Consider the following 69,479-nt stretch of genomic DNA (forward strand, 5'->3'; position numbering starts at 1 on the left):
TTGAGAGAAATCAAAAACGAGATAAAAGAGAAAAATTGTTATCTTTTTAAATCTATCCTGTATATTTGGCCACATTTTTAAGAATAACAGTTAGTAAGTTATATAGAGTTCATTAATAGCAATTGAATGAAATTGCCTACACTAGGTTGCAAGTCATAATCAAGCTGATGATGGCGATGTAGTCCAATCGATTTCGTCATGGTGACCGTTCACAACGGAGATTAGCTTTGAGATTACCTTCATAGGAAACACTATATTGCAATCTAAAACGCGAGTGTTAAACGCAAAATCTATTTTTTTATGTTATAATTGACAAACGGGCAGGAGGCTCCCCTGATGGAAAGTCACTTCCACCACTCACGGACATCTGCATCACCGTGGGCCTTGCAGGTGCGTTTTTCTTGGAGATTCCTAAGTCGTTTTGGTTCACAATAAGCGCCAACGATAGCTAGATCCACAGAGAGGTTATGCGAAGAAGAAAGTCTCTTTAAAAAAATCGGACAGTTGTTAGTTTTTATATTTATCGGAAGGTGAAATTCAGCAACCGGATTAGCAATTATTAATATTTCCTCGGAACATTCCCCGTGAAAAATTCATTAGAAGATGCAGAGTGATCCGATATCTCACGCAAAGCCAAGAATCGAGCACTTTGGAAAGAGCTTGACTGTCAAAATTTCGAGCCACTCTAGGTTGGATACGGACAAACGGTAGGAGCTGGTATTGGGGAGCACCCGCTCAGAAATGAGAGTAGTATTCCATGTGGGGCCGAATTTGCACCTTGTATTATCGGCGATGGGCCGACGTGGAATACTGTCTTGCCTTGCTCAGCATACCGAGCTTTTTTGATGGAAATTTGGCTTTACCTGCCAATTGATCGCGGAACGCGAGGCTCGATATATCAACGCCAAGTATTCCGATATTAGTTGCGGTGGCAATAAGAATGTTCTCAAATCGCGGAGACACAATAAATAGCCATTTTTAGAAGTTGACGCGTAAGCTTACGTCTTTTTAGGATTCAATTGAACTATTCTTCCCTATTTTCAGATAGACCGTTGGCATAGCATTCGGAGGAGATTGGAGAAAGATCTGGACCGACCGAAACTACGTACTTTCTGTCAAGTCCGACAATTTAACATTGCCATTATTCTGTTCCAAACCATTGGATGCAGAAAATGACTTGCAAGAAACACTATACATAGATGATTTGACCCCGTCACCTGACCTGTAATAGAATAGGCTAGTTACTAGATCAACAAGTGGATAGCTGAACCAAATTATAGAATAAATTCATTTTAAAATATGTCTGTAATAAATTATAGTACTTTATCTTGTCATAAATCTGACGTAGTTTTATTTGACAAAATAACATAAACATTTAAGAATGTGAATACCAATAACGTCAGATTCATACTAATAGTTCTATTTCCCTTCTACAATTACTTTAATAGCCTTATTGACCTTGTATTTATAAATAAAATCATCCAGTTAGAACCTCGCGCCAGATTTGGTACATTACGTAAAGTATGTACATTTTTATTAGATCGACGCTCACACAGTAAATAAAGCAATAACTCATATACCTCAAATTGATTAATTGTCCATCAATTGGAAATACTGAACCTTGTACCTACATGTCATGCCAGTTATGCCTCATACCTTAGAAATTTGTCAAACACACGCACAAGGCATTTATTAATATATCCTTACTAATATTATAAAAGCGAAAGTTTGTACATATGTATGTTTGTAACTCATTCGATAAAAACAACCAAATCAATTTTAATGAAGCTTTACAATAATATAGCTCATATATCAAAATTGACGACCTCCGTAGTCGAGCAGTGTGAACCGGTTTTCATTAGTACGTCACTTCGAGGTCCCAGGTTCGATTCCCGGGCGAGTCGATATAGAAAAAGTTCATTAGTTTTCTATGTTGTCTTGGGTCTGGGTGTATGTGGTACCGTCGTTACTTCTGATTTTCCATATCACAAGTAATTTTGCTACTTATATTGGGATAAGAGTAATGTATGTAATTTTGTCCAATTTAGATAGGCTCATTCCTTTATCTTATTTTTTATTCTTTAATAAAGGTAAATAATAATAGACAGCCTATAATCTTTAGATATTGTTTATGATACCTACAAACCAACTCCTAAAAGACGAGCGAAGCCACTGAATTAAAACTAGTACATTCATATTTATACTCTATATTTCCTTTCGTTTGCATTTTCGCCAGTTCATTATTAACATTATTCGATATAAGTGCTTTTACTATTAAATTTACAAATAATTTATCTGTGGGGCTTTTATTCGGCATTTAGTATTTCGTAATTTATAATATTACTCGCATATGATATCAGTACCAATTTAAATTTATTACTAGTAACATTGCGCAAATTTATTTGCTTTTGATTCTGCTCAATAGATATTCATATTACATAATATGTGGAAAATATAGATCGACTCTATTTATACCCGTGAAAGTTATGCAGCGTTTCAACGAGAGCATGATTGCCTTATCAGTTGCATAACATGTGTCCTGACTTTGATCGATGTCATAAGGTTATTGTTTAAAAAAATAAAATGCTTAAATATTTTATTTTGTGTCGAATGTAACCTTGCCTTTATAAACGCCATATCATTAATCAGAGTGCTCTAGAAATAAATAATGGTAATTATGTAAACATTGTTTTAGTTATCATTATGCTAAAATTTCTTCATAGTAAAACAAACGAAACCAGAATAGTTTTACCATTAAGTATTTACTATAAAACTTTTGTGATTTTGTTTGGATAAAGAAGAAATAAATAAAATATACAAAGATATTTATGGACTCTACCAAGTACGAATAGTACCTACGCATTTATTCACTTTTCATCACTATTCTTGGTGGCACTGCCGCGAAGTTCAACTACTAATATAAACACGCCTTGCAGTAATATTATACTTTATTATTAAGGTTAAACAGAGCATACATGGATATTTTTGAATATTGATGAGGTTGTCTTTACGAAATCAGAGCGGCGCCAAAGACAAGTCGAAAACACGATTTTTTCTTAATATTTTAATAGTTATTCCACTTTTACGTTTACTTTTTTATTCAATATTAGAATAAATACGTATATTATATTCATTTTTACATAGCATTCTATACAGTATGGGAATAATTTGAAGAATATGTATATTCTTTTTAAGTCTTATTGTCATATAAATTCTCTATAGTAACGTTAGCTGTGTAAAGGTGAAGGAACATTCAGTAATACGGTCTAATAAAGGGCATGTGACCAATACGACCCTGCGATTTATCAGTTATCTAAAATAGTATGTTCAGTGTACATATTAACTACATAATAAAATATAACGATATTGCTCATTAGATATAACACACAACACAAAAACACCGTTTATTTCGAACAATCGCAAAACATATTTCAAGTGATCATATCATTCGTATTTTGTAATCGCAGTATAAGTTAAAACATTTAAAAAGTAAACTACAAAAAGAAAAAAGATAAAGATGCGTTAAGTAATGGAATTCATATACTTGTTTTATTAGAAATACGTTGCCTTAAAACCGTTTGCAATTTCGTTATATGTAAAACTAAACGTACTTTGGATAAAATAAGTCCTAATTCCATTTAGAAATATATCCATTGAAATTAGATTTCTTAATCATGCATGGCTAAGATATTACTTCACTTAAAAATCTAAGTTTATTCAATATTAATGTATTCCAATTAAAGGTTATTAAGAAGCACGTGTGTTTATGATTTTTTTTCTCAAATGACATCTAACTTCCGTTACTACAACGTAATATCATCTAACGAACTTTGTACGATGTGTTGTAATGATTTCATCATGTATCCAAAATTATGTTATTACCAAAAACTGAATTTCAAATAAAGAATCGAACAAAAAAAAAATGGTTTATTCTATGCGTCATCAGCTAATAGCTATTGTATCAAAACTAACGAACTGATTTTGCAATCTTCGTATTTTAGTCTTATTTAATTACAGCCGGTGCGATATGGCCTTTATTATAAAGAACAAAAGGTAAAAAAATGCCTTATTAAGTGAAATTCCGTAATAAAAATATACGTATTAATATCTAGGTTTCCATGACTTCAAACTCGCTCAATTTTCACGGCAATTAATATGTGTTTTCGACGCGTTAGCTTTAGTTTGCGCAATTTGCATACTCTGTAAAAGAGCTTAGGGGCTTGCGACTTATGTAAGGCGCCACCCATGTCTAACTTTACTACGTAAATTATTACATACGTGTATTAGATCTGTTTTGCACATTTAAAATATGACCTGGATTTAAGATATAACTTCTGAATAAACTATTTATTTAATTATTTTATTTTATTAGGAGAAACGATTAAAATGAACACATTTTATAATAACATTTAAAAACTATAAAATTACAAATGTATATCTTAATTGATTTGGCAATTAATTTAATTGGTCATCTAGTAATAAGATCGAGCCAAACGTTAGTTGCTTGGAGTCCATAACATTTAACAAACAATAGAGAAACGGTCACACAATAAAGGTTAAGTAGCCAACTGATAAATCTCAAGTTATATTTCTGAGAAATTCAAAAAAATAAGATTATTTATAATACAAAAAATAACATGCACAAAAAATATTCTTATAATTTTTTTTTATAATAATATATTGTTTTGTTATAATTTATTGTTTTGTTTGTTATAAAACATATCACACTTAAGAATTTCACCCTAAATAAAATGTTACAATAGTAAAGATTCAACGTGCGATATCTTATTGAGATGCTGTTTGCATGTGTGAACCTGACGCAACACACACAACGTAATGTTTTCATAATCTCCTAAACTATTAAAATCTAGTGTAATTGATAAGAGATTTAGATTGTAGTTTTATTTCAAACCTGATAGCATTTGAGTTATTACTTGACTTAATTTGACAGATTGATTTGGTTTCATTTCACTTTTTTAAATTTAGTGTCGTTTCTTTGACCTTTTAAATAATGTTACATATTTAATTAACATATTTTAATACACGACTTGTCGAATCTATAACACAATTACGTAAAGTAATATTTACATTTTTTGTGTTAAATAATTACTTAATGTTAAAATTATTTATATTATTAAACCCAAATCCTACAAAGTGTTGTATCCAATTAAGACCATAAGAATATAATATTGATTGTAATAACCAATGATAATAAAGAACTTATTAGAATATTATTGGTAATAACGTAATATTATTTATACAAATTACAGACGTGCCCGTGTGTGCGTATCATGTTATTTATGTATTGTAATGAAAACTTTATCACAAGACAATACATTCCAAATTTAAAAGTACCTTTAATTCCTGTAAAAATTGTAGAAAATATTTATACTACAAAAGCCTAAGCTATCCTTTTTAGCTTTTTAATTTTCCTTTGACTATTCGAATATATCATAATGTTAATTAGGACTTAAATTATAATATATGGATATTAATCAATCGGGATTAGCGACAGCTTAATGGTACTTAACCTTCTTGCTTACATGTAAGTGATACGACTCGTAATATTTCAACACGTAAACTAACTACACACTTTATACATATACATTTTATATGTATTTTTCGGATTCTTTGATCTTAATTCTCGCTTCATTGTATGTCATTGAGTTTATTTTATTGTACATAATGTTGTTTCTTTAGAGAATGAAAGCAGATGACCTTACGGAGTTACAGAAAAATTAACGCAATCAAAAAAAAATTGCTAATTTCATGAATCATACCTACTTTCACAAATAAAGTGTGTAAATGTAATTTTTTTGTATAATGTAATAGTAATTATGTTATTTAAGAATCAAAGAATCTTGTATATATGGATGTCTAAATGTATTATGCTCTATATTTCTTTTCAAGCCATCGTTCAGCTTTGAAGTATTGAGAACGATGTAATAGATCACAAGTAACTTCATGTAGCATTAAATTAAGGCTGTGATATTAACAATGCGTAAATGCTGCTGAGGCCAATATTGATTACAAAAATTATAAATATTATATAATTAATTTTTAAAACCTGACGCATGTGATATGAAATATGATTGACAACTATGATTTTGTTATAATATCAGATTGACAGTTATTCTTTAAATTTATATAACCGTGAACGTACCACACAATATTTATAATTGTAAATATCATGACCGCTTAAATATAATTAAGCCGATTTAATACATTCGTCGAATTTTATCAGATCGATTCCAAAACACAAAACTGATAAAGAGCAGATCTTCCGTGTTAAATAAAGATTTTGACGTTTTCTTATTCTTTTAGAACTTTCCTTACTGTTGTCTTAAATTTTCGCGATTATTACACATTTAAATATACTTTACTATATTTAAATATACATAGACTCTCTAGGTCTACCCGTGACCACGAACACTGCAAAGTGCTCGAAACGTCGGGATGTTTAAAAAAAATAATTTAATATACGCGATTCATCCGTTATAATTAGTTTTATTTAAACTTTCCTTACTGTTGTTACAACTGATATATACATATTTTGTAAGATATTTTATAAATTTACAATCTTAATAAAAATATATTTACAACTTAACACGTACTGAGTTTACTTATTTATGTGTTTGATAATTGGTAAAATAAGCGGCCGTGCTAAATTAATTGATGTATATTGTAGTCTGCTATTGCAGCCCGTAGTTATTCTCAAGGCTTGAGTATAACAAAACCCAGACAATTGCATTATTAATTAAATAACCTCAAATAACTTAACTTATATCAATCGGACGTATCGTTTTGTTGCCTACCTATATCATAGAGTATTTTGCAACTACTCGTATACATTTATTTGAGAGTATAATCTTAAGTAAAGGCTTAATTTATAGAACGCTATATTTATCTAAAAAATCATGTAATCAATAAACTAATAAAGGTAATAACAATAAAACCATCAATTTTTTTCCAAGAAAAGCACAAGAATACAACTGCTATTTCAATTTTAGAACAATTATTACATTCAACTTCAACAACAACAACAGCCTGTAAATTCCCACTGCTGGGCTAAGGGCCTCCTCTCCCTTTGAGGAGACGGTTTGGAACATATTCCACCACGCTGTTTCAATGCGGGTTGGTGGAATACACATGTGGCAGAATTTCTATGAAATTTGTCACATGCAGGTTTCCTCACGATGTTTACCTTCACCGCCGAGCACGAGATGAGTTATAAAGACAAACTAAGCACATGAATCAGCGGTGCTTGCCTGGGTTCAGGTTCATCAATCATCGGTTAAGATGCACGCGTTCTAACCACTGGGACATCTCGACTCACTGGGCCATACATTCAACTTAAAAAAATAATATTATATTGTATTATATTACAGAGTAATTATACTTTAAAATAAAGCCCACATGTGATTTATAAATATTTTTTTGTTTCGTACTGCTGGGTCAAGCCTCCCTGTTCTCTTTGGGCAAAGATTTCGAGCTTAATCAACTGTGTTACGATTCAATTATTGTTTGTGGTTTTTTACTGGGATTTTTAACGGAATTTTATTTTTCGTTAATAATGGTTTTTCTAGATATAGAATCAACTACATGCCTTGATTATATGTTCTTTTTTATTTTGTTTTAAAAAGGACATCGCTTTCATTAAAAAAACTTGCTCGAATTAGCTATTTGTTTATTAAAAAGGTACGTTAAAAATATAAAAATACTGAACAAAAAAAATTAGACACATTCACTGATATATGCATAATATATTAATTAAAATATGCTCAAAAGTTTAAATTTTAACATATTAACTAATTTGTCATTATTATGAATTATATAACACAAGAAAAAGAAAAAAATATGTTCATATTAATAGTCTTTGCTTAAAACTAGTGACAGTACAGGTATTTTAAAATTTTTGGATTTAAAAAAGGTTTAGAATAGCTAAACCGACTTCGACCATAATTACAATAATATTCCAAAATTAACGATACTAATATTATTACAGTATTTTTTAGTTATAAAATTAAATTAAATATATCTAGACAAGTACAAGCTAATAAAAAAATGATTTTACAAAATTACATAATTTTAAAGGTTTCATCGATTTACAATGGAATGTAAATACTACTGAGAAGAAATGACAAAAAACTCAATAGAACTTTTCATCCATCAGTTATTATATAAGAAATATACTTTAACGTAATAAAAAAGGATAAACACTACAATAAAAAAAAGCAACGGTCCATTTTAAGCACGCTTTCGTTATATTTTATATTTATAATTTATTGATAAATATACTTTTAAATATGCATATTAATTATAATAAATATAGTCAGTGAGGTAAATCTGCATCAAAGTTATATCCTATAAGCCGCGCCCACGGTACTGGCGGCGAATGTGAAAAAGTGTGACCCGTTCTTACACATATGAGTTTACTATATAAGACTTTGCGGGTTCGTTTTGCTCTCATTTCGAATTACGCTTTGCTAAACACAATTAGTTCTCAAATTGTGCTAACACGTGATATGTTTAGTGTTTTTTTATAAAAGTGAAGTTTGTCAATAACACACTATGAAGTCGGTAAGTACTTTGAGTTTGAACAACATTCATTGATTGTGTAGGTTTTATAAAGTTCGATGCAAACTTTGTGCGCGTTGAATTCGTTTGTACAGCCTTAGTCATCAAGCCGTAATGTAGAGTTAAACAGTATTTATTACATAAAATACCGTTTACAATCACCGCAAAATGTATTGTGACCCTAATGACATTTTGGAAACACTAAAATTTTTAAATTTTTTTTATTTCGAATTTATAGTATTAAATAAATATATTTCCGATGCAAAATAAAATTTTAGTTTAAAAATATTTTCCCGTTTCAGATAATATTGTTAGCCGTAGTTTGCATTTCAAATGCACTTGCTTATCACGATCCTGACTTAAACTACCATTTAAGTCAACTGCAGAACGACGTTCAGGGTTGTAGCGACAACGGCTACTCATACCCGGCTCCGGCAGTACAGTTATCATTAACAGACGTAAAAGCGACTACAGCTCCAAGACTAATTGAATCAGCGTCATTGTCATCATCAAATGCATACAAAAGTGCTAACGAATTCTCACAGTCGGTTCTATTCCAAGCTGCTGCACCAAAAGCAACCTACCAAGCGCAACCAACAGTGTCATACCAAGCACAACCAACATATTCGTACCAAGCACCAATAGCTATACAAGATGCCGCCGCCCTTAACGCAGAATATACGGCTCAAAGAGAAGAACACGGATATGCTACATCAGCAGGATTGTCTTCTTCCGCAGTGGGATCAATAATTCCACAAGCAACATACAATCAAGCGCCGATCATTGCCAAAATTACCGCTGCACCTTTGCAAACTAAATTTACTTTGTCTCCCGCCAAGACTACATACGTGTCTCAAAATTCAGTCTCCCAACAAGCATCATATTCAAGTGGATCTTTAGCGAAACAATCACTAAACTCTTTCACGCACTCTATTGGCCCAGTTGTATCCCAGGTTTATGCTGCCCCTAGAGCTAGTTACGCGACTTCAGACGCTCTGAAGACCCAATCGCAATCTCAATTTGTTGCCCCAGCCTATCAGTATAACCAAATCCCAGCTAATACTTATTCCGTGGCCGCGCAAGCCTATAGAGCACCAGCTCAATACTCCACATATTCCGTTTCACATGCTGCTCCAGCTCAGTATGCAGCACCTGCTTTGACCAAATACGTTGCTTCTAATGTAGCTCAATACTCTGCACCAGCTGTTCAATATTCAACCTCATCAGCATCACAATATTCAGCACCTCTAACATCTCATTATTCAGCACCTACAGTCCAATACTCCGCTCCGGTAGTTGCTCAATACTCTGCTCCAGCTGTATCACAGCAAGCTACACATATATCCCAATACTCTGCACCTGCAGTCGCACATCAATCAATAGCGCATGTAGCAGCACCAGCAATATCTGTGTCTTCGGCAGCACAATACGCAGCAGGTCAACATGCTGTTAAAAACGTCCATAGAGAATTCGTGGAAAATTATGTAAGTGTTTTTTTTTTTTAATTAATTACTAAACAAGTTCAACGTATCAATTTGACACAGACTACTTTACACCGATAAAACGTGTTTTATTTAACCCTACGGGGTATTTCTATGTGTGTTGCATCATATACAGCAATTGATAGCGTAATTCAAAACGATTTCAAGTGAACACGAACGGGTTCCGTGACATCGTACTTTATTCGTCTCAATAAAAAAGTAAATAAATAATAATTAATTTTGATACAGATAATCTTTATTATACTTGTAACAGATATTAGGTATATCAACTACTCAGTATTCGTAATAATCGCTATTATTGTTATTTAAATGAACTGCCGAGGTTACATAGTGGGTTGGTAGTACAGAAACAATCGTGACCAAGAGCAAGTTGATTAGTAATAATAATGTTATACTCAAATCCGGTAAATATGTCTATAGATTAAAACAACGATATTTAAAACCATCGTCACACCTAAATAATTTGGGAGAAGTAATATATTCAATTATGTTTATTTTCTGTATAAAATTTATTTTCTGGTAAAGAACAAGATAATTATTTGCAAACCAAATCCAATTAAGGAAAAAAAACATTTAATGTTTCTTGTGTAATGAATTTCGTAATAAATGATGAAAACAACATTTGATGATTAGATATGATTGTCAAGCCTTCAATTAAAAGATATTCAATGAATTCTCCAGATGAAATAAACTAGTTGAATCAAATGGTCCTTTCTAAAACTGTGGCAGTAATACCCCTCTTTGCAAGAACAGGCTATCAATTTATTTACATAGTATCATTTACACTTAAACACAAACGACTTACATAAAAACATAATTAATCCTTAAACTGTATGGACAAATGCCAACCATTTTTTTAATTCATGCTGTTTTAGTACGTTTTAGTTTAACTCATTACCTTAAAGGGCTGGTAATTTTAGCAAGTTCCTACGCGTTGGCCGCGTTAGTGTTAATAATGATATGAAAAAATCAACGTTGCTAATAAAAAAATCTCAATTAAATTAAATTGTAAGGTAGATAACCTTACAACAAAATTACTAGATTTTTTTCAATCTTTTGCTCATTACTTTGCAAAGTTATAAGTTACCTTCGTTTATAATAACTATAATAATTTACTGAAGATTTCGATGTTCATGTTTAACACTAGATAACAAATATAACCAAATGTCAAGTTCAAACAAAGAAAACATTCCTCCCATAAATTCCATTGCCATTCAGAGCCCAACATTTAAAAAACGAGACGTCTTACACGATCAAGATAAATTCTATTCAAATTACGAAATTCTATTTTTAACCAACAAAACATTCTTTAAATTTAGAAACAACAATACGAATAAAGCCTGAACGACTTGGAATTACGAAAATATTTAACAAACCAAAACGGTAACATACATTGTTAATTAGCTGTAAAACGAAAAGTTTACTTAAACTACAGTTTTATTAAGTGTTCGGCACGCAATTAGATTGTAAGTTTATTTAACAGAAGCCATTATTATCAAATTAGTCTGCGGAATTAATTATCTCCGTTATTACTTTCACTATTTATCGCTGATAGACCGACATCATTTTCTGAAACCACAAATCTGTTACTTCGTCTACTTACTGTTCTAGAAAGAGAAACATGAGCTTTAAAAGCAACCGAGGACTATTTATTACAAAACTAATTTAAAGGTGATTTGTTACGATTGATATTTATTGGTGATTAAAGATTTTCACGAGCCAATAATGAAGTGAACGTTTTATATCTTGACATTAAAGTCGTGTGTTTTTGTTCTATTTTAATATAATAATATTTATATGATTAACTAAGTCACATTTTTTGTAGTAATTAAAAAAAGTTTTTATATAATTTACGTAATCAAACGGGACTAATGGGCCACCACATGGTAAGGGTCACAACCATAGATATTGGTGGTGTAAGATATACGAACCATTCCATACATGGCAAGGTGCAACTAACCTTGGGAACTAAGATGTTATGTTCCTTTTGCCTGTAATTACACAAAGTTACTACTTACACAACAATACTTAGTATTGCTATTTAGCGGGAAAATATGATGAGTGGGTGATACCTAATACCTAAATAGATTTATATTAGGCCCTATCAACAATTCACAAGGCCCCATAACCAATATTTTCGTATTATTAAAATAAAAAAATTAAGCTTTGTTAAACCTTGCTACAGAAAACTTTAAATAATTTTACGACATTTCATATAGTTTGTTTAGGTCTCTGTTATTAATCTATCTTATGTTCAAACTAAGAAAAACACATATGGATACGAAGATATCACATCTATATATCATGAATTTATTTTTATTTCATATAACATTCCATTCATCTTTCAGGATGCGCACCCTCGTTACGCGTTCGAATATGGAGTAAATGATCCTCACACTGGCGATATCAAACAACAGAAGGAACAACGCGATGGCGATGTTGTAAAAGGTTTGTATATCCTTAAATATGAACGCGTCTTAAAGGATCTAGATTAACCGAATAATAAATTACAAGTATCATAATTCATCATGAAATATGCGGTAGACTTGACTATCTTACCGAAATGAAAGGTATCTAGGTTGACAGTAGTCAAATACTAACGACGTTATACTAAGAATAATTAAACAGCGCTAAAGCCTTTCGCTGTCTTCTGAATTACACATGTAAGTACTTTATATAGACGTTGTGTTTATTTAACCAGGTCAGTACTCCTTGGTGGAACCGGACGGCTCAGTGCGTACGGTGGACTACGTCGCCGATTGGGAGACCGGTTTTCACGCAAACGTTCACAATAGCAAAGACAACAAACATTAGACATTCATTAAGAAATACTTAAGTTACCGATACCTTTTACTATATTGAAGTTAACCTGACACCAGACATTTAATTATTTCCGACCTTGCCCTGTAACTCTTCGAATATGGCAACACTTATTTCGAAAGTTGTAATTAAAAAACGATGTAATTTTTTTTTTCGATTCGAAATTTAAATTTTAGTTATATGTATATATTACTTTTAAAAGTTTTTTTTTTATTGTTAGAGACTACAATTTACAGTACGTTTAATACATCTGCTATGAACTTCAAACGGCCTCTCTCATCCATTTGTGCCATAGAATATAGTAAATGTAACGCTTATAATAGGTAAGTAGTGAGTAGTTTAATATTGTAAAAATATTTTTAGTGTGAATAAAATTGTTAAAAAAAATTGTAGGGATACAAATAACATACTTTCTCTCATGTTCATGAAATAAATCATTTATTTTAGCAAAAAAAATTAGGATTTCATTAAATTTCATAAATTTAAAGATTATTTAAAAAAAAATTAAGTCTGAGTTTTGTAAATATTGTATAAAATTTTATAACCCTGCTTATGTAGTTAATATTCAATATTAATAAAAAGCGCAAGAATTAAATATATTATTTTATTTAATATCACAATGTAACCCTTCCTTTATTTTATACAAAACCCTGTTTCCATTTACACGGTATATTTCGTAACTTCCTTTCCATTGTAATAGCACTTTGGACAAGCGAAGTCTGGATCAGCAGTCTTGTTAGCCTGTTATTGACAAAAAAAAACATCCTTACAGTAGCCAAACATTACGTATGAATAATGTTATTAAAAATTAATAATAAATTACAATTAATGGCACGCGATCTGTGATTGATTTATACTGAAGCAGACCCAGCGGGCGGTAGTCTAAATAAGGCTCGTCTCAAAATTGGACAATATTGCCAGTATAAATAAACATATTGTGATTAACTACATATTAATTAAAACATAATAAGTATTTGAGAATGAAAATAATGTCACTAATTAATATTAAACTAAAGAAAAACTGCCAAAAAAACGACAGGTGCAAGCTGTTCTAGATGTGAGTACGCACACGCCCTAATGGTTGTGGCTATATATAGATAGAGATTTATGCTATATTGACAATTCAATTACCATGGCCTGCTAAAAGATAAGTAGATACCTCAGTGAGTTTCTATATTGCACAAGTACAGAGTCTTTAATAACTACCTCTTGCTTACTAAACACATAATTACATACATACACATTTGATTTTGATAGCGATATAATTAAAAAATATATATATTGTGACGCTCAGAACAATACCCAACATCCGTGTGAAATAATATGTGTCATTATAATATGTCCTATACATTATTTAATTATCTCTCTATTTATAAGATAAATCTCGCTATACTTATATGAAAATTTAAAGTGACGTTATTTTTAATAATAACATAATTATTAATATTACGTTTATATAAAATATATGTACAATCATTCAAAAATGGAACGACAGAACTGACTGCAAATTATTAATCGTTATACTTTTTTTTTGTCATGTCAATCTTTGAACCCCTTATCTTTCCGTACCATCTTACGCACACGTTTCTGAACACGTAACACATACCATTACACTTTTTGTCATTGGACATTGAGACTACTCAAGACGTATTAAGTTGACTAACCAGTTGTATCTTATAATACCGCACGAGAAAGCGAAAGCACATCGTCATTACCGCGAGGGTTTTCTCATTTTGAAGCACATGACTAATCGCCTGCCGTGTAGAGCACACACGCCTCTAATAATTCTGAGTGCATCGTCATACTGGAAACAACCCGGTGACGTCCTATTTAGAATCTAAGGTTTCCTTCTCTAAGGACTGATTACTTTTACTTGTGACGTGAAATAACGCGTGTCTGTCTGTTTCTTTGTTCCGGCTAATCTCTGGTACGGCTGTACCGATTTTGACGGAACTTTTACTGGCAGATAACTGATATAATAGGGAGTAACTTAGGCTAATATATATATTTTTTAATTTAAACGCGTACAAGTTGTCAGGCAAGTTAAATTTAGTAGCAATAAAGAGAAACCTTTAAATTGTAAATAAGAAAACAATAAATGTTTATCTAACCACAAGAGCTCCAGATTTGACTAGTTTGAGATGAGTGACAAGCATTCGGCCGCCATATATGAATATTAATGGCTCGAGTTATACAATAATTATTTAAAAGATCTATATAGCCTATAGCAATTTTGTTCATATGTAACTGATAAATTGCTCTGAGTTACATTACATTGTATTGTATAGTTTTATTTAAAAATACGTATACAGAATTATTGGTAATTCGACGTCTATCCGTTAGGAGGTGATAGGGGGTGACTATTTGCAATAATTTTAACCTTCTTCGTGAGGATAATAGTAAAAATAGAATTCTGCTTTATTCACTGTAGAACATATTGTGTGTGCTGTGCTCTGTTATATAGAGTTTCTCGGATTCGCTCATTAACACTTTATTTAGCCTATATTACAAAATGTCTTATTTATAAATTAGCTATTGAACTGTTTCCGTTTCTAAATTTTATTTTAAAATCGTATTAAGTCAGTCAGTTAAGTAAGTAAGTTTTTTTTCATTGGTTGTTATTTTTAGTTAATTTTGTAGGAATTTTAAAGAGAAACCTTTAGGATGAATTCGTTCACGTTCGATTGCGAATTTCGACCAGCGTCCTTTCTAGTAATTATATTACGATTGATTTGAAATAATTTCCTTATTTTTATACATTTTTGGAAAGCTAAGAAAACGGTTATGTTTTTAAAATAATCTTCAGGCCATGTTTCATAATGATTTTTTTAGTTTTTAGGGCATTTTTGAGGAAAAAAAATCAAAAAAATATTGAAATAATTTCTTTTCCGACTCGCATTTTTAAATTTGGACCGATAATTAATGTTTAAATATTGACAAATATCCAGTGTGTAACCATTTTTATAAAACAAAAGAAAAAGAAAGATTTTATTTGATACTTTTTTTAAAATGAATTTTTAAGTTACATTTTTGACAAATTTTGAAAAAAGCTAAAAGATGTGATAACTCAAAAATGTTGTCTTAAATTTTCGCGATTATTACACATTTAAATAAAACTAGTTATAACGGATTTTAATTGCAATTGAGAAATCGTTGGCGGTAGTTGCAAATAATATTTCTTTGTTCTTCAAATAGACAAATGCCACCTTAGTCTACCAGTGACCACGAACGCTGTAAAGTGCTCGAAACGTCGGGATGTCCAAAATAATTAATATACGCGATTAACATCCGTTATAACTAGTTTTATTTAAATGTGTAACAATCGCGAAAATTTAAGACAACATTTTTGAGTTATCACATCTTTTAGCTTTTTTCAAAATTTGTCAAAAATGTAACTTGTTTGGTTTACTTTTGCATTATTCATATGGGGTTTAAATTATTGCAAACAATCACCCCTATCACCTCCTAACGTATATATGTCGAATTACCAATAACCCTGTATATTTAAATTCAGTTAAAAATGTTAAAACCGCTTAGCTCATAACTTGACAGTTTGTTTATGATAAGTAGTGAAACCTCTACGATTATTGACAAAAAAATAATATAATAAGACTGCAACATAAAAAATCAGATTATAGTTGAGAGTTTCCTGATGCACAAAGTTATTAAGACCTGATATACTCACCATTAAGCAATAGTAACAAAATATATGTGAACATCCCATAACATGTGGAAGTATTGGTTTTTCTGAACAACATGCACATGTTGTATGTATAGTCATAGTTGCAGTGCTAGATGTAGCACTTGGACCGGTATGATTTCTCCACCACATATATTTTAATGCTTTTGTCATTCTTTGCCTTAATCCAAACATGTTCACCAAAGAAAGAACTGTTCCTATTAATTCCTGTAAATATATTTTAACAATTAGAATATACTCTAAATAATAACTCAAATTTTAATTAACAATGTTTCTATGTAAATTATATGAATATTTTATACTCACTATAAGATTATGCCACAAAAGTTCACGAGTCCACGAGAAATCTGTTAAATCTTCTCTTGTAAGTTTATCTGCAGTTAATTGAAGACCAAGTATGAAGTCAATAAGAGCTGGGTGCTTGCCACTATTTACAAACTGTAGGAAATTCAAAATATCGCCAACTAACTGGAATGTTTCCATTTTCGAAAGGAAATTTTGTACCTTTGTATTTGACGTGAAGCTATACAAAGCCCTTTCTCTAAAATACTTTAAGCCTATACAATATAAAAAATGCCAATACAATTTACTTTTAGAAATATTTTCAGTTTTATATTTAAGGGACAACATCTGTTGACCAAAAGTACAGTTTTTATCATATACTGAATTTTTGAATATCCATGTTCGAATGAGGAGCTCAACTTCAGGAAGAATTGGTTGCAATATTCCGGGCTGTAAATGAAACATTTTCTTATAACACAATATTTTTTATTGGAAATCCATATATGACTCTTAATTATACTTTTAATTGAATCTCTCAAAATTACTTATAAAGGGTTTATGCTCATATTCATGATATTTTATAGTTGGGAATACATGGTTGTCCTTTTTTATACTTAACATAAAAAACAATCTTTAGTTGGCCTAATATATTATCTATAGATTGGGCACGTAGCTGTGACTATAAAGATACATGAAGAGTTTGTGTTTTCATGACCATAATTTGTTTATAATTAATGATATCTTACTCAACCGTAACTTTACTGTAAGTAAATCATTATGAGGAAGCTCGCTTGTGAGGTAAATCCTGTCTCATTATATTATAAAACAAATTTTAACTATAGGTATATTTAGCATTACAATACAAAATAATATTACCTCAAAATACTTTGTAGCCTGAAAAACTAATTGCTTAAATAACTCTTCGAGTTCATTGTCTAATTGAATGGAATCCAACTGTAATTGAAAATAAAACATACATGAGTAAAGAAGAATATTTTACATTACATTTCATTTGATTTAAACTATAATCATACTTGTGTCACTCGAGGTATATATGTTATTGACATATTTCTTTTAATTCAAGGCTATCTCGTATGAAAACTTTGAGTTTCTTTTAAACTAAGATTTATCTTAGCGTAGATATTCATGGACTTGGACCTGAAAATTTTACTCAATAAGTTAATATTTTCTTATCATTTATCAAATTGTTGACAAAACTGATAGTGTTTCGAGTTGTCAATTTGACACTTATATACCTTTTCGTACAAAAAGCAATCAAATTTGAAATGCACTAAATATAAAAACATAATAACATATGAAAAATTACATAAATAAACAACCCAAGATTACAGGTTTTTCAAAAAATATTTACTAAAATATAGCTTTAATACATAGTACAGAAAAATCCATAAATATTTAGTAAGAAAAAAAAAACAATTTAACCTATGGTACATTGGCTATGGTTACTGTCAACTGTCAATATCGAACAAGGAGTGACGTCATTATTCATTAAAAAAAATTAGAACAAGAACTGATAACTGGGTTGTAAATATATATTTAAGAGTGACTAGCTTTTGTTCTATTTAAAGCTTTTTTAAGTTCTCAATATAAATGTTATGGAAGCTTAAAACAGAGGAATAAAAAAGGCAACGAAATGGTTGTTTCACCGCAAAGCCCTGCTAGCGAAACCCAAAGCGTGCAAGTAAAAAAAATCAATATGGCGTCCAAACAAACTTCAGTGGCGGACACCAGAGCCGAATTAGCTGAATTAGTAAAGAGAAAAGCAGAGGTCGCTGTACGTGTCTTGAAAAATATGAAATAATTTAAAAATATATTTTCAGTTCATTAAATAAATACTGGATAATTTTTTTTTAGGAAACATTGGCTAATTTGGAGCGCCAAATTTATGCTTTTGAAGGTTCATATCTAGAAGATACACAGCTCTATGGAAATATTATACGAGGTTGGGACAGATACCTAGCAACTAACAAAAGTACAAATTCTAAGGCAGACAAACGTAATAGGAAATTTAAAGAAGCAGAGAGACTCTTTTCTAAGTCTTCCATTACATCTATGGCTGTAAGATTCATTTCATACCATCTAACATTCATATACCATTTTCAAACTGTGATAATAATAAACAAAAACCTTTATTTCAGGCTGTCAGTGGTCTTGTAGATCCCGCTGAGGCAAAAAGTAAGTATTTAGTAATATTGAAATCATATAATTAAAGTTTAGGACATTATTTTAATTTGTATTGTTTTTTAGATGAAAGAAATAGTGAAACTGAATCTCAAACAAATGAAGACTCATCTGATACACAAATTAGTACTGGCATGATCGGTAATTTAAATCATACTACAATTCACGGCTCAACAGAAAGTATCGCATCTAAACCGTCAGGCAAACAACACACTAATGGTGGCATTGAAAAGAGCCTCAACAGTGCATTGACTAAGCAAAGTATGTCACAGAAAATTGCTACCTCATCTAATGTACTTCAAAAAACTTTTGGAAATGACAATAAAATGCTATCAGCTGTCGGTCTAGATAGCAGACCAAGCACACCAAAAGACAAAGACAGTGGAATTGGTTTATTAAATAAGGGTGATACAACACCTAACTCCTTAAAACATAAATTATCAAATAGTAGTAATAACAGTAACATTAAAAAGAACAATAATAAAAAAGCAAGACATAGATAATCTAATAGAACATTGATACATTTTCAAGTGTACAAGTTACTTACTATCCAGAGGTTTTACTGTGCCTTTGGATACCTTAAATGTTTTCATTCAATGAATGGACAAATAAAAGTACTGTAACATTTTATATTTTACTTATTTCCTTTATTGTATATTATAATATTATTACCTAGTCATTTCTTCCATTTATTGACCTCAAAATAGTTTGTTTAAATCTTGATTCTGTAAAATAAATTATATAAGTTTTCAACTGTAATTTGACTATAAATTTATTAATTTGTTACATTATATACTCACGCTTAAGCACATTAGGTAAGTCTCTGATTGGTCCGCAAAATCTTACTGTTAAATAGTATATCAATGGCAAGAAAGCTATGATTCCTGCACAGCACAAAAATACTACTTCTGGTTTCTTTCTCAATTTACAGCAATTAAGATTTTTACTCCAAATATACCTTGTTGCATTCATCTAAAAACGATGCCCACATATGAGTTTATAATAGAGTATGAATTAGAAATATAAATGCAAAATGAGAAATAACATACAGAATCCACAATATCCATACAAACACTGTCGACACCAATTGAATCTGAACTTAAAGTTTTGTAGAAATTATCCAATTGCATATAGGACTGTATGCATCTATTGCATACTTCAGTGTTATCAGGATCCATATTTTTTATAATACAATCCATAGTATCATTAGACATTTTATAAAAGCGTATTGTATCATTTTTAAGCATTGGTTTTCCTTGTTTCCAATCAAAGCAACCTGAAAATGTATGAAATTGGTTACTATAACTTATATCAAGCACTATATTATAACATTAAAATACTGAAAATGTGGAATTCAAAAATAGCTTGTTTACCGAGTAATGCTATAAAATTTTAATAGTGAAATAATATTTTATAAACAAATAATAATATGCTATGTTCATTGTGGAGGAAATCAATTGTAATAAATTGATAAATACCATTACAGTTCCCTTTGTTCCACACGGATAGAATATTGTCATGATATTCTTGAACTGCATTTAATCTGTCTTGGGAAATAAATATAGACCTACAAGATGTTCCTTCTATCGTGGTGTTCAATAATTCTTGGTATTTATCTCGAAATGTCACGTATTTTTCGACACACCTTTCGCATAGGGTTATCGGTTTCGAATTTAAAATTGAACACCAAGTAAAATTTGATGCTTGCTGGGAAAAATCTTGCAATATTTCATAACACTTTTCTGGATTAGGCTTAAATTGATTGTTTCCATTGTACTGTCTGAAAATAATACGTTATAAAGGAAAGCTACGATTTTTATTGATAAATTATATTATATTAACACAATTAGAGAGTGATAGTCTTACAATATTAAATCAGACTGCAATTTATTATATATTTGATAATCCGCTTTTAAAAAACTTAAAGGACAAAGAACAATAAACATATATTTCAACATTTTTACGATTTAAGCACTATAACAAAAAAAAGTATTGAAAAATTAGTTTTAAATCCTTGTTTTTATGCAATTGCAAAATAGAGCCATTGTTGTTTTGAACAATGTCAATGTCATAAAAAAATTTCGACTTTGACTTGACTTTTAAAAAATCGTCTTTTTTTGACACATTGCAGTCGATGTCGATTAATTGTAACCGACTCGGAACTCAAAATCATCGGTCAGTGGTAAATGTAGAAATCCCAAATTAGTACTTATAAACTTAAAAATACTTTTTTAACGTGTGTGAATTAGGTCGAATTAAATGCTAGCATATGCTAGAATTCAATTAAAAGAATTTTACTACATATTTATGGAATGTAAAACTTAAAAGAACTTAAAGATCGAGCTTCTAGTGCAGCTAGTCTGGCTGCATATCTGAAAATGTATCATAACTGAATGCTACTATCTAACAAAGATAGTAGTAATAGGCATTCTGTAAGTGATGTCGGAAGAAGTATCATTTGATGATAGATATATTATTGGGGCTTAATTTCAAATAATATAGTTTTTGTTGTTATGAACTATTTGAATCCCCTCTGGGCTATCGGGTAGCATGTTAAATTTCGACTAAAACAAGTTTTTATTTTTCTGATTTTAGATCTGATGCTTTTCTCCAAACGTTAAGTTACAATATACGACCAAAAATGAAAATAAAAACCGTTAATATATTTTTTTAATTACTATATTTATTCGTAAAAAAAATATATTGATGATTTTGGTAATAAAACTGATATGTACACTGCGATTCGCATAAAGCTATTAATATATATACTAATCCTAAAACATTATTAATCTAAAACTAAATACACGTTTTGGAACAACAAGTAAACATATTTATTGACAAATGACAAGTGCCAAAACTCAAGAGACATCGACTATCAAAATCAAAATAAACACATATTTACATTTAAATAATAAAACCTTATATTGAATAGGAACTTCTATATTAAAGAAATGAAATACTATAATTAGCTTATGACAATAAAGTTAAATTTTAATTTATTTTTAATGTAAGAGTTGAAAACGAAAATGGAAACACCGGAACAAACTCCTGAAATTTTGCAAAGAAAACTTTACTTTTTGTTAGAACAATTACAAGATATGGCTAGAGAATTACCACCGTAAGTTTGCTACATCTCTTTTCACTCTCTATATACATTATAGTGTATTGTGTATGTATATATTTTATATATGTATCTTTTCTTTTTTTTTCAGAAAATATCAAATGAGAGTGCCCATTGAGCTGCTGTCGGGATTAGCAAATTGTCTTTTAAATGATACAGTCTTCGAAATAGTGAAAGGATTAATGGAAATACAACATGTTACAGAAAAACATTTATTTCAACAAAGACTTCAAATTATTAATAATCATACATGTAATGTATTTTTTTTTATTTTAAATGTCATAATAATCTATGAGATATTTTTAATGAATATTTGTTTTTTTTTTCAGTGGAAATTCAAGAAATGATCAACACAACACCTAATGCATCACAGCAAGAAATTAAGAGAAATGTGTTATTGAAAAGACATAAAGAAGAATTGAAGCAAACTGACATGAAATTAGTTATACAATTGGATCAAAAAGTAAATAACTATAAGATTTTTATGTTAATCAATTTCATTTAACTGAAATAGTGACACTGTAACTCGATATTTCTTAAGGGGACATTGCTGTAGTAGATGAAATTCTATTAAAAGAAATCATAGTCTCTCAAATATCTCAGTTTCATATAAAACAAAATTCATGTTGCATGTTTTAACAAAATCATATGAAATTGAATAATAATGTAACTAAAGTAAAGTTAATGTATTTAGAAGATTTATTAATTTATTTAGGTGGTAATTAAAGATTTAAAATAGAACCAAGTGCCGCATAAAGCAAACTTAATTTTTATACTTAAAACTCATCTCGTATCCTAAAATGTTGAAACTAAATTTATGATATTCCATAGAATGTAAAATTGAAAACTCATTTATAAAATAAATTTATTTTAAATTTTTGTTGCAGGTAAGCGATCAGCAAGATACATTAGAAAAGGCAGGAGTTCCTGGCTTTTATGTAACTAATAAACCTATTGAAATTAAAGTACAAATGTACCTATTAGATTTTATTTTAAGATTAAGTAAGATGGATATACCGTAATTATAATAATATATCAATAAACAAAATATAAATTATTAAGAGGAGACAATTTTGTTTATTTGTTAAATTATTGTCCTTCATGTTATACTTACTACTTCATATATATCTGGTAACTATCCGGTGTCCAGCCTATATATGCATCAGACGAAAACCAATCAAGTAAGTTATCAATCCACAACTTATTACAAAAGTAGAAATATGAGCCGACGTGGATTAAAATGTTACATCTTATTACGCTACGTTAATTATTTATATATAACATTAACAACAAAAGTAAAAGTTATTCCGAAAAAAAACAATAAATAAATAAATATGAGACAACATCACATACATTACTCTAATCCCAATGTAAGTAGCTAAAGCACTTGTGTTATGGAAAATCAGAAGTAACGAAGGTAGCACAAACACCCAGACCCAAGACAACATAGAAAACTTATGGTAATCTACATCGACTCGGCCGGGAATCGAACCCGGGACCTCAGAGTGGCGTACCCATGAAAACCGGTGTACACACCACTCGACCACGGAGGTCGTCAAACAATAAAAAAGCAACTTAAAAACATTGAAATATCTTCATATTTCAAGAATTATTGTGCGCATTTTTAAAATAATTAAATGAGAGAAAAACAAACCAATATTACTGAAAACTCTATTGTTTCTTTTTCACGCATGGCTAGCCCTTAGCAAAGACACCTTACATAAATATTACTTTAAAGATATGGGGAATTATAAAGTTTCTCAAACCCTAAAAACTAACATTTAATCTCTAATAATATATCTCATATGATGTCAAATTAGGTCGTTATACATTATGGCCTTCAGAATTCAATACAATTTTATATATCGCATATTCTAGAATTAGGCATCGTTTAACACTAGAAAGTCGGGAAAATCTATCTACCTACAAAGACGGCAACCGGTCAAATGACTCCTCCATTATTTTTATTTTATTTTAACTGTTAATACTGATAACTGTAGTAATAAAACAGGTTTTCATGTATGATTATTTATTATATTTATAGACATATTTTACATTTAAACTTTTTGTTTACATTACAAATGCCACAAAGTGGCTTTTTACAAATGTCGCAGACTTTATTAGTTTTATTTTTGCACTTTTGTACATAACATTCCCGCCTTTTCCGAGTTTCCGGATTTTGAATAGAAGATCGAGAAGTAGATGGTGTAGACTCTTTAGGCAATTCTTGGGTTCCAGAAAGTTCGGCATCGATTTTTACTTTGCCGCAAAGTTCACTAGCTAACTCAGTATGAAATTTCTTCTTATGTTAATACCTGACATTTTTTTATACAAAATGAAAGAATTTATCCCTGCTAGGTCTAGTTTATTGAAAAAAACCTGTAAGGGCCACCTTCCACACCACCACACTATATTTTTTTGCCATCTGGTCAGCCACATCCACGCCGTACTTGGTAGCATTGTAAAAAGTCACAGTTTCTGGTTTTTTCTTAGGGTGATTGAAGTCTATTTCAAAATTATTAGGTAACGTGCTAAGCAATAACACGTTTTTGTTTCGTTTTCCTTGATAAATTGTGAGTGTACATCTATCAGATTTCATCAAATACCGATAAAACTTTCCAGCTGTTCCAAAGTTAGTATCCAATTGTTGTGGCCTAGTTGCCTATTAGCTTATTCTTGAGTACATTTCTGAGTATGTCTCAATATAGATTCATCAATCACAAGCCTCCACGAATCCAATATAATTCCAGTGAAATTTCTTCTTGCATATGAAGTAGGCCCTGCTTGCTCAGTTATTATATTGTGCCGTGCTCGGCGACCACTTTGAGTTGACTCCACTTGAAATGACCAAGACGTACCGTCGGTAGCGGTGATAAGACCTTGAAGCTCAGAATCATCTGAACTATGACTCCTGCCCCGGCCTCGACCACGGCCTCGACCACGAGCACCGCCACGACCATCGCCACGAGAACTCGAACTGTGAACGTTTTGTAAAGTTGCAAGAGGTACCTGATCTTCCAAGTCACTTTCTTCCGAAGAGGAACTCGAACTGAATTGTGGTACCGCACATTCATCGTCACTATCGCGTTCTGCACTCTCGGAGCCACAATCCGATTCATCTTCACGAATATTTTGCAAGATTGAAATTATTTCTTTATCCTGAAGCCTTCGAGACATTTTTCACAAATGACTTACAATAATTTCGACTAAATTCACGGGCAGTCGAAACAATACTAACTTTTTTGACTTACAAACCACAAACAACTGATAAGCGTACCTAATTTATGTTCTACCCTCTCATATTACAATTTTAACCATTTATCGGATCCCAGCCGTCAAATGACTGCCACCGTCTTTGTCGGTATATCAAGATTTTAAATAATAAACTAAAGAGATGTGAGTTATTTTCATACATAGTGCCACTTAACTACTAATATTATTAAAAATCACAAAATTTCAATACGTTAAGTCAAATGGTTTTTCAGTTAATCAACATTTAAATTAAAATTGCAGTCAAATGACTGCTCCCGTCTTTCTAGTGTTAAGATAATGAGAGTTGAATTGTTGCATAATTCCCTAACACGTAAAACTCTTAAGATAAAACCAAGCATGTGGGATGCCTTACTCACGGTATGACCATCATGCGTACTGAACGTGAAATTATTATCAAGATACACCCAAGTCTCTCACCTCGGTAACCCTATTAATTATTTTTTTAAGAGAAATTGTTATTATATTCCATTTCTTTGTACTGAGAGAGACCATTATTGACACAGAATTTACATTAATCATCAAGATTATTTTGTTATAATAAACAATCATCGGTTTAATTATCCTTTTAAAAATAATCATGCGTCATCAATTATAAACATCGCGTACAGCAATATTTGAGCATTTTCAAATGTTAAAATTATTTTATATATAACTGGATTAAAAAGAAGAGGACCGTGGTAAGACCCTTGAGGAACACCAGATGTAAAGACAAATGAGGAACAACACCTTTATTTGTAATTACTTGACTTCGATCTCTTAAAAAATCAACCATCACCAATAACATTTCGCCGAGTATACCGAATCCATGAAGTCTACGTATAAGTATATCATAACTTATAACCTAAGGTATGCGAAATCTAGTCAAATGCTTTAAAGAAGTCGGTATACATGAAGACGAATTTCTCACTGTGGTATTTAATTTAGAGTGACACTTTTTTATTGTATTTTATTTCACATCTCGTTCATTATTATATACCACTGTTTGGTTAACTAATAAACATTTTTTTTTATGTATAATAATATGTTTTTTTTTTCTCGAACTTAACCAGAGGATCAATAAAAATTGAAAACTTATTTTATATTAAAAACTTGTTTCATATTTCAAGTTATAATTTCAAAACCACATTATTTTTATATAATAAAATAAAACAAATGATTGCCTGAAAAGGATTTAATAAAAATGTTTATACATAACAATAATAAACAAGGTACTTGCACATAGTATCTATTAACGAACACTCAATGTATCTACATTGCCCAATATAACAATAATTTAAAAAAATACACGAGAGCCTCCAAAGAACGAAAAGCATAATTTAGATTTAGAATATACTGAATAAAATAAATTAATAAAAGATAGCTAAGTACAACAAAAACTGAGACAATTTTGTATACAATTTCTTGATAGCTTAGTTTAGCAGTTTTTATAAAATTATACTTTATCAAAACACAACAATGAATTCTAATAATGATTAAATAAATCTAATATCACACACAGAAAACATTGCACACAAACATAATAACATCAAGTGCTTGAGACAAGTTATATACTGGGTATGTTCGTTTACATCGTTTTAAAACATTATAAAAACCTGATGAAAATAATAAGGTATAAAATATAGTGTCTACAAACTATTTAATAGGTTTTGTTTCTTATATTACAGGACTATTATTCGAAACCGTCACCTTTATTCTGTACCTATTCTATGTTAATTATAAAAATAAGTTTTTATTGCTTGTTTGTTTTTATAAAAAAAAAAAAAAATTCTTTAAAAAATACAGGACTTACTCAAACGGTAGTGTTACTTTAACATCATAATAACTATAAACGTTCGTTAAAAAAAATGGTTGCGCGACGTTATTTTCTGTTACGTACTTGCGAAAATGTGCGCCTATAGAAATACACCTCATCTTTTCAATATATAGTTGAAAAATTTAACAAAGATATTAAATAAGAAGTTTTGTTTATATGAAAAGTATTTTTTAATTACTTAATTCTTAGTATACATTAAATTAGGATATCAGAACTAAATGCAAATATATAAAATCAATAAAAAGCTCAATGAACTATGTTTGTGCGTGTTGAGTGACCTGACCTGAATATGCAAGACAATATTGACATTGCATCATATTGTTACGATAATCATATTTAAAATTTTAATCCATTTTTATTTACTTTTACGTTCAATATGTAGCCGAATAAATTTTAAGGGCCGTTAGTTTATATAAATTGAAGAAAAATTGTACATTGACGAAAAATTTGCAACGAAATATATTCTTTTTTAAATTGTTAGTCAATTTCAGTTGTAAATGAAAAGACCTATACATTTTTTTTTTATAAACTAGCGAAACTTTATGCGATTTTTAATTGAAAAATTTGTCTAATTTACAAACCATTTAAATTTAGTATAAACTAACGACCCTAACAATTTTACCTTCGACATGTATATACCAACCATAGACAATGTTAACACAAGAAATATCGTCAATAGGCTGTCAAACATAAGATCTAAAATGTTTTCTCCCAAACATAAGAAATATAAAAAATTGAACCAAAACAGTCTTATTTCATAAAATTTAGGGTCAAAGATTTGTCAAAATGATAAGGCTAAGACTACATATATTATAAGGCTTTCTAAATTGAATGCTTGTTTTTTTTTATAGTAGTAACAACAGATAATAAACAAAAGTCATTACATATACATTATTATGTAAATAAAACAAATTTCAAGTCATAAAAAGTTTTTGTGTACCGTCATTGTAAAATCTAACAATGTTTAATTTCGTTAAATACTTCATTTTAAAAATATAATTATCTCAGTAATTTGTCGAAATGATTTTTACAATCATCTCGAACTACGACGTACTTCAGTTAGTTACATTTAGTAAAATAAACCGAACACACTTTTTTTCTAAAATAACATTTTTTTACAATACTGTTTTTTTACAGTTATCTATAATTTTTCGCCGGCAATGTCATTTAAAAAATAATGTTTAATTTACTACTTTGTCTCTGTACCATATGACGATCCTTGGCTGATTTTGGACATTCCTATAGACTTTTGAAGTAGAATATAGACTGAAATATAAAAAAAATATGTTACAATATGTATACAACTATTTGTTTCCCCCACCCTTACTCGCATTTTAAGGTTCTGACGTCATGTGTTAGGTATGAAATAGAAAACCTTTGCCATTCTTTGAGTATGGGATAGATTTTTAATTACTCTGTTACATGTCATAATATTTTTTAAATTAAGAACTATGTGTAGTGAATAATATATTCAAAATCAAAATCAAAATAAACTTTATTCAAGTAGGCTTTTATAAACACTTTTGAATCGTCATTTTACAATTAAGTGAAGCTACCATTAAATACAAATTGTGATTTTATTATAATGCTTCTTTAATTTGTATCAGTAATTCGGCTATCTAATGTATATATGTATTTTTTCATTCAAATCGTGATAATAGGTATTATGGATTGATATGTTAAAAAAATGTCTTCAGCTTTTTGTATAAGAAAACATACCATTAGTCAATACAACGGACAGAAATTAAATTCATAAAGGTTTACCATAAATCATTTCTTAATAAGATAGGCAGATCTAATCCAAATCTCTATTATCTATAATGTAAATGTAAAGGAATGACTATCTTACATTTCAAGTCCATTAGACAGATAGTTTCCAAGATCTTTCAAATAAAGTTATTTAAGCTGTACTTACATGCCGCGAGAATCGCTCCTCCGATGGAGAAATAGAGAAGTTTCCCGCTAAATAGGAGTCCGAGTAGGTAGTAGAGCATCGGGGTGAGAGTTAAAGCGGCCCATCCCAGCGTGTTCACGAGTGAATAGATACGTTTAGGCCGTTGGAACGGTTCCACTCTCTCTACCCCGGATTCGAGGAAGAAATCGCCAGTATTGACGAATGAATCTTGCATTTTATCCTATAAACATATCAATTATTCATTTGTTATTATTGCAATGTAAAAAACAAAAAACATGAGAAAATTTTGACATCAAATTAGTCAAATCTAGATAATTATTTGATGTTTATTGAACTAATTATAAATAAATAATAAATTTAGCGATTCATGTTGTCTTAAATTTTCGCGATTATTACACATTGAAATAAAACTAGTTATAACGGATTTGAATCGCGTATATTAATTATTTTTGACATCCCGACGTTTCGAGCACTTTACAGCGTTCGTGGTCACGGGTCTACCCGTTATAACTAGTTTTATTACAAAATTTAGCGATTTTCCGGTCGCATGTGTAGACCTGTCATTTCTGTGTTCCTGCTTATACATTGAAGAAAACTATCACGATTTTAGTGTATAGTTAAGACGACGAAGCAGATTCACTTTCGGCTGTATAATATAATATTAATAAAGTTAAGGATGTTTTGTTTTATATTACCTTTATAACGAAAATGTCGTGTAGCCATTTAGCGGCTTCAGCCTCATCTTTCGGAATATTCTCGACGGGTATTCTCTCGATATACAGATGCGCATGAACCGGCTTGCCATACAACATGCTGGTTAAGGTAGGTGGAACCTTTGACGAAAAAAAATCGCATTTCATTAATAAATTCAAAATTAATAAATTCACGACCTCCGTGGTCGAGTGGTGTGTACACCAGTGTTCATGAGTACGCCACTCCGAGGTCCTGGGTTCGATTCCCGGCTGAGTCAATGTAGATTATCATTAGTTTTCTATGTTATCTTGGGTCTGGGTGTTTGTGGTACCGTTTGTGGTACCTATGGAAAATCAAAAGTAACGTCTGATTTTCCATAACACAAGTGCTTTATCTACTTACATTACTTTACTTTTACTTTACTTTACATTATTACGTATGTGATATGTCTCATATTTATATTTATTTATTTATTTATAAATACATACATTTTAGTATTATTTTCATTGGACTTACTTTGCTATCCTTCTCAAAGGCTAGCTGTATGTTATAGATGGCGGGTATCTTGCCTCTGAAGTATTCCAGGCTGGTCGTAAAGCCTCTAGTGCGAGGCGTCAAGTGATGTTTGAGAAGTGGCAGGTTCTTTTCTTTGGCAAATTTAAGCGACGCTTCATGTTTTTTATCTGTGAACCGGGTTCCTTCCGGTGTCAACAGTAGCTGGAATATTTTTTAATTAATTAATCATCCGAATTTTTATGGTTTCCTAGTCAGTAATGTTAGCATACATCGTCTATACTTGGAAACTTAAGATGTTATGTCCCTTATGGCTGTAGTTATAGTACGACACAACTTAAATGTCGCATCGGCAAAATTCGTAAAACCGATCACATCCGAATTGAGTACGCTATACCAAATTATCAATATTTATTTCTCATGCGAATATGATCTTTACACAAACGTAATAACTTGTAATATCATATGACCGAATATATTCGTCAATTTGACTCGTGGATTTACATGCACTTGCTTTCTCTGACGGGTGAATCTATAGCGACGAATGGCGCGATAGGGAGCTATTTCTATTGGTTGTGTAAATCGGCAGTAATCGGTTTAAATTTCATTCCATTGCATTTTCCGATGCTACATCTAATTTGTGTCCTACTACACCTCTCTTGTATCTCTTTCGTCTACAAGCTTCGTCCGTTCTGTGTGACAACTCTCAATTATTACTATTGCTATTCTATTATTATACTATTTGTATGGGACAAATATTACTTTGTCATTGATCACAGTAAAGTCACGATGTACAATATCATACATTTATATTGATTACTTATGTCACTTCCATATTCATATTATAACATTGAATGTGTATGGAATATTAATAATAAAATATAACGTTTGGGATTTGTGTGTAAAATATTATTGTTATCGTTTAATTAAATTATGTTATCATCTACATATATGTACATATATAACTATAGGAATCCAAACTCAAGTAACGTCCTTTTGTAATGTCTAACTGAAGAACTACTTAATTAATATACTTAAAAGGGGTGTACCCCTTATACCACTACGATGTATAAACAAGTGTACTACTAATTAAATTATTTTTTAATTAAAATCATTTTAATATATATATAATTATAAGAGACAGCGCGATTAGTATAAGTACCTAGCGTATTTATAATATTACTAGCGACCGGCCCCGGCTTCGAACGGGTGCAATGCTGATACTGAATATACTACTTACAAGTTACACAGTTTTTCAGACGACAATGCAACCCTTTATTTCCCTACGTTTTTAATCTGCAATACCTTCGAAAATATTCATTAAAATTACATGCTTCGAAGGGCCATTATGCACCATATATTTAAGGTACTTAATTTGATAATGGACATTACTTTAAAACCTCTATAATGATTGTGTTTTTGTGTTAAATCGTGTATGTATTATGCATATAAACTTTCCTCTTGAACCAATCTATCTGTTAAAAAAACCGCATCAAAATCTATTGTGTAATTTTAAAGATCTAAGCATCCATAGGGACAGACAGCGTTAAGCGACTTTGTCTTATACTATGTAATGATAATAATTAGTAGACGTAATAGACGCGACAAATAAGGGGTATACGCTATCTTGTTAAATAATTAAATACTATTTGCACGAGTAAGTATTGAAAAGAAAAAAAAACAAATGTTAATACTGTTAATACAGCAATTGACGATACATAATTATCATTTAATTAAAAAAACAATAATGTACGAAAAGCGTTTTTAAATATTCATGATTCGCAAATAAGGTCTACGTTACACTTAACAATAGATAAAAAAAAAACAACGAGACATACGTAGTTAAAGTTACGGAAGTTAAATTATTTATTCGAACAATCGACTCGATATAAATTATTTATTATTAGATAATTACGAAGTGATTATAATATATCGACAAGTCAAGGTTTCAAGGTGCGATCGAAATATAATATATATTTGCGATATCGATTACCATCTGATTACAAATTGTTACATAAACAACAAATAAAGAGTGTACTGTGTATTTCACTTACATAGTCACATCAAGATACGAGATTTACACCGAATACAACTATTATAGTAAACTAGCGATATGTATCGTTACATTATGACCAAATTACATAAAATCTTAATAAATTGTCTAGCCTAAGTGTTATTCTGATGTATAACCTATATTACTGTAAAATTTCACCCAAATCCGTTCAGTAGTTTTTTTTTTTTGTGAAAGAGTAACAAACATACATACATCCATCCTCACAAACTTTCGCATTTATAATATTTATATATAGGAAATTTATAATATTTATAGGAAATATGTTCGTCACTTAATTTATTAATTACGTCATGGAAAAGATTTTAGAATGTTTTTGATTAAAAATCATTAATAAAACCGGATATATTCGTTTCCAGTTGAAAAACAGTTAAACTAATTATAATAATGCTGTTTTTCATATAGTCCACATATCTATATTTATGTTATAATATTTAAATTAACTCACCCAAACTGGATCTGGATAGTCACAAATCTCTGATATCTGAGTTTTTATTATTTCCTTATCTTTATCGAACGATCTTTCTAAAAATACGAATTCCGAAAATTTCCACATCCAACCAATAGGCGGCAAGTACTGTATGGATTTTTTAGCATAGGCTTTGCAGTTCTGAAAAACAAATAATATTATTATTACATTAATATATAATACGATGATACAAATTAACAGACCGTAAAAGTTTCCTCTTCTGGAAAAGACGACGACGAAGCACAAGGTTTTATTGTTTTAATTTATATAAACAGTTTTTTAGATGATGTATATGGACGTGGTAGGAGTAGGGCTTAAGTTGAAGCCCGTCTGGGCAGATATCAGCCACCCATTATATAGTATACCACCATCTTTAGAGTATTTGGTTCCAATTTGAAAGTTTATGATGCATTGTAACTACAGGCACAAGAAACATAACATCTCAGTTCCCAAGGTTAGTGGCGCATTGGTTATGTAAGTAATTATTGAAATTCCTTACTGTGCGTGTAGACGCGCGATAGGAATTTGCCCATAGGGGCACAAATGTGAGATAAATTTACTATATATCCCTATATATAGTTCGGGTTATAAAAATCGTTTACAATATTTTATACCAAAGAACAAGATGAATTACAAACTGCTGTTTTGTGCATATTTCATAAAATACAAAGAATCTATTCACAAATCCTAAACCGACTTTTACGATGTACTTATTTTTCCTAAAGAGTACACTCTGTATTCAAATGGTCAAAATATTACATGCGAGTATTAATAGCTGATTTATTCTCTCTGTGACTTGATAAGAATATTAATTATAGTATTATATGGTTTATGCACCGTTAGTAGAATGAGTATGTTGTTTTCCGTCTTCAGTTCCAAGGAGATTTTACATCACGCTTACATTTCAATGATTCGGTTTTTTTTTTTTTTGTAAAGCGTTTGAAAAGAGAAGACCTGTCTGAGTATAAGACCGGTTTTATCACCAAACACGAATATTGATTTGATTGATAAGGGCTTATGAACGAAGGCATCGAAACGATGGATAGGACTTATTGGAACTAAAAAGGCTCGAGAGGACGGATCTTGAATGGGTGGAGTGGACTTGACAAAACTCCATGGTTAGAAACTCTTTTGCTACATTAGGCTAATTCATATTAAATTACCTATTAGCATGACATTGTATGTTGATAATTTATATATATATATATATTTATTTGTTTTGATAATGTCGTCTGAACGTCCTTTCCAAAATAGTATATCTTTTCAAAGTTAAAATTACTTTGACGTCATTTGCCCGATCATCACAGAAATTGACACATGTGTATGTATTTTTTCATGGAGAAGGTTTTAGTAGTATCCATATTGCAGCAGAGCATAAACGTCAAAGTTTTAGAATTCATCGCTACCATAATAGGAACACAGAGTATATTAGAATACAGCTCAAATCGGATCGGAAATAAACATGAAGATGCATCGCCACGCATACCGGATATGAGCTAGCTATTATTATTAAATATACTTAATAAAAGTGCATTTATAACTTTTTTTAAACTGCATACATTCGAAAATTTGAATTTAAAAAAAATTAAATAGGTTTAGGTTAAGGAAAGTTGTTTTATATATTTGATATTTATATATTAAATTTAGTACCTATAGCTATTAGATTTTATCGTCGCAGTCGGAATATAGTAAATTTACAATGTCATATGAATAAAATAACATTTGAAAAATAACAATGTTGTTTTAAAATTTAATTGCAAAGTTTGAGCCGCTCGTATAATATGTAAAATTAAGTATAAACTTGTAAAAAGAACACACCGTATATGTTAACTGTAATATAATAATATGGAGATCAATAAACGATTCTATGTTCTCCACAGATATACCGTGGTCGAATTTTAATCAATGTTTCACAATAACTTTATTATTGTGAAACATTGATATGAATAAATAAATACACGCTACAAAACAGTGTATGATGCCTAATTAATATTTTCCTTACACGTCATTTTATCACTATATAGTATAAAACAAAGTCGCTTTCTATATCCCTATATCTTTAAAATTTCGCAACGGATTTTGATGCGGCTTTTTTTAATGGATAGTGTGATAATAAACAATACTTATAGTAAAAAAAATGATAATTTTGCAATGTCGTTAATAAACAAATTCAGTACTATATTTAGTATCAGTATTGCACCCGTGCGAAGCCGGGGGCGGGTTGCTAGTTATTAATAAATTGCATCCACGTAAAGTAAAGGGGCTAAAAAAAACTAGTATATAAAGAATAGCCGTGATACCATTAAGTTGATAAAGTTTTACACAATTTGTTGATTATAAATTTTAATTAACATAAAATGACTTATTACCCTATTACATTTAACTAACTAATAGGTGTTTGATAGTAAATAAAAATGGCGGTGGAAGTGATACAGGATATACCTGCTGGCGTCAGTGTAACCGTGCTGAATGCTTGCAGGATAGACCGATACGTATCAAATATGAACGAGTAGGTTTATTTAGATTGAATAATCTTTAGTAAAATTACAAATAACTAAAAAAAAAATATAACTACCTAATAAAAAATAAACTACGTTAGATAAACTAACTGGGTGTCGGGCTTGAACCAAAAGGCTTACCACACCAAAAATTTTTGGTCAATTTCTTAACAACTGAAAAACATTGGCAAAAAATATGGCACAAGTACATGGACTTCATTTTAAATATTAATAAGATAAAGGTGGGTTGCCAACCTTTGAACAATAAAAAAGCTTTTTCTTTGGAGGTTCGAAAGTCACGTCAGTGCGAAAAAACCACAAGTGAAAGCTGGTTTGCATTACAAAGAGTGGTTGTGAAAGGAAAAAATTTCAGTCCCAATCCGAGTTTTCGCTTAAATGTCCTCTTAACAAAGACTCAATTATCTTATAGAACAAGGCGGTGATGGCAATAGCCTGATAGCTAACTAAATTTGAGCAGTTGCCCTTTTAAGGCTGTGGTAAACAAAAGCAGTCTTTCAAATAACAACTCTAGAACACAAGTATGCAACGCGATGGGAAAGATACCATCGAAAGAAAAATAACAAAAAAAACGAAAAGATGTAAGAAGAAGAAGTATATGTAAGGATAATTAATATACTAAATTCGCTCGTGTGCAGTGATTTGGCATTCAAAGAGCACCATTTTTAGGAGTAAAAAGATTGGTCCAGTAAAGGAATGATAAAAATTAGAACACAAACGCAGACAATGTGCCTTTTTTATCTCAATTAAATATTATCGAAGAGTAAATCATTGATACGACATTGGACTGCCCTCAGTAAATAAAATAGCACTGTTACTAGCTTGTGCAAAATTCATATCCAATATCATTATATCATATCTCCCTAATTATTTGATACGACTTAAATTGATTAACGTACATGATTATTAACAAATCTTAAATATATTTTACAGTGATTTATCTAATCATTAATCATTTTTAATGACCATTTTTATAGGTACACTGGGAAGTGAATAAAGATCTGACCGATTTCAGCCACGGCGGGTATTTTCAAGCGAGTTGTAAACTGCGCGTGATATATATAGACCACAAGTATGTGGGCACCGCACTCTGAAAAGTGCACTCTCCATTCCTAAACTCTCATAATCCATTGAATCTATCCATGAATTCCAAAACTTTTTAATGATTAGATTCGAACCCCGTCATGATATTTCGATGGAACACTAAAATCGTTTATACATTCGCGTGTATTCAATTGAAGTTATACTCTACTTAACTTGCAATAAATGTCCTAATCCATCCTGGCGTCCATATTGAATTTACAAAATATTTGTTTTAAAGCCATATCTCTGATTTGAAACCAATATTTATAAGATACACATGTGCAATGCTGATACTTAATTAATACAGAAATCACACAGTTCTTCGTTCATAGTTTCTCATTCATTAGACAAAACAAACCGCTATGTCCGTGTGTTTTAAATGCGTAACATCTTCGAAAATATTCGTTTACATTACATCTGTAAAGCGCCATAATGGTCTATATTAATTTTTATGTACTTGATTGGATAAGGATTAATACTGTATTGCTTAAAATCGCTTCGAAAATAAACCATTATTACTCATAAAAAATAAAGGCTAGAAAGTAGCTGTAATGGGTTATCCCTATGAGAGACATATACCATCGTAGACTTTTTTTAAGACCTTTATAAGTTGTACAATATTGTAGTACATTATTTTGATCTATCTCGTAGGGTTAAACCAGAGTTTGCAATGTAAACGTAAAAATATGTCTTTATTTACGACATCATTTTAGAGACCACTAAAATTATCTGTGTTTCTTTATTATATTGTGCATGTATAATACATATAAAACTTAATCTTGTATCAATCTATCTATTAAAAAAAAAACCGCATCAAAATCCGTTATGTAATTTTACAGATCTAAGCATATACAGGGACAGACAGCAGTAGACGACTTTTTTATACTATGTAATGATGATAACTATAATTCTATAGTACGCAAAGATAAACTGATTATGTGTTATAAGGATACCTGGAAATATTGGCAAAACTCTGACCTAAAGAAAAAATGAACATACTATCAATTGAAATAATAACATCTTATGATATTGAATTACATTTACTAATAATTTATAAATAATAAAGTATTATTATTTGTATTTGAGGTATACTAGACAATAACCTTTTATGAGCATACACAAACACAAATCGAAATTCTTCTAAAAATACAAAATCTAACAATTAAGAATGAAATAAAATAATCAGATATTAATATTTAAAAAAAAAAAATTGAGTGTCACAGTCTGTCTTAAATGATTATGCTTTATTTCAATTTAATTGTTGATAAAAGATAAAGCAAGTTATTAAATAATTATTATGACAAATGAAATCATTTTTGTAAATATAAAAAAATCATACATTAAAAATTGTGCCGTTCAATTGTCTAATTTACAGTTTCCCGAACAAAATGGATCAATGCTAGAGTAGTTATCATAGGACATTGACCTGAATGAGCACAATATGCACCAATCAAAGCAGTCTTGCCAAAGGCAACAAGATTGTCTAATATTTTCGGATGACTTTAGTCACAAATGTATACTACATTATAATTGTATTGTTTATTAATCATATTTTGCTTTTGACAAAACTAGACATTACTTAATTAATAGAATTAAAAAAGCTATTTGAAATAAAATTAGATTATATTCATATTAAATAATTGTCTTTAATTACCCTTTTGATTAATTGAATTCTACAAATGAAAAATTGATACTAAATTTTATACATATAAAATTTACTATCAATTTTTTTCATGTAAAAAGAGTAAATCATTATCAATAAATAAAATAATAATATAATATTGTACTTGCTGTTAATTTCAATCAAATTATTAAAACTAAAAATAACACAGCCAGCGTTCCTCAACACATTTGATATTGCAGACTACATAAAAAGATATTTAGTAATTTCTTAGCAAACACTAGTAACAATGTTGCTTGATATTCTTAGTAATACATTACTAATGTTTGCTAATGTTAAAAAAGTAGTAATGCATGCAAAAACTGCAAGACAATGAGTAAAATATAAACTTATTAATTTTCTACAGACATACTATGAGTGGCAAGTATTTCTCTAGATAAATGGTGAAGAGAAATGCAAATTTATACCACATTGACAAACCTTCGTTAGATTCCAATTTAACTAGACATTAACCTGTATATATAAGCAGGATAACATTTCACCTTTGACATAACAATTAAAAATTGTGATGTACTTACGCCTAAAACTTGTATTCCATCGCAGAAATGCCATCCCATAAGCCAGTCCACTTCGTAACTGTGATTCATTATGAGATACCCATGTTCTTTCCCATAGTACTTATCATACTCATCTTTCTTGACATAAATAGACAATTTTGTACCCGACCACCATTCTGACATAAACACTAATTCTGTAAAAGAAATTTAGAATATATATTTGAATATAAAAATATTGCATTACCAAGAATTTTTCGAAAATGAGATTTATCATTAATTATTTAAACATGATGAGAATACTCATTTGTGAAACTAATGTACTTTATATTGATTAAAAAAGATAACATACAATTTATGTAATAATGTAATTCAGGACCAGTTTTAAACATACAGTTAAAGAAGGAATGTTCAGATATAAATAAAAGTAAAAAAAGGAATACTTACGACAGTAAAATGAGTACGAAAGATAATAATTTATTTTCCTGTACAATGTTTTATTGAATGTCTTTAAGCTAAAGAATAAAATAGCTTGAATAAGACTTAATATTAAGCCTGATGTGAAGTATGATATAGCAAAACATAAGTGAACAATCGTAGATTGTTTCAAAATGTTTAAATAAAGCATCTTGCATCGGTCAGCTATCGAATTTGTTCATAAAATCTGAAAAAAATAAAATAAAGATCTATTGATAAACATATACACACTACATGACCATTTAAATATTATATTATTGAAAGCATTCGTTACTAAATTGTCATACAATTTGACAACTACTTTAATTTTAAAATGATTACTTTAAATTTAATTTTACTTCGCTATAATTATCATTAATTTTTGTCGCGCATGTGGAATTATTGTGAATAAATCGTAAATAATTACTGTAACGAACACCTTTATAAAACTGTAATATTATTGCAGTACACCTTTATTAAAGTAAAACGTTTATAAGCAAGAAATTCTGTTCATATATTTAAAAATATTGTTTAAAGGTTATCGCTTTTTTTACTTACTCTTTAATAATTTAAAAAATATTAGCTTCGATGATTATGTTACACATATTTCACAAAAACACGTACTTATTTGCGCTATGATTTTCAACAATCATGGATAAAATTTAAAACACAGTAAGAACCGAAAAAGTAGGTAGAGAAACTATGAAGTATAACAATATATTGTACAAAGTACAAACACAACCTTTCTCTGTACAATCTAAATCTTTTTGGAGAAAAATAATTGTTTATGGTATGAATAAAGGCAGAATCAAACTATCTGACACCAATCGTATTAATGAGAATTGAGAGTTGAGTAAAACGCGATTAAACATGAGTTCGATTAATGCCGACTTATTTTATAAATTCGTAATAATATAAAAAAAAAAACAGAACAAATCTAATTACATATAATTTATAAGCACCATAACATAATAAAAGTAAACAGTATGAAGAAGAAATAAAATTTATTGAGACTGTTGCCTGGCTAAGATGATAAATGTTAAATAAATATATAAAATATTTATTTATTATGTAATGCCAAAATCATGACTAATTATTATATTACTAATTATTAGATTATACACATTTGTATCTTTGATCGAACACGAATATGGGAAGATTGCGTTTCCCATTCACCTCGCCTTTTTAGAAGCGAGTGTAAGTCTAAAGTCACTTAAGATGTCGAGAAAAAAGGCGATGGATACGTGAGATTTGATGAGAGAGTCTGGCGACATTTCGCTCGTCCACATATCGCAGTACCGACAATAGAAGTTATCGTCCGAGGAAGTAGTGTTAAGAATAGCAAGCAAAGTGCATAAGCGCATATAAAAATATTTTATAAAAACTACATTTTCAAGAAATGCATTTACTTTATCTAAGATGACTTAGCTTATTTTCTAAGTATATTAAAGTTTCGTAGATTCCCATATGATATGTTTTTTAATTTAGTGTTTATATTCCTCGTAAAAAGTGTCTCATATCAACGGATGATTTCAGTATAATTCGATAATCCATACTAATATCACAGAAATATCATATAAGTGACTATTCAAATGCACAATGTCTAGTATCGAGTGTCGAGTGTCGACTGTCGACGTTCTCTATGCGATATGATGCGATATGCCCCCCGACACGTACATGTATGCGATGTCCGTCTGGCGTCTCAGTCTCCCAGACATTTATGCCGCAACATATTCGACCGATAAAATCGACATTAATATTATATACTATAAGTAATAGTATATACTATAAGTAATAGGATGCTTATAAAAGTGCCCATAAAAACGGGTTTTAAAAGTACTAAAATATTCCTCCATATAATCTATCAAATGTCGATATAGAGCAAGTTCGTGTAAAAATGGAATTACAGAATGAATTGTACTTTATGTTGAGTAATGAGTAGATGACATTTTATTTATTTCCTATATTTGCACAGTGCTAGCGTGAACTGTGACACCTGCCAGTTGACATAAATTAAAGTCAACTGTCAAAGTTTCCAATATGACAGACGAAGACTGCAAAATTCAAAATAGTTACCTATGGTACAATTTTGTAAATTCATAAATTGTATAATTTTTAATGTTTTCTATTATTTTATATTTGGATTTTTTTAATATAGTCTCACGTTGGATTTATTTACATCTTCATAAGGATAAAAGTAATGTCATAATATTAAAATCGTGAATTAAAAAATATAAAATATATAAGATGTACTTTCCAATGAGATCTTTACGAAATAGAGGATATAGCACATTAAGAAGATATTTTATCCTGAAACAATTAAGAGGAAATCTAAGAAAGCTTAGCTATGAACCAAGTAGTACTATTCTAGGCATAGAAACATCTTGTGATGACACAGGTTGTGCTGTTGTTACTGGAAAAAAAGATGTATTAGGAGAGTCGCTTTTCTCACAAAATGTATTGCATTTAAGATATGGCGGTGTTAATCCTCTCATTGCCCGAGATTTGCATAGAGAAAATATTGAACAAGCAGTAAGTGAAGCTTTAGAAAAAGCTTCTATAAATATACATGGCATTGATGCAATTGCTGTAACTATAAAACCTGGTTTATTGATCAGTTTACAAATAGGAGTTAAATATGCCAGGTATTTAGCCAAAACTTACCAAAAACCAATAATACCAATTCACCACATGGAAGCCCACGCATTAGTAGCTCGAATGTTTCATAAAATAGAATTTCCATTTTTAGCTGTATTGATATCTGGTGGACACTGTTTACTTACACTTGTAAAGGATGTTGACAATTTTCTCTTACTAGGACATACATTAGATAATGCACCGGGGGAAGTTTTAGATAAAGCAGCGAGAAGAATGAAACTAAGAAATATTCCAGCCTACTCCAAACTGGCTGGAGGCAAAGCTATTGAAACAGCTGCAAAATTATCCAAAAACCCTGAATTATTCTCATTTCCAATACCATTAGTAAAAAATAGAGATTGTAATTTCAGTTTTAGTGGTATCCAAGACACTTTTGTAAGACATCTTCTAAGGAAGGAGTGTGAACATAATGCAGTAGGAGATAGAATTATTCCAGAAGTAAATGACCTCTGTGCGGGCTTACAAATGGTCATAGCAGAACATATAGCACATAGAATAGAGAGAGCAGTGATGTTCTGTACTAAAAATAATTTACTTAAAGAAAGTAAAACTATTGTGGTTTCAGGTGGTGTTGCGTGTAATAATTATATATTTGAATCATTAAAAAATGTTGGCAATCTACTCGATTGTAATGTATTAAGACCACCTCCTAAAGTTTGTACAGATAATGGGATAATGATTGCATGGAATGGTATAGAGAAACTCAAGAAAGGGTGCCAAATTCATGACATATCATTAGATAGTATTGACCCAAAAGCTCCATTGGGTACTAATATAATTGACAAAGTGAAGGAAGCTAACTTGTATGTAAAAGTAAGGAGGTTAAAAAAATTAATACAATAAAAAATCCTGTTTACATTTGTGGTTTTTATTTGTTACACCAAATGAATGAATAACACTTGAATTTATTGCTGATACAAGGTATAAGTTTTTTCAATTAAGACTTATCTTTTAATATAGCAAAACTAGATAAACATATTTCAATGGTAATATGTAACTAATGAGATATAGAAGCAATTCTATTATCTCACAACTTGTATAGTTTTACAATTGGTTTTCACTTCTTAATTTATTATAAAACATTAGACGAAGTATAAATTTTTATACCGTTAAAGTAAATTTTAAAAAAGAGTAACAGTGGTTTAATTTACATGCTTTAATTTATCAAGTAATCATTTAAATAAACAACATTTTTTTAAGATATTTTTATTACAGTAAGACTATTATACAGTTAAATAATTCATGCTTGATTTTCTTGAATTTTCCAAAATTGTAATCATCTAGGCAGCTTTATTTTGTAAATCTGAAATTAAATTAGAACGAGATCTAAGTTTTTTTGCAATATTTGTTTATATTGTTAGTAAAATGTCACACATTACACTAGATATTAGTAATTAAATTCTGTCAAAAAGAACTTATTTATTTAAGCTTTAATTCATCTGGCTGTTCACACTCCAGGCATGAAAAACTCGAACCAGCCTATAAAAATTTTGCTCAATAATGTTAGTTGGGAACAACATGCTGCAAAATAAAACAGAATTAATATATGTAGGGTCACCTAACTTACAATAACTTAATCCTTTTCATCTGAAAAATCAAATATACATTAAGAGATAGAATTATAGAATAAATATATTAACAGGTATTTTTACCGTCTGAAATATGAATCAATTGATTTTATTTTTGATCCATTCTTTAATTGTTTCGTTTGCTTTAAATTATAACCTAATTAAAAATATATATTATAATTTGTAACTTACGCGCTGGCCTGCCGTCAGTCCATGGTGTGATACGAACGTGGGAATCATCTCGTCGCAATGCCTCTGTTCGTAATTCTGGTTTTAAAGATCGCCGCAAAATTTTAGCAGCAATGTTGGAGTAGTTTATGTAACTAAAAAGATATCATATTTTATTAAATTTGTAAAACTATTACAATAAACTTTGATTCACTTGTTGGCTTACTTAAGACCAGCTTGTCTCCAGGCGCTCATTTTGATTTTTTATGAGCTTTTGAAAATGGAAATGCACAGTAGAAAACCTAGAATGCAATCGGAAAATAAATCTCAAATTCCGAATTCGATGAAGTGATGTAACAATCCATAGATAACATAAGTTTTTTTTCATATAGCCTTAAAAAATATATAAATTTTAAACTAATGAAATTATTAATAAATATTTCATATTAATTTAAAGAAATTACAATACTTTTGAGACTAGTTTGTTATAGTCGACATAAAATACATATAAGGTAACATGGTTAAGACATTATTAGCAGCTATCTATTGTTTATATTCTTAAAATGAATGGTTTACATTTTAACTTAGGAAATTAGAGATTTGGTATATGTTCTTCATTAAACTACCGCTACTTCTATAATCATTCCAATAAATTTCCTTGTATGTAGCGCTGATATAAAAATCTCATATTATAAAAAATTATCAAATCAACACACAACTTCAGTCAAATGTCACCTCTCAAAAGTCACAACTTATATAGTCTATGGTCGACATGTCACAGTAAATTGTAAAACTTATGTCGAAATATTAAAACTGATACATTGTTTTTTAAATTAATGCTTAAAAAAAAAGTAAAAAAAGAAACAGTTGTATTATTACCGACCTAATATTGAATAAATAAATTGGTATGCTTACTTTACTTAATATTGAAGGTGATAATGTGATACTGTATCTGATAAAAAGTATTATTTTTGTTAACCGCAAGTATTTGATTTGATCTTTTTAAATAGTTCGTATGACTTGTGGTTTTTGTACAAGTTATTTGGTTTATACTAAATAACCATTAATTAGTTTATCTCAGAAAATAAACCTCATCATATTATTTATTTTAGTTATTGTTACTACATAAATGTCGTACTTACACCACGTAAGCACTCATTTCGTCACTACTTTTACATTTTTCAGCAACCATAGTCTCTGTATTTATAAAAAATAAAATAAAATAATAATGCTTTATAACTTTTCGATGATATATATTTTGCAGCAGAAATTGTGAAATGGATTCTAATGCTGAAAGGGAACAGCTGCTTATAAACAACCCTTCAAAGCCACCAGCAGTCAAATGTGATATTGTTAATGAATGTCAAATGTTCTTAAGGGCTGAGGAAGGAGGTGGTGATGCTCCCACAGCTATGAATCAAAGCACAACAAATAGTGGTAAAACTACTTACATTTAATTGTACTCATTATTTTTCAAGACCATTATATCCACGAAAAACTAAAAATATTTTACTTAGTGTAGCCAATAGTTAACTTTTAAAAATTTTTTACTTTAAATATACAGCTTATTAGCATATGAGATTATATTAAATAAAAGCAGTTGGTAGCGAGCAAGGTTATATAGCAGGGTATTAATGTATTGCCAGTGGTTTGTATGGTTTCTTGAAGTTGTATAAGATTTAGTTGTGTCGTAGCTTTAGAACATACCTGTAACACATTTAATTGAATTATATGTGAATACAAATGGTGAAAAGGAAAAATGCTAGAAAAAGTGATTATTATTTTTATAGATTTAAATTAAACTTTTTTTTAGAGTTCAAATGTGTAGTTGTTTAATTTGCATTAGTTTCAAACCATCATACCAAAATTTACACCAAAGTTAGAATTAGTTATTGTAAAAAGATAAGAGTAAATCTTGGTAAAAATAAAATAAAATACAGAAAATCAATTTGTCATTGACTACTAGAATGGGGATTGAAACTAATCAATTTCATGTTTCATTTTTACCTTTGAAATGCGAGAGGACAATTCTTTTTTTTCTTGTTTTGTAAAGAAGGTTTATTTAATTTCAGATAGGCCTAACTTTATTACTTCTACTCCCTATCCAACGAAAGAGATAATATCTGAAGATGTTACAGCAGATCTTATAGCGGAAGGTAATGTTGAAGGTAAGAGTTTAATTACATATTCCTAAAGTCTATAATGTATTAAATTTAGTTACATTTTATTATTCATGTAGTCTATTTTTAATAATATCTACTGCCTCTACTAATTTTACAAAGATACAGATGTAATGAACTTATAACTAGTTTTATTTCATTCTTAATATATTAGATAACTAACACCTATTCACCTGTACATTCTTAACTTAGAATTTCAGTTAAGGATTATATAATTGTATCTAAAGTTGTCACATTGATGAGCAAACATGTACTTAGAGATCTAAAAATGTATTGTTATAGTATTATGTCAAATTACATAATGTATAGTTGAATATAAAAATTCATATATATTTACAAGGCAATGACCGACAATCGATTGAGGAAGAAGCTCAAAAGTCAGAAGATGCATTGCCAAGCACAGTAACAGTGTTAGATGCTCCTGACGGAGGCAAGGTGTATTTGGTAGGAACTGCTCATTTCAGTTTGGAGTCACAAGAGGATGTCTCAAAGGTCTGTTCTTAGATTTATCTTTTAGTGATATATTCATTTATTTATTTGGATTGCCAACAGATGTGAAATATGCCTTTCAGTTACTAAAATTAGCTTACAAATTAATTTAACAATATATTTCATCTTCAATGATTCTCAATTTCCATGATATATAGGTGATTTGTTAGGTTATTTGAATAAAAAATTTGATGTATGGTTTCTTTATATTTGTTATATTTTCAGGTGATACAAAAAGTATGTCCACACATAGTGATGGTAGAGTTATGTGATCAAAGAACTAATATCTTATTACTTGATGAAGAAATTATATTGCGAGAAGCTAAGAATATTAATATAGCTAAAATAAGGTATAATCATTTAACACACTAAGTTGTAAATATGATTTAAAAATGGGGCCATCTATTGAATACCTACACAATTAAGGTGCAGTATTTCTTAGTCTCACAGTGGGTGATAATAAAGCCGTTCGGTTAGGGGTCAGACATAATGTGATTAATGGTTATGTATATAGTGCATATTTTATTTCTAATTAGTTATACTTGATTAACCATTATCATTAAATAACCTGACTTTGTATCTTAAACAGATTAAGTATTATTGTTATTATTTTTTAATTGACACATATTTGTGTCTTTGTGTCTTTGTTTATATGGAATTATTATATTTTAAAATAATTGTTTTTAATGATTAATGAGATCATTATAATGAAGGTTAAACTACTAGATTTTTTTTTAACTTAACCTTGCATAGTTGGGTCTCCATTAAGGGCTGCTTTGATCGAAATTCGAATATTAGAGTTATGCAATTAAGTTACTAATTAAATTATCCAAAACGTTTTTTGCCCGTAGGGCCACAATGGCACAAAATGGAGTTTTTAATGGCCTGATGTATATTCTACTGCTGAATATGTCAGCGCACATTACGAGGGAACTTGGTATGGCTCCTGGAGGCGAGTTTCGACGTGCTATGGCAGAGGTTAATTTTTTTTTTATCATAAAACATATGTATTTTACTTCATCGCCCACGTTTATCTAATTATGAATATATATATATGAATGTAGGCCCAAGGTCAAATAATGAATCTTTCTTATTTCTACATTGTTGTCTTGTCTTGAATCTGTTAAATATATATATGTGATACTTGAGTGAAAATTCTACACATAATTAAAATATATCTTATATAACATAGTTTAGTTATAAATAAACCGTTATGCTTATATGTATTTTTTATATTCGTAAATTCAAATCGTTTTTAAAAAATACATTGATAAAAAAAGGCGTATTACTCGATACGAGATTTTGTAGATGATAAAAAAGCGTGAAATTAATACCTGTTGACTTGCAAGCAGGATATATTAATTTTAATAATTATATTAACTAACATGACTTTGTATTTTTTAAATGTTGAAAAAGAGTAACTAGGTACTGAGTTTCTTGCCGGTTCTTCTCGGTAGAATCTACTTTCCGAACCGGTGGTAGCTTCGCTTAATTGTTAATTGACGATTCAAAAGTGCTTGTAAAAGCATACTTGAATAAAGTTTATTTGATATTAACAGGCCAAGAAGATTCCAAATTGTATCGTCCAATTAGGTGATCGTTCTATCAACGTAACTTTACAAAGGGCCATATCATCTCTCTCGTGGGGACAGACGATACGATTCGTTTGGCATTTGCTCACGTCTAATCAGAATATCAGGTAACATTTTTGAACAACTACAAAAGCTACAATATTAAATTAATTTATAAAGGGTGATTTTATTTAAACATTAATGGATTTTCCATTTCTGTTTCCTTTTCAAGTATAAATTTTGATATATCTAACCACATCTATAAATACATTAACCACATTCACATAAAACTTATTTTATTATCTTTTTGAAATAAAAAAATATATATCTACTTTTTATATTATCAGTCTGAGCAAATGAAACCTATTTTTAATTTTGTTTTTTTTTTTGTTTTTTCTTTTTTTTTTTTTTTTTTTTTTTTTTTTAATGTAACATGGTTCTCGAATTCTAGTTTAGAAGAAGTGGAACGGTGTAAACAGAAGAAGATGCTTGAAGATATGCTAGAAGAAATGGCGGAGGAGTTCCCACCGCTGAAACGAGTGTTCGTCGTTGAAAGGGATATGTATCTGTGTCACTCTTTACAAGTTGCCGCTTTACAACCGCGTAAGTATTTCTTGTATTATTCCTATACGAACGCCTACGCGTTTTTGGAACGCTGTGTGGGAAGACTTAGATCTTCCTCGATAATCATTTTGTCTATTAGTGAAATCGAAATGAAAGGGAAAGGGAACATCCTTTATAAAATTGTAAAATAAAATAATTATTATATGCGTATATAAAACTTTATAGTCAGTTTCTAAAAAGTGTCCCATACTTGTGAGTACCCCCAATAGGCTATTTGGCTGGTTTTTAAAATCCATTTTATATTATTTAGTAGAGGTTAAGGAACCCAGTTAAAGTTGATTTTTTTATTTCTAGTACATATTTGCCGAAAAATATCATTAAAAATTCCATATTTAAATAACGCGCGAAAACGCTACTTGAACAATATGGCTGCAATGGGGTCGGTGACGTCACTTTGCTGTATTTTAATCTGTGGTACATATAGTAGAAAAGCAAGGTTTACAACAAAGTGACTTCATCACAAGCCCGGTCAATCAGGAGCGTATTGTGTCACGTGACAAACGTTTGAAAAAATGCATTTTTATTTATTGATTTTTGAATAAATTAAGTATTATTTTCAAGTTTCGTTATTAAATAACCATTTTTAAACTCATAATATACACTGATTACAATAATTCACAATTTATTTTTCGCATTGTCAAATAGCCAATTTCAGTTTGGGCGAATATGCCCGAGTTTAATATTAACAGCATTATTAGTAATCCTGATTTCAAGTATTTTTACTTAATACATTGAATTGCTGTATGTATGTATTTTTTCACAGGTCGGGAACCATGTAGGATAGTAGGTGTTGTTGGTATCGGTCACGTGGCCGGAATTGTAGAACATTGGGGAAAAATTGGACCTCAGGATATCACCCCGTTGATGATGTGAGTGCTAAGATAGAATTAAGTTCATACCATATCGAATGTTGAAATATCGATTTTACACATGACCTATGTGTTGTCTGGTACTAAGATTACATATGAGTTCTGAGTGCAAATAAGTTAAGTAAATTTTATAACATACCTTTTTAGAAGTCTATGGTTAGAAAAAAATAAGATGAATATATTATCTATGTTAACTAAAACCTAGATCTTAAGTTCAAGTAATGAGAGTTTGTTCGTTGGTGTTTGTATTGACTTATTGATATATTGTTTGTATTGATGTGAGTGCTAAGATATAATTAAGTTCATAATATATAGAATGTGATATATCGATTTTACACATGATTTTTATGTTGAGTGCACATAAGTTAAGTAAATTTTATAATATAACTTTTAAGAAGTCTTTAGTTAGAAAAAAAAAGAATATATTATCTACGTTAACTAAAACCAAGATCCAAGGTCAAGTACTGAGAGTTTGTTCGTTGGTGTTTGTATGGACTTAACAAATTAACTATAAAAGTTCTTTCACTATAAATCTAGTGCGAATAAACATCAAACGAACTTTAAGATCATTTGAAAACGCAGCTCATACTGAAATAAAGATATATAGTGTTGTTGTTTGGCCTTTCACTAGAAATCTAGTGCGAGTTAAAACATCAAACGAACCTTAAAAAGAGAATATATTATCTATGTTAACTAAAACCAAGATCCAAGTTCAAGTACTGAGAGTTTGTTCGTTGGTTTTTGTATTGACTTAACTAACTTTATAAGTTCTTTCACTATAAATCTAGTGTGAATATATTATCTATGTTAACTAAAACCAAGATCCAAGGTCAAGTACTGGGAGTTTGTTCATTAGTGTTTGTATTGACTTAACTAACTTTAAAAGTTTTTTCACTATAAATCAAGTGTGAAATAAAACATCAAACGAAACCATAACATCGTTTGAAAAGGTAGCTTATGCCGAAATAAAGACGTGTTGTTTTTTCCGGGTGTGAGTTTAAACATCAAATGAACCCTAACATCGTTTTGAGGTGAAAAAATATAAAACTAATGACGTGTTGTTTGTTTGGCAGCGTGCCGCCGCCGTCGCTGTCGACGCGCGCGCTGCGCGTGACGTTGCGCGCGGCGTGCGCGGGGGCGCTGCTGCTGGCCGCCTACAAGCTCGTGCCGCGCCGCTGGCTGCCCTGAGTGAGTGCTGCCATCTGCCGACCGACGCTTCTAGATGCCACTGGGGAATTCTGCAGATTTTTTTTTTTTTTTTTATGGTGTAGGTTGGCGGACGAGCATATGGGCCACCTCATGGTAAGTGGTCACCATCGCCCATAGACATTAACGCTGTAAGAATTATTAACTATTCCTTACATCGTCAATGTACCACCAACCTTGGGAACTAAGATGTTATGTCCCTTGTGCCTGTAGTTACACTGGCTCACTCACCCTTCAGACCGGAACACTGAGTACTGTTGTTTGGCGGTAGAATAACTGATGAGTGGGTGGTACCTACCCAGACGGGCTTGCACAAAGCCCTACCACCAAGTTACCGATATTTATCGGCCCGAACAGGAGTTTACACCCTCCGGATCTGCGGCCTTATCTGATCAAAGACCTATGAGTCAGTCAACTTACCCGTCTACATAATCATCATAATCATAACCATCATCACAATCATCATCATCATTGACCCCTTTCTGTTCACTGTTGGAATATAGAACTCTCCCACGGCAAACCACTAAGCTCAGTCTTCAGCTCTCTTCCTCCCTGTTCGTTGCCTTTTTTATTTATTTTTTTCAAATCGCATATGAATTAGTAATACTCATTGATATTTAATTACGACGCAACTGTAGATAAGCAAAATCTGAACATAATTCTAAAAAAAACTAAAAGTCAATATCCTGAAATATCATGGCACTTACGCCCTTTCTGTGTAAAACAATAATCACATCACATCCATAAAAATCCATTTAATCGTGCTGATTGACACTAAATTTATAATAATATAGGTAAATATTTTTCAGGGTGAAAGAACTCGCTTTTCCAAGAAACCAACGAAGTCTTCGTCAATCTATTGATACGATTAACATAGATCGGATAGTGAAATATATATTTTTATAAATAAATTATATCGTAAATGAAAACTAAAGTGAAATGAAGAAGTCAAATTGTGTTACAATTATTATTTAATGCATTTGTGGAATATGATTGTATAATTTGTATATTTGATACTAATTCAATTTGTATAAAATGTGAACAATGTTTTAAATCTTTAACAGATAATGAAATTAAATGTTAACTTATAGACATTATATGACTGTTACATTCTGTTAATATTTTGTACAAAGTGGAATTCGAAGAATTGAAGTCGCCGTTGCAAGTTCTGACCATATCAGATATAACAAAAATAATATTCATTAAAATATTTTATCCGTAGATAAATTCAATCTTTTGTTTTTTTTTTAAGTACCGTTACTAACTTAACATGCCTTTGTTGAAGTCTAAGTATTAAAAAAATAATAATTAAGACACAGATTTTTTATTGATAGACGCTGGTTACCCCTTTTATTTTAGTAGTATAAAAGTAAAGTAACAGCCTGTAAATTTCCCACTGCTGGACCTCCTCTCCCAGTAAGGAGAGGGGTTGGAAAATATTCCACCACGCTGTTCCAATGCGGGTTGGTGGAATGCACATGTGGCAGAATTTCAATGAAATTAGTCGCATACAGGTTTCCTCACGATGTTTTCCTTCACCGCCAAGCACGAGATGAATTATAAACACAAATTAAGCACATACATATAGTGGTGCTTGCCTGGGTTTGAACCCGAAATCATCGGTTCAGATGCACGCGTTCTAACCGCTGGGCCATCTCGGCCACTTTAGTAGTATAGACAACATTGAATCAATATTAAAATCATCTTATCGATATTGAACGACATGATGACTTTGTAAAGGTACCTGGCTTCGTTGTAGTTGATATTAAAATAACGCTTGCTTGTCATAACTAAACTTAAAATAGAGTTAACCAATTAAATAATTACAGAACCAAATTGTAAATATGTATATTTACAATTGGTTCGTCTAATGAAAACGTTTACAATCATATTTCTACCAATAAAATATAATTTGGAAATGATATCAAATTATATTCAGTCACTTAAAAGTTATTCATTAAAGTTGAAAATATTTAAAAATTAGATTAAAAAATAAATATTACGTTATTAAGCCAATGAAAATTACAAATATCGTACCGTCGTTTTGTATGATTTGTAAGAGCGAGATGGGTGAGGACTGAGCGCCACTTGCCCGTTCTCGCGTAATATACACGAATTGTAATGGGCTATTTGACTGGTTTTTAAAATCCTTTTTATAATTTTTAATACAGGTTAAGAAACCCAGTAAAACTTGTTTTTTTTTTTTATTTGTAGTACATATTTGCGACAACTCAAATTAAAAATTCCATATTTAAAAAGCACGCGAAAATGCTACTTGGACAATATGGCGCTGCAATGGGTTCGGTGACGTCACTTGCCTGTATTGTAATCTGTGGTACGTATAATCCACATAGTGTAAGTCACGTATTTTAAACAAATAAATTGGATTCTTAGTTTTTATTGTATCTTTTAAAACATAAACAAAACTTATCTCCCTAAAATAATTTTATAATTATCCACCCATACAATAAAATTATATTCCCTCTTATGCTAGCAAATGTCTTTATAATGTTTTGAATTGTAAATATATTTTGACTGGACATTAACGAAGATATGAAATTTAAAAATAATAAATTGACAATTAACATGATAGATAAAGTAGTCGATCTATTTTAGCACAAATTTTAGGTAACAATGTGTAGATTAAAGTCAAAATTTTCGTGTTGTTAAATATACAATTAAAATGAAAAAAACAGTATGTACCGTTTTAAAGAAAATTTTGTGTCCAAGAATTCAATACAACTTTGCTCATGTAAAAACGTTACATCACACAACAAACAACAATTGTTCGTATTTTTGTCTTGATGTTATATTTTGTACGAATAACAAATAATCACCGGACATCAATTATTATCTCCTAATTTTAGATACAAACTTATTTCTATCAAGAGGTTTTGGAAGTGTAGTTGGTTCTGATCTTCCGTCCTCAGCGACTTTACTACAAAACAATAACGAAGCAAAGGTTGTTTTGCTGGGAACTGTTCATTTTAGTAAGCAATCAGTGGAGGATGTTTCGACGGTATGTTAGAATTTCATGACTATTGTTAGTTTCATAGTTTAAAGAAGAAAAGGTAACATTATAAGGTTTGCAAACAATATCTAAATAAAAAATATTGAGAAACGTTACAACGGTGCCAACAGGTGATATAATTATAAAAATCTTTTTTATATATCAATGGGCACCGATTCATAATTATTTTTAATATTAGGTAAAATTAATATCAAATGTGAGAACTTGAGAATTTGACATTATTAAAAATAATATTATAATAATAGGTACGTTTAGGAATAAGAGCAAAATACAAATTTATTTTTCATAATATGCTTTTGTTTTGTAACAGATAGTTAAAGTTTTACAACCAAATGCAATTCTAATAGAGCTATGTCGGCAAAGAGTTTCTCTCTTGGAGTTAGATGACAAAAAATTTTTAGAAGATGCAAAAAATTTGGACACACAGAAAATAAAGTAAGGAATTAACAATTTTATTTAGAAACACTTTTTTTATGTTTGATATAATAATATGATATGCAATGTTTCTGGAATAAGTATTATTTCTTATTAGGCAGGCTGTAAAGGGTCAGGGCTTGGTTTCTGGAATGCTTCACGCGATGCTACTCAAAACGTACGCGGATATTGCTAAGGAGTTAGGCGTTGCACCGGGTGGAGAATTCAGAAGAGCTTATCAAGAGGTAATTGTTGAAAAAATTATAAAAATACACCATCCTTTACGAAAATGCACATACCTCAGTGGCGGATTTACAAATTTGCCGCTAGTAGGCTATTCGATTTTTAAAATTTATGATTGGTTTTCTATTGTCCTCATCCCATCGGCTTTTTCCCCTTATTACCTAGTATGATTATGAACTAGGTGATATTTCTGTCAGTTACTAGCAGGGCCGCCGTAAGCGGGTGTGCGTGCACAGCACGCGGGCGGCACGTCCAGGGGGCGGCAAATTGAGCAATACATCACGTACCTAATTCAAGTCATTATTATAATACCCACGAATCCTTAAGTAAAATAAATTATTCAAAGCATGGAAAATATTGTACTGAGTGAAGTTCGTCTTGAAAGTCCGTCGTCTGTTATCCTATGAAAAACAGTACTGTCGAAGTCAGGAGAATCCCCTTTAAGCTTCCTTCTCAATTGGTAGACTAGGTATCAGTTACTTTTGTAGTAGGGCGTTGCCGTAGGGCGGCTTGAAGGGTATCGCGCCGTCAGTTATATTGGTGGTACCTGGAAATAGCAGAGCTACGGGTGACGTCGAACCGGGTGCAGAGGTCATACGTTCGCTGTCGCAGGCGCAACGGGCTCAAAGCAAACTTAGAGGGACAGCTGAAGGCCGCACATCACCAATTGAAAAAGGCTTTAGAAAAGACGATAAGTTGTAAGTTGATAAGTAAACAGAGAGCAAAAGAAGAGCTTTTAATGGGCTCAAACAGGGTCCCAGGCGCCCCTATCGTGGTTTACGAGGGAAGTTCCGGACACACGGCGCTTCTGTTACGGAATCGCTACCGCCATATCTTCTGCGACTGGTCGGCGAGCTATTTTCGGGAAACAGAGCGTATCACTCAACTATCGATGCCCTAAAAGACCCTAAAGACCCGGACAACGGAGGAGGAGGTGGCCCAAGGGAACGTAGTCCTAGCGGTATAACCAAACGTGGCGAACGTCTTCAATAGTCTACCTTTCTTATTTTTTACTTTAATTTACAAGATCCACTCCAAAGGCTCCTGCGGGCACTGACTTTGCCAGGGATGGTAGTATTGTCCTACGCTGACGACGCCCTCATCACGGCGACGGGGCGAACCTTACAGAAGGCGGCCCTAGGTCTAGGTGAGGTAGGAGTGTCGCTCACGGTGGATCAAATCGAGATTCTGGGCTTGAGGGTCTCTATAACTAAAACGGAGGCCCTCCTAATCCACGGTCCACGCTAAGGTCCCCTCGAGGAGCGTCTATCGCCCTCCAGGAGCCTCGGACAACATTTTGTCCAACTCATTTTGAAGCTCATCAATGCCAACGAAGGAGAACCGGAAACACCTTGCCTGCGTGCGCTCTATGGCATTGTATAGTGCATCCATTTGGGTGGACTCCCTCAATGCTGGTAACAAGCCTCTCATCTTACGGGAGCGTGGGAACGGTGCTGGTTACTCGCTTAGCCGAAGAAGACTGGGAGAAGGTGACTTCGCTATGGACATCTTCACCTCCCGCCATAAGTGTACCGGGGTTAGGGGTCTCTGTACTCTGAGAAATCCCTAGGAAGTGGAGTCCTACAGAGGTGAGCCTTCGGTCAGGACGTCACAAACGATCTCGTGACGTCCCTCGAAAAGACGGAGTGGGAGGATACCGCTGGTTTTTTTATGGTTATTCCCCCCGCCCCCGCGTTTTGCAGCAAAAAAGGGCGGCATAATAAGTATTGCACGCGGGCGACAAAACAGCTAGCGGCGGGCCTGGTTACTAGATTATTTTTGCAACCCATTATGTAGTGACGACTATAATATGGATTACGGACGCAATGTGTAAAATTTTTTATTACTGTAAGATAAAGACAATTCGGGCTAAATTTGTCACCCCTCTAAATCTGCCGCCCTAGGCTTCAGCCTACTTAGCCTATTTGTAAATCCACCACCTTTTTACTAAGGATGATTAAATATTTTTAAACCGTTAAAGATTTATCTACTGGATACTATTGTTATATTCGCTATTTCTAATTTTAGATGAAAAAAATACCCGGCTGCAAACTATTTCTCGGAGACCGTCCAATACAAATAACAATAGCTAGAGCTTTTCAATCTTTAAGTGTTCTAGAAGTAGGACAAGTTCTTTATCATCTCACGACGGCAAATCCTAAGCCATTGAAGTATGTTTCTTTTAACGATTGTAGAGTAGTGACGGTTTGAAGTTAATTTAACGTAATCAATAATTTTGATGTCCAAATATTTTAGTAAAAACCAATTGGAAAAGTATAAAGATAAAGACTACGTGCAGGAACAATTTCGGGAGATTACGAGAGAAGTCCCAGCTTTTAAAAAAATATTCCATGTATTCGTTGATGAGCGCGATAAGTGTCTTGCGTTTTCGTTGCAAGAATGTGTTCGTGCAGGTATCCTCTCATAATTATTCTAAAAAAAAAACTGTAGATAATGTATGATATTTGAAATTGGATTTTTGGATTTTTTTTATTTACATTATTTAAAAGTATGAATATAACAATAAGTGTAAACAATAGAACTAAGAATTAAAAAGGAAAGCATAAAACTTTAACTATACAACGCGCTCGACCACATGTGAGAAATTAAAAAAAAAATGTTCAAATGTTCGCATCAAAATCCATATATGTTTACACGCTTTCTACCTATCGATACTGTATACTTTAACAAAATGAACCATAAGATTGATCGTGTCGATTTCGGTCCTGTGTCAATTAAATCAAAACAAAATATAATTATGAATTGTCATAGAGATTATATTTACAGTTCAAAATCCACGTGTACTGGCCGTCGTGGGTATGGGTCATGTTGACGGTATATCAAAATATTATGGCAAAATGAAGCAAGAGGATATAGTTCCGTTGTTATTGTGAGTTAAAAAGTATTTAAAATAACTGGTAAAGATTTTTTTTAAATAACAACTTAATGGAAGTCATAATTTTAAAATTATCTGCTACTGATGATACTGCTAAGAACTGAATTTTTTTTTAATTTGTCTATTATATATTAGTGATGCATAATAATATTATTTAGGCATCATTCATTTATATCAGTCGTAAAGTCTGAAATAAATTAAAGATTTTTTTATTTATTTCCAGCAAGTAACTTGTTTGATCTACAAATCTGTAAGGTGAGATAATTTGAATATTTACTGCCTACATGATATTATTATAAAAAAAGAACCGTTTAATCAATTTTTTAGAGAAAGTAATCACGTACTTTGCTTTTTGAAAAAAGGATTGATTTCTATTACATACTCTTAATTCGAGACTTTTTTTTTATAAAAAAGCGGTTAACTTTGTTATTATTTTATAATACTTTACTTTTTGTAGTAAATATATCAAAACAAAGGACTCTCATTAAAACGACGCACTTTTTTTTCAGCATTCCCCCACGCCCGTTATACGCTGTCTTGTTAGGTAAAGCGATTAAGTTCACGTTTTATTTTTTGATATTTTCTATCGTATATCGATTTTTTTTTGGTTAACAGAAATACATTTATAAGGATATTTTTTATGTTATTTTATTTCTATTAAAAGATCTAGGTATTAACCACTTATAAAAAATAAAAAAAAAATAAAAAAAAAATAAAAAAGCCTTATATTTCTTGCATTCTATAGTTCATTAACAGTGTGAATGCAAAATAAATTAACAATCAAAATAAATTAAATTAAAATTAAACTAAATTAAACAAAAATGATGTGATTCTGATGATGTAAACAAATAATTAAATTAGATTATAATATAAATTCATAACAATTTTTGTAATTTCATTCAATTGATTATAAATACAATTAATTAGTTATTGATTTGATATGAAGTTAATATTGTAATTGATATTATATAATATATAATCCAATTAAAATAATTTATATTAACATTATTATTATTATTGTTTTTTATTTGCAAGAACCCTCTCCATGAGAGGTAAAGGCCTCCTCCAGAGAGGACCAGTGCTCTCTATTTTCGGCCACTCGAAGCCAATGAGTACCGGCTACTTTTATTATGTCGTCTACCCAGCGTGCATTTGGTCTTCCTCTCCTTCTCTGTCCTAATGGGCCTGCCCATTGAGTTGTCTCTCTTGTCCATCGATTATCGCTTAGCCTCGCTACGTGTCCAGCCCATCGCCATTTGAGCTTTTGTGAGTAATTAAGAGCGTCGATGGCTTGAGTTTTCTGTCTTATATAAGTGTGGCGGATCTTTTGAATTTTTCTTATTTTCAGAATGCTCCTCTCCATACTCCTTTGGCTGGATATAATTTTATTTTTTACTTTCCTGGTAAATTTCCATGTTTGGCAGGCATATGTTAATGAGGGTAGTAGGCAGGTATTCATGACTTTCGTTTTCATTCGTATAGCCATATTACTTTTGAGTATTTCTTTGAGGCTCCAAAACTTTTTCCATGTGATGTTGACTCTTCTCTCTACTTCTTGTTCGTTATTTTCTTGATTAAATGAAATTTGCTTTCCCAGGTAGATGTAAGCGCTTACATATGTTAGGGGTGAGTTTTCCAGGTATATTGGTATTTCTATATGGTTCGTCATGACATTAGTTTTTGTAAGGTTGATTTCCAAGCCCACTTTACCACTTTCTTCGTATAAAGCGTTTAACATTATTTGTAGTTGGTTTGCATTTTCTGAGAGTAGGACTATGTCGTCGGCAAATCTCAAATGACTCAGGTAACGTCCTTTTATATTTATGCCTACCTTTTCCCAATTTAGTTTTCCGATGATGGCTTGTAACACCGCTATGAAGATAGTAGGCGAGAGTGGGTCTCCCTGCCTTACGCCTCTACTTATTTGTATGGGTGGTCCTATAGTCTCTAGCTTCACTCTACTAGTACTGTTATCGTAAATATTTTTTATTACCTTTATGTAGTCTAGTGGTACTTCTTGTGAGAGTAGAGTGTCCCATATTGATGAATGGGACAGAGAGTCAAATGCCTTTTTGTAGTCGATAAATGCAAAATAGAGTGGTCTTTTGAATTCTTGGTATTTTTCTATCAGCATTTCTAGCGAGTGTATGTGATCCACTGTTGAAAAACTTCGTCTAAAGCCGGCCTGTTCTATAGGTTGGTATTTATCTGTCATTTCTTTTATTCTTTTTTCGATTAATGAGGAGAACAATTTATATAGTGAAGGTAAAAGGCTTATCGGTCTGTAATTATTTATGTTGTTAGGGTCTCCTTTTTTGTACAGCAATATAATGTTTGACTCTGACCATTGACGAGGTGTGCTTGAGCTGTTTAGTATCTGATTAAACAGTAGAGTTAGTGGTTTTGCTAGATATTCACATCCAGTTGTTATGATTTCATTAGCGATTCCGTCGGGGCCTGGGCTTTTCTCCGTTTTTAGTGTTTTAATCCCTTTAATAACTTCAGAATCTTCGATGTTTGCTCTTGGCTCTCCTCTGTTTGTGTCTGGTAAATCATATGCATATTGACTCGATGCTGTATATAGTTTCATATAGAACTTTGTTGCTATGTTCAGTATTTCTTTTCTATTTTGGGTATTTTTTGTTTCGTTTTTCAACTCTTCAATCCATAGTTTGTGCGTTCTTAGTTCTTTGTATGCCTTCTTGACGCTGTTCGTAGTATTAAGATGTTTTTCGAAGATTCTAGTGCGGTATGCCTTGTAGTCTAAGTAGATACATTTACTAATGAGTTTGTAGAGTGCCTTTAGTTCGTTTTTCGTGGCTCTTGATTTTGGTTTTGTCTTTTGTAATTCTTGTCTTCTGTAAATTAACGTTTTTGTGCGTGCTGATAATGCCTGGTTTTCCACTGGAGTTATACTGGGTGAAATCTTGTAAGCTTTTTTTAGGCTGGTGTCTATTGCTTTTATAATATTGTCGTAGTGAATTTGAACAGTGTCTTCGTTCCTCCAGTTCTTGAGTAGGTTTGTTATGCAACTATTCAACGCTTGTTTGTAGGCTTGTACTTCTTCTTCGTTTTTTAATTGGGATCTGGGGCATTGGCCAAATTTACACCGACTTTTTGCTATGGGAAGAATGTTTAGAGTCGCTCTCACAGGTCTGTGATCCGAGGGGTAAGTGATGTTTAAAATCTGTATATTGCATATGTTTTTATGTAGAGTTGTCAAGATGTAGTCTATTTCGTTTTTTATTATGCCATTAGGAGATCTCCAGGTCCATCTTTGTTTGCTATTTTTTTTGAAAAAGGTGTTCATGATATACAGATTATTCTCGTGTGCAAAATCAATGAGTCTACCTCCTCTGCAGTTTCTGTCTCCGTATCCATGGTTGCCGGTAGAGACTTCGTTAGGATCGGTTTGTCCTATTTTGGCGTTAAAATCTCCCATGACTATAATATTGTTATCTGAGAGTTTTATAGCTTTGTCGACAGTACTGTAGAAAAATTCCAGCTCCTCGTCGCTCGATGCCTCCGTTGGAGCGTAAACTTGAATAATGCTTAATTCTAAGTTATTGATATTCATCCTTAACAACGCTACTCTTTCTGATAGTCCTGAGAAGCTTATGATGTATCGTTTTAGATATTTTTTGACAATAAATCCTACTCCGTACAATCCAGGCGTTTCTCCAATGTAATATAAAATAAACTCGCCGTGTTCTTCAATTTTATTTCCGAGTTTTCTAATTTCTGATAGACCAATAATGTCAAACTTTATATTTTTCAAGCTCTCTGATAGTTCCAAAAGTCGAGAGTATGTCGACATAGTTTTAACATTGTATGTTATAATGTATAAGGTATTCTGATGACCGTTTATTGTGCTGTTTGTTTTTGTTATCTCTGGAGGGTTTTGGTCGTGATCTTCCTCGGTGACCAACCGGCTTGGAAGATGTTTTTTATTCATTGTTTGTGTATTTGTCGTGCTGTTCATGTGAGAGGGGGGCGGTAATTGCTATAGTGTTATGGTTTTATTTATTTGTTCGTTTGATGGGTTTCCAGGGTTTTTGTTGTATAGATAATTAAGTATTCCTGGTTTAACTACTCCTTCTGATGAATTTGACGGTCTATGTAGTCCTTGTTTTGTCTGAATTTTGTTCTTTTTATTTACTTGTGTGACTTGTATAGTGCCTGTAGGATCCTTTTCACCCGGCGATGTTGGTAGGGTTCTTTTCTTATTGCCTGATGCATCTGCGTTACTACTGCGTATTATTAATTTATCATACCTGATAGTGGCATAATTTCCTTTCTCTCTTTCTATTTTCATTTGTTCTATTAATTCCTTTCTTTTTTCTAAAACGTGTTGTGGAAAGTCTTCATTTATATAATAATCAGTGTTTTTTAAAGTTTTCCTTCGTTTATAAATTCTTATTTTTGTGCCTAATGTAGTAAATGTCACAGTAATCGGTCGAGGTTTTTCTCCTTTCTTCCCTATTCTCCTAAATTCTTGTACTTCCCTGCTCTCTAGCTCTATAGAAAAGTAGCGTTTTATAAAATTTATGATATTTTCTTCTAAGTTTTCATAGGATGTTTCCGTCTCCGCTAAACCGAATATAACGATGTTTCTTTGTCTTGACTGCTTCTCTAGAAAGTATAATCTTTTCTCCTGGTTTTCTAGCTTTTCTTCTAGATTATTGTATTTTTCTTCCATAAAAATAAAAATAAAAAAATATAATTAACCACTTATACGTAGGTATATACTGATACATTAAAAATTACAGACTAATACATCACAAGATCTCCGAAATTCTAGTTCTAATTTCAACTTTAGTATAGTTTTCGCTATAAAGATGCTATGGTATTCAACATGCAGGTTACATACATCCTGCCATCGCCAACCCGCTTGCCTAGCGTGGCGATTATGGGCAATTCCTCCATGCGCAACACACGCAAGCCACGGCCCCAAGTTCCCGGCAGCCCCGCTATTCCTCGTCATGGTTGCGACGATGGTAACGGCGGGATGGTGACTGCTAAGAATCACCGGGCTACAAGAGGCTACCACGACCAACTGACCCTGGCTACGTACAACGAACGCACACTACGGCTTGACTCGCATCTAGCGTAACTTGAGGTGGAACTTGGGAAAATTATGTGGCACATATATGGGTTATGTGAAGGCCGTAGAAAGGGAGAGGACTCGCAGACGACATCGTCATCGTAGCAGAAACGCAGCAGGACCTACAACAAATGTTGAACGAACTGGCTGATCTTCTGCTTCTATGCGTATCGGCCTACGGATGATCTTGGATAAAACCAAGGACATGTTCAATGAACATGTTCTACCGAAACTAACTGCGATACATGGTACCGTCCTCGAAGTTGTTTAAAAATATGACTACCTCGGGCAGATTTTGTGATTACGTAGAAACAACCTTGAGGACGAAGCGAATAGAAGAATACAACTGGGTTGGGCAGCGTTTGGGAAATTACGTCGAATCTTCACATCGTCGATCCCACAGTGCCTTAAGACGAAAGTCTTCTACCATCGCGTCTTACCTGTCATAACATACGGAGCCGAAACGTGAACATCCACGGTAGGGCTGGTCCGACAGTTTAAAGTCGCTCAGCGTGCTAAGAAAAGGGCTATGCAAGGCCTTTCTCAGCGAGATCACATCAGAAATGAGGCGATTCGTCAGAGAACCAAAGTCAAACATGGCCCACCGGATTATTAAGCTGAAGTGGCAGTGGGCTGGCCATATTTGTCGCAGAACCGATAACCGTTGGATAAACCGTCTCGGCAAACGTAGTGTAGGACGTCCTCGGACACGGTGGAGCGATGCTTTACGCAAGGTAGATGCGAGTAGCCGAAGAACGATCACAGTGGCGTTGCATCCTATTGTACGAAAAAATACAGACGAATTGATAACCTCCTCCTTTTTGAAGTCGGTTGAAAAGGCTGTTGAAGCTTGAGTTGCTTATTCTAATTTAAAAATTGCCATATAAAAAAATTTAATGTCAGATGTCTATCTAACATCGTCTAACTAACATCGTCGTCTATCTAATAGGATTTTTTTTTTAATTAGGTACTTGTTCATTTTGTTGACTGTCAACTCACAGCTACTTAGTGTCTACATTTTATGTCATTTTGTATCGACGGATTTTGTACTTTTATAAACAAAACTCAGACTTAAAATTTACTAATAAAATAATGAATCACGCCATGGTAAAGCCTTGAGTTGCTTATTATAATTTAAAAATTGCCATATAAAAAAATTTAATGTCACATGTCACTGTCTATTTAATAGAATTTTTTTTTAATTAGGTACTTGTTCATTTTGTTGACTGTCAACTCACAGCTGCTTAGTGTCTCTGTCTACATTTTATGTCATTTTGTATCGCCGGATTTTGTACTTTTATAAACAAAACTCAGATTATTACTTAAAATGTTAATAGCTTTTGTCCTATTAACCTTCTTACAATTTCAAATAATAAGTAACGTAGAAACACATTGTGGGTGCAATGTAAATCGTGATAAAACTGACACTAATGATCAAAAAAAATGTTTTTATAGCACTATATCAACAAACCAATGTCCTGCTAGGGATCAAAACGATAATAATGAAAATGCAGCCGCAGAAATGGTTTTAATTCCAGGAAACACGTATCAGTTTGGTACCGATGACATTATAATAGATAGTGATAAGGAAGGTCCAAAAAGATTGGTATTATTAAAAAGTTTTTACATAGACAAGTTTGAAGTTTCGAACAGGGATTTTAGTGTTTTTACCGATGCAACTAATTATAAGACTGAAGCCGAAAAATTTGGTGATAGTTTTGTGTTCACACTTTTTCTCAATAGTACATTTAAGGAGCAATTGAAGGATTTTCGCGTGATGCAAGCACCTTGGTGGTACAAAGTTTCGGGAACTAATTGGAGAAATCCTTTCGGTCCTAATTCCAATATAACAGGTTTGTTTAATTTCACTATTGTTTTCAAGAAAATTGAAAATATAATACTTATGAATTACAGATAATTCAGTCTTTTGTCTGTGACATTAATGTAATAATATATTTTATGCAAAATTAATAACATCTGAATATTACTATTTATTTTCGAAGATATATTGGATCACCCAGTTATCCATGTATCATGGAATGATGCAAAAGCCTACTGTTCTTGGAGAAAAGCTAGATTGCCTACTGAAATGGAATGGGAAGCAGCTTGTCGTGGTGGGCATAACAACTATACTTACCCATGGGGGGACAAACTCTTTCCTAATAGAAAACATATGTAAGGTTTCAACACTATATTTAGATAGGAATTTATTAATATACATTTTGTTTTAGCTGTGTTGTTTTGGTATATTTAAAAAGACTTTAAATGTTCTTATATGTATCTTTATAAATAATGTTGATGCTTCATATATAAATAAAATTCCATATGTACTTAGATGTTTGTAAATATTATTATGTACTCACAGAAATTAATATTCAGGGCTAACATATGGCAAGGGACATTTCCAAATCACAATTCAGCAAAAGACGGATACATTGGCACAAATCCAGTACACCTGTTTCCACAGAATGATTTTGGTCTCTACAATATAGCTGGCAATGTTTGGGAATGGACTGAAGATTTCTGGTCCAATGACAATGTAAGTCATCTAAAATTAAATATTGCATGTCCATCAAAGTTTTTAACTTTTATTAATACTTATAAAGTTGCAAGTACTTAGTTTTTAAAGATAAATCATTGATTATGTTTTAATAAAAAAATATGTAATGTTTATTTTTATAAAAAATATAGCAATAGCATTTTGCATTTAGAAGTAATTTTCTTAACTGAGTTTCTTTTAAAATGAGTCTCTTAAACAAGTAAATTTTTAAAAATAAATCTAATTCATTTATTACACAAAGTGCTTTTGAAATAAGTAATTTTTAGTTTGTAAATGAAGCTCAATGCTTTTTTTTTCTTTTAGCCCAACGAGAAGGTAAAGAAAGGTGGTTCATACTTATGCCATCGATCATACTGCTATAGATACCGATGCTCTGCACGTTCGCATAATACAGATGACAGTTCTGCTGGCAATTTAGGATTTCGCTGTGCTAAATCCGCATAACTTATCTGTCCATTTTACAGGATATTTTGATACGAATTTCTCTTACAAGTACTTAATAGTCCATATTGTTAAGGAATCTCGAATATATTGATTCTAGTATGTAAGTCTTTTGAATTGTTTTTATGTGTCTAGTCTCATTATCTTTATGAATAAAACTATGTTTTTTTGTCTAAGAGGTAATTTCTTGTTGTAACATTTCTTGTAACAGGTGTTGCAGTAGAAAATGTAGTACAAAAATTTATCTTATAATTTATTTGCATTTTGTATAAAAATTGCAATATTACATAAACGGATTTCAATATCACTAATGAAACAAAGTTTATATTTACAACAAAATGGCGAGCTTAGCTTGTACCTGCTAATTATAACACAGCTGTATGGAGAATGCAAAGCACCTAATTTCAGATAAGTACAAAACAAAACGGAAGACTAAAATTGAACATTAGTGGTTATTGCTACAAAACCCGTTGTTATGTTTAAACCTTCCTTTTTGTTACATGTAGTGAAAAATGCATCATATTACGTAGTAATACGCATATTTTCACAACACAAAACAGTAGTATGCATTAAGCCCCGGCCTGTCGTAATATCCCTGAAAACTTTTCTTAACTAACAATTAACATAATTTTGACTAAATAATTTTGTACCCTCATGGTAATTGTATAATTAATTAATATAATGTTAAGTTTGCAGCGACATTGGGACAGTTCCACACATGTATTTGGTATATAAATAAAATTAAAATTAAACAAAATAAATAACCAACACAACCATCTAAGTGTAATAAAGTAACAGCATGTCATTTTGTATGGTCTCAGTTCTCTCAGGGTGACCAGAGTATGATTGAGATGTTGATTAGATAAAGTTGTATACAAATGTTCATATATATTTTATACTTTAGTTTCAGTTAGTTTTATACAATTGATAATGGTATCTGCTTATTGTTATTAATATGTACATACAATTTACAATAAAAACGATGTTCCTAGTTCATCACAAGTTTTTTTGTTAAAACATAATAAAATTTTATAAAATTTAATTTGATAACATTTATAACATTGGAAATATCGCATCAATAAGAATAAGATTTCATAAAATTATTTTTAAATAATTGACAATTTGTTTCTGTAGCAGGATGTATTTTAGTGGAAGTTAGAAATAAAAACAGATCTCTATACAAACAGTGAATTTGATAAAATCGCTTTCCAGAGCTAAACTAAAAGCAAAATAATTAAAAATTAATACCAGTACAAAACGCTATGCGATCACGACTCCTAGCTAAACTTTGTATCAATAAAATAAAATGTACACCATCGATACCGCTTAACTTTATATACACTAGATAAATCACATTTAACACTAAAAACGGATCAGAGATGCGGTTCACTGCACCTCATTCCAACACCTTTGCCCGGGAGGTCCGAGTTACGTCGGACCCACTTATCATACATATCTCGATTAAGTCAGTATTAATAGTCTAAACTGTCCGTCTTCCCACAGAATTCATAACGAACGAATCGCTCGGCGCGGACGAGGAGGTAAATCGAAGGAGTTTCGATTTAAATTAAAAAAGTGGATAGTTCCCATTCCTTCAGTCGTTTGAATATTAAATACTATGTCTTTTAGTAAAAAAAGTAAATTTCCCACTGCTGAGATAAGGCCTCCTCTTCCATTAAGGAGAGGGTTTGGACCACCACCACGCTGTTCCAATGGGGGTTGGTGGAATGCCTATGTCTTTTCAAATTTCTCATATAAACAGGCTACGAAACGTCAGTTGCAAGAGTGTCGGGGCACGAGGTCGAGAGGTCAGTTGCCGGCCGGCAGCACGGTGCGCGCGCGCACGAGTCCGTGCGCGTGGCCGTTGGCGTGCGCGCTGAAGCCGTTCTTGAGCGCGCCGTTCTTGTACATGACGTCATCGGCCAGCTCCGTCGTGCGCGGCTGCGGCGACCGCGCGCGCACCTGCATACACGCAAATAACTTTATTAAATACAGAAGCATTATACTTTATTATTGATGGTCAATTGAAACACTACCACCGGTTCGGAAAAGATTTATTCAATATAGAAGCATTATACTTTATTATTGATGGTCAATTGAAACACTACCACCGGTTCGGAAAAGAAAATATGTCCTGAGAAGAACCGGCGAAAGAAACTCAGCGGTTTTTTTTTGTTTGTCTCATATATTAGGGGTTGTCCATTAATCACGTGATCTTTTTTTAGCATTTTTTAACCCCCCCCTCCCCCATTGGTAATACGTAGTGAGGTTTAAGACCACCCCCCCTCCCCCTTCTCAACATCACGTGTATTTTTAGTACCTACAACGAATCTTAAAATTTTCTGAATATTATCTTAATTTAAATACAGGTATAAATTATAATCTTATTTTATTCTGAAATTAAGGACCATATTTGTTTAAAAATCGCGCTTTAGACGAAAAAATAAATACACGAGATATCTTACTACACCCCCCCTCCCCCTTGTGTATTTTCGTGATTTTTATCAAATCCCTTTCAATCCTCACGTGATTAATGGACAACCCCTTATATGAATAAACAATTTAATATGAGATGAAATAGCCAGGAGCCCATAGTAAAGGCATTATATATATGTCGAGACACATTGTAATCTGATAATCAGCGCGGGACAGGCACGCCACTTCTACCCAGTTCACAATGAGACCGCTTCCCATCGATAGATTACAATAAAGCGAAAAATAATACGTTAAATTGCAATCATATTTCCACGGTACCCAATATTTCGACAGATTATAATCTGTCATAGACAGATTGTAATCTTACGGTGACATATATATGTCTGTCTATACATGAAATTTCTCAATCCGTCAGTTCATGTAAGCTGTTGATTTTAACTCTTCTAATTGAACAGTTCGATTTTTAAAATAAATTGGAATTACCAACGTATCTCGCATATAAAATTTTACAGAATTTAGGAAATTAAAAATAAAGGGTAGTTCATCATACCTTAGGTTTGGAGTATGACTGGTTGTAGAAGTCTTTGAATAGGAAGAAGAACATGACAGCGTGCATGCCGATCCACCAGACGAACGCACGCGGGTAGTCACAGTCGATGAAAAGCAGTTGGAAAGCGTGCACCATTATACCGACGAACTGCACCTGTGGACACGATATCGTTTATGGTCTATTTGCTATCGTGAACGCGATCTTATCGTTCGCTTAAAATCATGCCATCCAAGATATTATAAATATAAATAAATATGAGACAACATCACATACATTACTCTGATCCCAATGTAAGTAGCTAAAGCACTTGTGTTATGGAAAATCAGAAGTAACGAAGGTACCACAAACACCCAGACCCAAGACAACATAGAGAACTTATGGTAATCTACATCGACTCGGCCGGGAATCGAACCCGGGACCTCAGAGTTGCGTACCCATGAAAACCGGTGTACACACCACTCGACCACGGAGGTCGTCTGAACTATTCTCAGCTACGAAGACTCTACAGACTAAACAGTGATTTATATAAACACCCTTTCTGTGTTTTGTAGCAAGCATTGAATAAAGACACAATTTTTCCATAACTAAAACTGTCACAACAATGACTGACTTTATACTAAACCCCAAAATAAGTAAGTATAATATTACTTCAAGTGATAATTAGGTAGCATCACTTGAAATCCTTCGAGCGATTATCGTATGGCGTAAATATATCGTTTTTATATAAACACACGGACAAACAAAACCCTTTTATAGTATCGTATTAAACGTTGGCATTCAATAACCAGGAAACAACTCATAAATATCTCATAGTCGAAACAAGGACTTCTGTTAAGGAAAATGATTGGATATAAAATGAGGTTACGCCTTGGAATTGTTACAGAAACAGTATTAATAGACCATTGAGACTTACTTATAGCATTTTAAACATCTTTTTGCTATGAATATTAGTAAGCGGACATCGTTATAAAAATAAAACTTGAAATACAAAACGTTATATAGACTGTTAAAATTTTGAATGTCAGTGAAAAGTATACCTAAATCTGCCAATAATTGCGTGAAATGGTTGGTGTAACGAGACCTTAAGGTACTTACCATCTGCAATGTTGTGAGGTATTTCTTCCACCACAGGTACGGCCTTAGTTGAGGTCCCATGGCTGCCAACATGTAGTACGAGTACATTACGATGTGTACAAACGTATTCAGGAGGCCGAAGAAGGTGGAGTGACCGCCCGGAGTGAACTTCACTCCGAACCACACTGACATTGGCATCACTCCGTGGTGGATTAC

At 31.5% G+C, this 69,479-nt stretch overlaps 13 protein-coding genes across 21 annotated transcripts in view; 7 read left to right on the forward strand and 6 right to left on the reverse strand.

Annotated features, from left to right (window-relative positions):
• The first annotated feature begins 8,420 nt into the window (after positions 1–8,420).
• On the forward strand, positions 8,421–13,450 carry LOC124530187. Its single transcript, XM_047104196.1, has 4 exons — positions 8,421–8,580; positions 8,880–10,061; positions 12,428–12,527; positions 12,781–13,450. The coding sequence occupies exons 1-4, from the start codon at positions 8,572–8,574 to the stop codon at positions 12,891–12,893; spliced, it is 1,404 nt and encodes a 467-aa protein (XP_046960152.1). The 5' UTR covers positions 8,421–8,571; the 3' UTR covers positions 12,894–13,450.
• Positions 13,451–13,487: 37 nt separating this feature from the next.
• LOC124530189 (peroxisome biogenesis factor 2) lies at positions 13,488–18,120 on the reverse strand. The gene is made up of 5 exons (XM_047104198.1): positions 17,916–18,120; positions 17,758–17,835; positions 16,906–17,331; positions 16,585–16,806; positions 13,488–13,640 (listed from the first exon to the last, which is right to left on the reverse strand). The coding sequence occupies exons 1-5, from the start codon at positions 17,946–17,948 to the stop codon at positions 13,560–13,562; spliced, it is 840 nt and encodes a 279-aa protein (XP_046960154.1). The 5' UTR covers positions 17,949–18,120; the 3' UTR covers positions 13,488–13,559.
• Positions 18,121–18,368: 248 nt separating this feature from the next.
• On the forward strand, positions 18,369–19,713 carry LOC124530190 (chromatin modification-related protein MEAF6). Its single transcript, XM_047104199.1, has 4 exons — positions 18,369–18,676; positions 18,757–18,960; positions 19,041–19,077; positions 19,150–19,713. Exons 1-4 carry the CDS (start codon positions 18,536–18,538, stop codon positions 19,584–19,586), a joined length of 819 nt encoding a protein of 272 aa, XP_046960155.1. The 5' UTR covers positions 18,369–18,535; the 3' UTR covers positions 19,587–19,713.
• LOC124530188 (osteopetrosis-associated transmembrane protein 1) lies at positions 19,462–21,163 on the reverse strand. The gene is made up of 5 exons (XM_047104197.1): positions 20,950–21,163; positions 20,562–20,863; positions 20,133–20,359; positions 19,884–20,055; positions 19,462–19,808 (listed from the first exon to the last, which is right to left on the reverse strand). Exons 1-5 carry the CDS (start codon positions 21,039–21,041, stop codon positions 19,756–19,758), a joined length of 846 nt encoding a protein of 281 aa, XP_046960153.1. The 5' UTR covers positions 21,042–21,163; the 3' UTR covers positions 19,462–19,755.
• A 752-nt stretch (positions 21,164–21,915) lies between these two features.
• On the forward strand, positions 21,916–23,271 carry LOC124530371 (gonadal protein gdl). The gene is made up of 4 exons (XM_047104521.1): positions 21,916–22,201; positions 22,296–22,456; positions 22,534–22,667; positions 23,092–23,271. The coding sequence occupies exons 1-4, from the start codon at positions 22,110–22,112 to the stop codon at positions 23,224–23,226; spliced, it is 522 nt and encodes a 173-aa protein (XP_046960477.1). The 5' UTR covers positions 21,916–22,109; the 3' UTR covers positions 23,227–23,271.
• Positions 23,272–24,874: 1,603 nt separating this feature from the next.
• LOC124530453 lies at positions 24,875–25,381 on the reverse strand. Its single transcript, XM_047104626.1, has one exon. It carries the CDS (start codon positions 25,379–25,381, stop codon positions 24,875–24,877), a length of 507 nt encoding a protein of 168 aa, XP_046960582.1.
• Positions 25,382–27,231: 1,850 nt separating this feature from the next.
• LOC124530280 (1-acyl-sn-glycerol-3-phosphate acyltransferase gamma-like) lies at positions 27,232–40,008 on the reverse strand. Its single transcript, XM_047104355.1, has 8 exons — positions 39,740–40,008; positions 39,173–39,389; positions 38,750–38,922; positions 32,931–33,092; positions 30,415–30,615; positions 29,901–30,038; positions 29,206–29,425; positions 27,232–28,556 (listed from the first exon to the last, which is right to left on the reverse strand). The coding sequence occupies exons 2-8, from the start codon at positions 39,351–39,353 to the stop codon at positions 28,480–28,482; spliced, it is 1,152 nt and encodes a 383-aa protein (XP_046960311.1). The 5' UTR covers positions 39,354–39,389; positions 39,740–40,008; the 3' UTR covers positions 27,232–28,479.
• Positions 40,009–41,214: 1,206 nt separating this feature from the next.
• LOC124530203 (probable tRNA N6-adenosine threonylcarbamoyltransferase, mitochondrial) lies at positions 41,215–42,697 on the forward strand. Its single transcript, XM_047104220.1, has one exon. The coding sequence runs from the start codon at positions 41,429–41,431 to the stop codon at positions 42,680–42,682; it is 1,254 nt and encodes a 417-aa protein (XP_046960176.1). The 5' UTR covers positions 41,215–41,428; the 3' UTR covers positions 42,683–42,697.
• Positions 42,689–43,995, reverse strand: LOC124530205 (protein stunted-like). 2 transcript variants are annotated; one of them, XM_047104227.1, is made up of 4 exons: positions 43,802–43,995; positions 43,600–43,730; positions 43,407–43,426; positions 42,689–43,142 (listed from the first exon to the last, which is right to left on the reverse strand). In XM_047104227.1, the coding sequence occupies exons 1-3, from the start codon at positions 43,828–43,830 to the stop codon at positions 43,413–43,415; spliced, it is 174 nt and encodes a 57-aa protein (XP_046960183.1). In that variant the 5' UTR covers positions 43,831–43,995; the 3' UTR covers positions 42,689–43,142; positions 43,407–43,412. The 2 variants fall into 2 exon arrangements, with proteins under 2 accessions (XP_046960183.1, XP_046960182.1); XM_047104226.1 differs by lacking the exon at positions 43,407–43,426.
• Positions 43,996–44,320: 325 nt separating this feature from the next.
• Positions 44,321–51,828, forward strand: LOC124530204 (traB domain-containing protein-like). Of its 4 annotated transcripts, none has more exons than XM_047104221.1 (11): positions 44,321–44,480; positions 44,840–45,012; positions 45,648–45,743; positions 46,096–46,247; positions 46,470–46,594; positions 47,096–47,222; positions 47,804–47,943; positions 48,267–48,418; positions 49,203–49,308; positions 50,382–50,496; positions 51,324–51,828. In XM_047104221.1, the coding sequence occupies exons 2-10, from the start codon at positions 44,853–44,855 to the stop codon at positions 50,494–50,496; spliced, it is 1,173 nt and encodes a 390-aa protein (XP_046960177.1). In that variant the 5' UTR covers positions 44,321–44,480; positions 44,840–44,852; the 3' UTR covers positions 51,324–51,828. The 4 variants fall into 4 exon arrangements, with proteins under 4 accessions (XP_046960177.1, XP_046960178.1, XP_046960179.1 ...); XM_047104222.1 differs by having other exon boundaries at positions 44,325–44,507; XM_047104223.1 differs by lacking the exon at positions 44,321–44,480 and adding an exon at positions 44,587–44,722.
• A 1,280-nt stretch (positions 51,829–53,108) lies between these two features.
• LOC124530685 (traB domain-containing protein-like) lies at positions 53,109–57,736 on the forward strand. 2 transcript variants are annotated; one of them, XM_047104939.1, is made up of 8 exons: positions 53,109–53,300; positions 53,382–53,533; positions 53,856–53,980; positions 54,078–54,204; positions 56,231–56,373; positions 56,459–56,616; positions 56,990–57,092; positions 57,608–57,736. In XM_047104939.1, the coding sequence occupies exons 1-8, from the start codon at positions 53,198–53,200 to the stop codon at positions 57,708–57,710; spliced, it is 1,014 nt and encodes a 337-aa protein (XP_046960895.1). In that variant the 5' UTR covers positions 53,109–53,197; the 3' UTR covers positions 57,711–57,736. The 2 variants fall into 2 exon arrangements, with proteins under 2 accessions (XP_046960895.1, XP_046960896.1); XM_047104940.1 differs by lacking the exon at positions 57,608–57,736 and adding an exon at positions 57,322–57,352.
• A 5,700-nt stretch (positions 57,737–63,436) lies between these two features.
• Positions 63,437–66,199, forward strand: LOC124530740 (formylglycine-generating enzyme). Its single transcript, XM_047105006.1, has 4 exons — positions 63,437–64,055; positions 64,206–64,377; positions 64,582–64,741; positions 65,066–66,199. The coding sequence occupies exons 1-4, from the start codon at positions 63,530–63,532 to the stop codon at positions 65,204–65,206; spliced, it is 999 nt and encodes a 332-aa protein (XP_046960962.1). The 5' UTR covers positions 63,437–63,529; the 3' UTR covers positions 65,207–66,199.
• LOC124530738 (elongation of very long chain fatty acids protein AAEL008004) overlaps positions 65,440–69,479 on the reverse strand; it is a 23,424-nt gene continuing 19,384 nt past the window's right edge. For all 4 annotated transcript variants that reach the window (XM_047105002.1, XM_047105003.1, XM_047105000.1 and 1 more), the window contains 3 exons: positions 69,285–69,479; positions 68,190–68,342; positions 65,440–67,165 (listed from right to left, as the gene is read on the reverse strand). The exon at positions 69,285–69,479 is cut by the window's right edge and continues 48 nt beyond it. In XM_047105002.1, coding sequence (XP_046960958.1) covers positions 67,013–67,165; positions 68,190–68,342; positions 69,285–69,479 — 501 coding nt within the window. In that variant the 3' untranslated portion in view covers positions 65,440–67,012. The remainder of the gene's footprint in view (positions 67,166–68,189; positions 68,343–69,284) is intronic.

The sequence above is a fragment of the Vanessa cardui genome, chromosome 6 (assembly GCF_905220365.1).
Source record: "Vanessa cardui chromosome 6, ilVanCard2.1, whole genome shotgun sequence".
NCBI classification, from domain to species: Eukaryota; Metazoa; Arthropoda; class Insecta; order Lepidoptera; family Nymphalidae; genus Vanessa; species Vanessa cardui.

Coding starts and splice junctions, on each gene's coding strand:
- LOC124530204 (XM_047104221.1), top strand. CDS start 44,853: ATGGATTCTAATGCTGAAAGGGAACAGCTGCTTATAAACAACCCTTCA. Junction 46,595..47,095: donor ATTAATATAGCTAAAATAAG/GTATAATCATTT, acceptor TTTTGCCCGTAG/GGCCACAATGGCACAAAATG. Junction 48,419..49,202: donor AGTTGCCGCTTTACAACCGC/GTAAGTATTTCT, acceptor ATTTTTTCACAG/GTCGGGAACCATGTAGGATA.
- LOC124530453 (XM_047104626.1), bottom strand. CDS start 25,381: ATGTCTCGAAGGCTTCAGGATAAAGAAATAATTTCAATCTTGCAAAAT.
- LOC124530740 (XM_047105006.1), top strand. CDS start 63,530: ATGTTAATAGCTTTTGTCCTATTAACCTTCTTACAATTTCAAATAATA. Junction 64,056..64,205: donor TCCTAATTCCAATATAACAG/GTTTGTTTAATT, acceptor TTATTTTCGAAG/ATATATTGGATCACCCAGTT. Junction 64,378..64,581: donor TTTCCTAATAGAAAACATAT/GTAAGGTTTCAA, acceptor ATTAATATTCAG/GGCTAACATATGGCAAGGGA.
- LOC124530187 (XM_047104196.1), top strand. Junction 10,062..12,427: donor GAGAATTCGTGGAAAATTAT/GTAAGTGTTTTT, acceptor TTCATCTTTCAG/GATGCGCACCCTCGTTACGC. Junction 12,528..12,780: donor CGATGGCGATGTTGTAAAAG/GTTTGTATATCC, acceptor TTATTTAACCAG/GTCAGTACTCCTTGGTGGAA.
- LOC124530203 (XM_047104220.1), top strand. CDS start 41,429: ATGTACTTTCCAATGAGATCTTTACGAAATAGAGGATATAGCACATTA.
- LOC124530371 (XM_047104521.1), top strand. CDS start 22,110: ATGGAAACACCGGAACAAACTCCTGAAATTTTGCAAAGAAAACTTTAC. Junction 22,457..22,533: donor AATTATTAATAATCATACAT/GTAATGTATTTT, acceptor TTTTTTTTTCAG/TGGAAATTCAAGAAATGATC. Junction 22,668..23,091: donor TTATACAATTGGATCAAAAA/GTAAATAACTAT, acceptor TTTTTGTTGCAG/GTAAGCGATCAGCAAGATAC.
- LOC124530189 (XM_047104198.1), bottom strand. CDS start 17,948: ATGTCAATAACATATATACCTCGAGTGACACAA. Junction 17,836..17,915: donor ATATACCTCGAGTGACACAA/GTATGATTATAG, acceptor TTTCAATTACAG/TTGGATTCCATTCAATTAGA. Junction 13,641..16,584: donor TTTGTTACTATTGCTTAATG/GTGAGTATATCA, acceptor TGTCAATAACAG/GCTAACAAGACTGCTGATCC.
- LOC124530685 (XM_047104939.1), top strand. CDS start 53,198: ATGAAAAAAACAGTATGTACCGTTTTAAAGAAAATTTTGTGTCCAAGA. Junction 53,301..53,381: donor TCACACAACAAACAACAATT/GTTCGTATTTTT, acceptor TCCTAATTTTAG/ATACAAACTTATTTCTATCA. Junction 54,205..56,230: donor TCAGAAGAGCTTATCAAGAG/GTAATTGTTGAA, acceptor TTCTAATTTTAG/ATGAAAAAAATACCCGGCTG.
- LOC124530205 (XM_047104226.1), bottom strand. CDS start 43,830: ATGAGCGCCTGGAGACAAGCTGGTCTTAA. Junction 43,731..43,801: donor TGGAGACAAGCTGGTCTTAA/GTAAGCCAACAA, acceptor ATATCTTTTTAG/TTACATAAACTACTCCAACA. Junction 43,143..43,599: donor GACTGACGGCAGGCCAGCGC/GTAAGTTACAAA, acceptor ATTTAATTTCAG/ATTTACAAAATAAAGCTGCC.
- LOC124530188 (XM_047104197.1), bottom strand. CDS start 21,041: ATGTTGAAATATATGTTTATTGTTCTTTGTCCTTTAAGTTTTTTAAAA. Junction 20,864..20,949: donor TTGCAGTCTGATTTAATATT/GTAAGACTATCA, acceptor TATTATTTTCAG/ACAGTACAATGGAAACAATC. Junction 20,056..20,132: donor GTATGGATATTGTGGATTCT/GTATGTTATTTC, acceptor CATCGTTTTTAG/ATGAATGCAACAAGGTATAT.
- LOC124530280 (XM_047104355.1), bottom strand. CDS start 39,353: ATGCTTTATTTAAACATTTTGAAACAATCTACGATTGTTCACTTATGT. Junction 30,039..30,414: donor CCTTTGAGAAGGATAGCAAA/GTAAGTCCAATG, acceptor TTTTCGTCAAAG/GTTCCACCTACCTTAACCAG. Junction 29,426..29,900: donor ACGACATTTTCGTTATAAAG/GTAATATAAAAC, acceptor ATATGTTTATAG/GATAAAATGCAAGATTCATT.
- LOC124530190 (XM_047104199.1), top strand. CDS start 18,536: ATGGTTGTTTCACCGCAAAGCCCTGCTAGCGAAACCCAAAGCGTGCAA. Junction 18,961..19,040: donor CTTCCATTACATCTATGGCT/GTAAGATTCATT, acceptor CCTTTATTTCAG/GCTGTCAGTGGTCTTGTAGA. Junction 19,078..19,149: donor AGATCCCGCTGAGGCAAAAA/GTAAGTATTTAG, acceptor ATTGTTTTTTAG/ATGAAAGAAATAGTGAAACT.